Source organism: Xenopus laevis, chromosome 7L (assembly GCF_017654675.1).
Source record: "Xenopus laevis strain J_2021 chromosome 7L, Xenopus_laevis_v10.1, whole genome shotgun sequence".
Classification (NCBI taxonomy): Eukaryota; Metazoa; Chordata; class Amphibia; order Anura; family Pipidae; genus Xenopus; species Xenopus laevis.
The window spans coordinates 10,269,110-10,331,003 of NC_054383.1; the positions used below are offsets into that span (position 1 = coordinate 10,269,110).

The 61,894-nt window shown below is 40.5% G+C and overlaps 2 protein-coding genes across 2 annotated transcripts; both read left to right on the forward strand.

The window, feature by feature from the left end:
* Nucleotides 1–10,622: 10,622 nt before the first annotated feature.
* On the forward strand, nucleotides 10,623–21,073 carry cisd1.L (CDGSH iron sulfur domain 1 L homeolog). Its single transcript, NM_001095916.1, is given in 3 exon segments — nucleotides 10,623–10,685; nucleotides 18,311–18,513; nucleotides 19,886–21,073. Coding segments are annotated over 3 exon segments (312 nt in total). The 5' UTR covers nucleotides 10,623–10,666; the 3' UTR covers nucleotides 19,976–21,073.
* Nucleotides 21,074–27,359: 6,286 nt separating this feature from the next.
* On the forward strand, nucleotides 27,360–57,109 carry ube2d1.L (ubiquitin conjugating enzyme E2 D1 L homeolog). Its single transcript, NM_001093036.1, is given in 7 exon segments — nucleotides 27,360–27,543; nucleotides 46,922–46,985; nucleotides 47,068–47,099; nucleotides 48,865–48,942; nucleotides 51,524–51,629; nucleotides 52,717–52,810; nucleotides 56,106–57,109. Coding segments are annotated over 7 exon segments (444 nt in total). The 5' UTR covers nucleotides 27,360–27,519; the 3' UTR covers nucleotides 56,152–57,109.
* The last annotated feature ends 4,785 nt before the right edge of the window (nucleotides 57,110–61,894 follow it).

A 61,894-nucleotide genomic window follows, 5' to 3' on the forward strand; every position in this document is an offset into this window, starting at 1 on the left:
TATCTTCTGGTCTACTGCTTTGCTAGATGTTAGTAAATTGAAGCCACCCAAAAAAGAGTGCAATCGCTGTGGTTTATGTACTGGATGGGTCTTTGTATCATAGGACATAGCCCAAACGGAAAAAATGTTGCTACAGAAGAGCAAACATATAACGAGGAATCAAGTATGAAGAACTTCTGGGTAAGAAGATTTCCTGACAATGGGGCAGAATTCTGCATGACTGGTATGCTTCAGTAGTTCTACATATACCGCAGTCCCAGAAATAGCTCATAATTATTTTTACCAAAAACAAGTGTAGGGTTGTAGAAGAGTCAGACACTTTGCTGTGGCCCTCACAAGCAGGACAGTCATCGATGGGTACAGCAAAAATCTCAGTAGAAACAGGAAATGCTGCTGGCATTTTCGATAGGGAAGCACTAAATGAAAGAAACTTGTACTTCCCCTTTAAACTGTAATGCATGATGTCAATAGAATTGTCATTATAATTGAGACATAAGAAGCAAATGCATCAGCAGCAGAAGACACTCCCCGGCTGTTGATGGTTTCAATGGTTATGGATAATACACACATTCACTTCTGGCCTTTTAAGGTCTGTTTTACTTTTGCCGATCAAGTTCCAGAGCGTTTCATTCGGTTACATTTATCACGGTATGTCTTGTGCTCAGGACACTTGAATGATGTGCGTAAACAAAGCCTCCCCTATGCTGCGCTCGGCAGCTTTTCATTGCTCTTACTGACTGAACTGCTGCTTGCAGGGTGGCTGAAATGCACTCGGTGATATGATAATATATAATTGATATAATAATTATAATTATTATTATTATTATTATCAACATGTATTTTTAGAGTGCCGACAAATTGCGCAGCGCTGTAAAATAAATGAGTTTATACAAGGAAATAAAGAATTACATACATAGAACATACAGAGTTGCTGTCACGTTCGGCACCCTATATCCAGAACCCAAGCTAAGCTCCCTGGTCTCAGCTCTCACTTCTGCCTATAACCGCCACCTTTCACCTCGGGAGGAGCCCTCAGATAATTGGATGCCGCCAGGTCTTAACAGAGAGATGAGCAAAGCTAACGGTTCTGGACGAGCAAAGGGGCACAATCGTCTCACCAGAATACTGGAAGGAAGAACACCACGAGGAACAGGCAGGCCGGGCCAGCACAAGCAGATAGAATGGTCAGACAGGCCGGAATCAGGATAGAGAGCGTAGAATAGTCGATGGACAGGCAAAGCTCGGATTGGAGAGGTCAGAATAGTCACAGACAGGCAGGATCAGAATTGGAGAGATTGGAGTAGTAAATCAGGTAGGCAAGGGTCAAAACACAATAGATCAATCAGGATTCACAAGGAATTAACACCCAGGAACTTCTAAATAGAACCTAACAACAGGGAGTGTGCTGAAATCTAAATTCCCCTTTTAAACTATTTGAATTTGGCGCCATTGTGTGCTGACGTCACAAGCCATCGCACTGCACCTAAAAGGCGGAGGTACGCGCGCGCCTTAGAGGAAGCCGGCACACGAGAGAAGGGAGCAGCGCAGCAGATGTCCACGCCGAGGACGCGGTGGTGGACCTCGCTGCCCACTAGACCACCAGGGTAAGGCTTCCTTACAGTTACATACAACGACCAGTATTGGTACAAAAGGTGAGGAAGGCCCTATGCAAAACAGCTTATAATCTCAAGGGGGAGGGAATGAGATACAAGGTGAGGGAGTGGGCAAGATCAGAAATAAGCAGGTAAGAGATGTAACATATGATATTGCATTTGGTAGCTAAACAGAGTGAGGTAGGCTTCACTAAATAAGTGTGTTTTAAGAGATGTTTTGAAAGCAGAAAGGTTGGGAGAAGTCAGACAGAACGTGGGAGAGAATTCCAGAGGAGAGGTGCAGCCTTTGCAAAGTCTTGAATGCGAGCATGTGAGGAGGTAATGAGAGAAGAGTTGAGGAGCAAGTCAGTAGAGGAGCGTAGTGAGTGGTTGGGTGAGTATGTAGAAAAAGGTTCAGATAATAGTTTAAAAGGTTCAGAGATGTAGGGTGGGGCAGAGTTATGAAGTTGTTTGAATGTCAAGGTCATTAGTTTGAATTTTATTCTGGAAGGTAGTGGAAGCCAATGCAGGGATTGGCAGAGTGACATGGCAGAGGAGGAGCGGTTGCTGAGGTGTATAAACCTTGCGGCAGTGTTCATTATGGACTGGAGAGATGACAGTCTTTGGTGGGGAATTAATAGAGAGTTACAGTAGTCAACATGTGAAATAATGAAAGAGTGAATAAGAATTTTGGTGGCACCTTGGGTGATAAAAGAACGTAATTGGAATTTGTTCCTTAGGTGAAAGTGACATGATTTAATAAGTGACTAGATATGAGGAGTGAAGGACAGGGCCGAATCTAGGATAACCCCAAGGCACTGGGCCTGTGGAGATGCGGTGATAGTGGAATTGTTAGCTATGATGAATACTTCTGGGCTGTTACGGCTGCTAGTTGGGTGAAAGAGAACCATTTCCGTTTTAGAGAGTTTTAATTTAAGCTAGAGATAGATTGAGATAGGTCTGAGTATCGTCAGCATAGAGGTGGTATTGGAAATCATATGAGTTGATTAGTTTGCAGAGGGAGGAAGTATAGAGAGAAAATAATAAGGGTCCCAGGATAGCCCTGAGGAACCACAACAGATAGAGGTAGGGGAGAAGACAATACTCTACATTATAGGAGACACTGAAGGAACGATGAATGAGGAAAGAAGAGAACCACGACAGGGCTCTGTGAAGAAAGCCAAGCACATGGAGGGATGATCCACAGTGTCAAATGCAGCTGAAAGATCTTTCTATTCAGGTCTCTCCTATTCATATTCCAGTCTCTTATTCATAGCAGTACAAGGTTACTAGGATAATTTGGGCAGGCAGATTGCTGAAATTGCAAACTCCCATAAACTAACATGGGAATAAGTGTATAAGTGAATATTGTAACTTCCTAGTTACAACCTTTTTCTAAAGAAACATGGCTCTTTAGAAATAGGTTACACAAGCAGCTGGTTGCTTAAGACTGACTTTGCTGTTTTCCTAATGATCACGTGCAGGGTTTCTTTAGCAAAATCTGGTGAACTTGGGTTCTGAGTGTAGTGCTTGTGCCTCAGCAGTGGTAAATAGAAGTAAATTGTGGAAGCAGTTAAAGTGCCATTAAGTTAGTAAACAAGCTATCGAGAAACAAGAACCAGAGAGGTCCGCACGTCACAACTCTTTGGGGTAGCTTTATAAATATTTTCTAATTATATGTTCTTATGTACAGGGTTACAAGGGGGTTCTGCAGTCAGGGGCACCATGGCAAAGGGAGCCCCAAGACACATAAGTGTGATTTAAAATGGGATTGTGGCTTGTGGGGGAGGGTGTGCGGGCCCCTGACCCCCTAGTCCGACGCTGCAACGTATGCTGCTCCCTCATTACCTCTGCTTTTGTCACAAAAGACAGCATTTGTAGAAAAGTGAAAAACTCGGTGGGCCCTGACGACCCAGACCCTCTCCATGGCTCAATGGCTTAAGCCAGGGGTGTCCAACCTTTTGGCTTCTCTGGGCCACATTGGGAAAAGAAAAATTGTCTCGGGCATCACATGAAATACATACTTTGATTTGTAAAATTAAAGAAAATACACAGAAAAGAACTACAATACCAATTGGATAACCAGATGGAGCTATACATTGGAATATGGGACACCTGGATATTAAACAGATGTATTATTATATTATTATTACTAACTGGGCAATGGGCAGAGTCCCCCATCCTCCCTACTCCATAGGTCACCACATTGTTACTACCTGGCATAGTAAGCCTGTTCCTAACAAGACGACAGACTGAGGTGGTTAATGTGTCTGGACTTAGAGAGCACAAAGTGTTATTTCACTCTGGTTTTCTCATACATTTATTTCTTAATTTCTTTCTTTTCTTTTTTTCCCCTTCTCTGTCTTTTCTCTCTCCTTCAAGCTGGGCCGCATTCATATCCATCCTGGGCCGCAGGTTGGACACCCCTGGGGGTAGGACAAGGGCGGCAATAGTTTGAGCCGGGAAACCGGTCTGGGTCGTCAGCAGGACCCGGATTTATGGAAAGGCCACTAAGGCGGCAGGATTTTAGGGGACGGTATGCTGCCCAATCACACCCAAACTGGTTCAAAAACACTGGGGATGCGCCAGCGAAACAATAATTTTGTTTAATTTCCCGTGCGCCAATCCCCATTGTTCTGGTCACAATTATGAAATTTTGCACAAATAAAGGGGAGGGGACAGGGGCGACGTACAGCAGTGGGCCTAGGGGTGCTCACTATGTATAACGGCCCTGATTATCAGGGCCCACCGGGTTTTTTCCCAGGATCCCACTGGCCCAATCAGAGCCGGATTTACATTGTGGGCGCTCCTAGGCCTGCTGACGTTCATCACCCTACTCCCCTAACTTTTATTCATTCAAATTTTCATCATCGGGACCAGAGCAATAGGGATTGGTGCACAGGAAATTTAAAAAACGATTGTATCTCCTGTGCATCCCCATTGTTTCTGAACCAATGTGGGTGTGGTTGTGCAGCATGCCGCTTAAATCCTGCCGCCCAAGGCCTGGGCCTTGGTGGCCTCTCCACAAATCCGGGCCTGGGCCCAGTCCAACCCTCGTGCTTTGGATTCGTCTGTATTGACCCTTAATATTTCAGCTCTCTATAGGATCAGTCTAAGAAACTAAAACTTTTGCTTAACAGAAAATGCTTCTCTGCGCCTGCTGTTCATTTTGTTTCGGAAACTCTGTAAACCAGAGAAATCACAACCATAATTAAACTACAGTATAGCCTAGTTTTGTAACGATAAACAACCCTTCATTTCCTTATCAGAGCTTTGCCAGTGGTATACTAAAAAAATGGCACAGTATCTGACCAGACAGACTTCCCATGTGGTTAAACTCTGCTGTCACATGAAAAATAAAAGTTCTGTTTATCTTTGGTTGAAGGAAAGGTATAGCTAAATGGATAAGGCCTCATTTACTAGAAGGGGCAATATGCCATATAGCTATTTCTCTATATACTGAATATATATATATATATATATATATATATATATATATATATATATATATATATATATATATATATATATATATATGTATATATATACCATAGTAATGGAGGGCACACAAAAAAATCCACCAACTGCCTGGGTGCCAGGTGGTAGTTCAGCAAGCACATCCACAGCAATAACTCACACGATTCAGGACTTGCTTGAAAAAATTAAAAAATCCTTTTATTGTGCAAAATCAACATTTTAGTCAGTTATTGCTATAGTTTGTGTCACAGCTTCCTGGTGATTGTATTTATTCTGCCACAAAAAAAATACGATTCTTTTCTACAAATGCTGTCTTTTGTGCCAAACAGTTACCATGGAGATAAAGAACTTTGTCACATCCTGTTTTTAACATAATACAAATTGTTTCCTAAAATAATGTATTACATAGCGGTTTCCAAGGGCATTTAAGACTTGTCAAAATGTATTTTATGCCGTATGGATTTTTATGGCTCAGCCCACCGTCATTATATTTGTCATTTTCTGTAGCACGACTCCATTAAAAAAAAAAAATTGGAATGTTATGTTTCTGTCCTTAGCTGGTTCTGAAACTGTATCAGAAACAGGGTGACAAGATTGCAAGGATTTGAGATTTGAAAGCACAGCATGATCACAAGCAGGAGAGCTAATATCTCTCGTTCGCAATGTATAGCCTGGAGGAATCGGTCAAAGGAGGACAGGGTTGTAATTAGGGTTATAGTTAGGAAGACAGACAGGCGAGAGGTATTTTGTATGCAGAACTGGAAGTCCCTGTTGCAGTTGTGGAATGCAGGCCCGGACTGGCAATCTGTGGGTTCTGGCAAATGCCAGAGGGGCTGCTATAAGGTCCCATAGAAAGTCAGTATTTAGTGGGCTGGTGGGGGCTGATTGGGCCTCTGTGTACCTGAAATGCCAGGGCCTATTTTAATTCTCAGTCTGGACCTGGTGGAATGCTGGGATTACCCTACTGATAAAGGGTTACTAGCAGAACTAGGGGTAGGCAGAAGAGGCATGTGCCTAGGTTTCAAAGGTAGAGGGGTGACAGGCACGTACCTCTTCTGCTGTTTTCCCCTCGTTCAGACCTTGTGCAGGGCCACCAACAGAAATCATGGGGCCCCGTATGACAACATTTTCTGGGCCCCCTGGTCCCCAGCCTGGCCCAAAGCCCCGCCCCATATCCCGCTCACCCCACAGTAAAAAGGTCACTCATTCATCAGAGCTAAAACTGTTATGTACGTATGTATGTATAACTTTATTTGTAAAGCACTGTTAAGGAGCCGCAGCGTTGTACAGTTCATAAAAGTACAATATATATAAAAGTATACATGGGGGAGACAAATCACATAATAAATATATACAGAATCATAGGACAAAGAGCTTAAAGGGATACTGTCATGGGAAAAAAATTTCAAAATGAATCAGTTAATAATGCTGCTCCAGCAGAATTCTGCACTGAAATCCATTTCTCAAAAGAGCAAACAGATTTTTTTGTATTCAATTTTGAAATCTGACATGGGGCTAGACATATTGTCAATTTCCCAGCTGCCCCAAGTCATGTGACTGCTCTGATAAACTTCAGTCACTCTTTACTGCTGTACTGCAAGTTGGAGTGATATCACCTGCTCCCTTCCCCCCCCCCCCCAGCAGCCAAACAAAAGAACAATGGGAAGGTAACCAGATAACAGCTCCCTAACACAAGATAACAGCTGCCTGGTAGATCTAAGAACAACACTCAATAGTAAAAACCCATGTTTCACTGAGACACATTCAGTTACATTGAGAAGGAAAAACAGCAGCCTGCCAGAAAGCATTTCTCTCCTAAAGTGCAGGCACAAGTCACATGACTAGGGGCAGCTGGGAAATTGACAAAATGTCTACCCTCATGTCAGATTTCAAAATTGAATATAAAAAAATCTGTTTGCTCCTTTGAGAAATGGATTTCAGTGCAGAATTCTGCTGGAGTAGCGCTATTAACTGATGCGTTTTGAAAAAAACATGTTTTCCGATGACAGGATCCCTTTAAGTGCTATGTGGTAAGAGACATAGTAGGAAGGAGGTCCCTGCCCCGTAGAGCTTACAGTCTAAGTGGATGGGAGGATAACATAGAGGTACAAACTGGAGATAAAAAAGTGCACACGGTAAGGCATAGTAAGTAGGGCCAGGACTAGGCTAATGTTCTAGTGGTCCAAAAGGTAGACTCTTAGTTTTTTCTTGAAGAGGAATTCATGGATGGAATTCCAGAGGTAAAGAGCAGCAAGATACAGGTAGAAGGGTTATAGATGAGAGATGGCAGTGGAAGTGGAAGGTGTGAAGAGAAGGTGACTCTGAGAAGAGCAGAGAAGACGACCAGGAACGTATAATGAAACAAGAGAAGAAATGTAGTGAGGAAAAAAATTTAAAAATTAATTGGTGGCTAGCCCCTCTACAAGTTTAAAAAAGATTGGTGGCCAGGCCCCCCTTCCGCAAGTTAAATAAAACACATTGGTGGACTGATGCCCCACAAGTTAAATACCATTGGTGGCCAGCCCACCCCCCCCCAGTTATAAAAGTTATAAAAAGTTATAAAAATCAAGGGCCCCCCTATAGGTAAAAAAAAAAAAACATTGGTGGCCAGGGCCCCCTATAAGTTAAAAAAAACATTGGTGGCCAGGGTCCCCCATAAAAGTTAAATAAAAAACATTAGTGATCAAGGGTTAAAAAAAAAAAATGACCATTGGTGGAACTTTTAAAAGTCCTTCTTCGGTTCCATTCAGCAGCTTTGGGGTCCTTTTGGCAGCTTTCATTGTCTTTCGGCAGGATTTCATTTGACCATCTTACACCTTTTGCAACCAGCGAACCCATTTGCAGTTACAGTGTTAAAACACAGTGCCCTCTACCGTCCTCCTACGAAAAGGCATTTTAAAAATCTAGCAAATAAACCAGGGATACACTGAATCCACTATTTTATGAATTCGGGCGAATCCTTTGTGAAATATTTTGCCGAACACCGAACCGAATCCAACCCCTAATTTGCATATGTAAATTAAGGAAGTGAGGAGGAAAGAGAACCGCGTGCATTCAAACTTTCTTGTTTGTGTGATGAAAAGCCATGGGATTTTTTTGGATTAGGGTTCGGCCAGGCAGTTGGATTTGGCCAAATCCCTAACTGAATCCTGGATTCTGTGCATCCCTAATATAAACAGCCCAGAACATGGGGGACATTCTACATTTCTTTAAAAAACAATTACAAAAATTCTAGTTAAAATAATTTAGGGCATTCGTGGATTTGTGCCGTATGAAATTGGTACAAAAGGGAACATGATACAGGGACAACATAACTCCCCCTGCTGTAGTTGATTTCAAAGCTCTTCTTAAATATGTTTAATAGAACTGTTGGTTATACGGTGAGAGCAGAGAACTGATTTCTGGTTATAGGATCACTGAGTTGTTGATTATTTATCCCCCCCAGTAAACACAAAGCACCACTGGTTTGATTAACCCTTTAAAGTCCAGAACAGGGCTTAAGATTTGTCACAAAGACCCTCAATTTACCTATTACCCCCCTTATTTTACAGTTATGGTTTCCGTTATCTGGAAACACGTTATTCAGAAACAGTGGCGTAACTTGATATTACTGGGCCCCACAGCAAATTATTTTTCAGGTCCCACAATGTCTAGAGGTTGACTGGTTTTACCAATATTTATCACACAATACTGTGTTAACCAGTAGCAAAATAAAAAAATAAAAAAAACCAAAATACAAAAAATATTGTAGAAGTCATACCTATATTAGCCAACCAATCGCGTCCGGCTTCAGGGAGGAGGGAGAGGAAGTGCAGGGAGCGGGTCCGACCCCGTAGCTAACAATAAAAAATACCTCCTGCCCCCCCCCTACAGCTGCAGGGTCTGCTTCTTCTGTAGTTACACCCATCCAGCAAGTTCCAAATTATGTAAAGTCTGTGGACACCATTTTATCCAAATAATTCAAATTTTTTTAAATGATTTCCTTTTTTTTTTGTAATAATAAAATAGTACATTGTACTAGATCTCAATTAGAGTTGACCCCTTTTCTGGGAAAAAAATACCGGCCTTCCTATATATTTATCTTTTTCCCTATTTATAACATTGGGATCAACCATTATTTTGATATTTCTAAAATAAGATTTTTTTCAGGCTCATCTACAAAGGGCTTAGAGAGCCTGCCCAGGTGCGGGGGGTTATACTTTATTATTGCCCTTTATTTATAGATAGGGGTGCCACCTTTTCTGGAGGAAAATACCGGCCTTCCTATATATGTATCTTTTTCCCTATTAATAACATTGGGATCAACCATTATTTTTACCGGCCAGGCCTGTAAAATACCAGCCAGGTGGCAATCCTAATTTCAACTAAGATACAGAGTCATCAACTCTCCCTGTTTTACCAGGAGTTATCAGATTTTGCCCTGTGTCCCCCAATCTCCCACCACTTACACGCATTCCCTTGATTTCGTATGATTTCAGGCAAATATCGGGTGTGCGCATGCGTAGACTACTTCAGTGACATCAGCATATACAATGTTTTAATTCATTGCAATCACAGGCTTATATTATCAACTCCCCTACTTGGGATATGTTGGGTTTCTACCTTCCATTTTATTTGCATTGAATTATGTTTGACTAAAGCTCCCCATAGACGCAAAGATTTTTCTTGCAGAACAACCGATTTTTGGTGAAGTCCGACCAATCCTTCGAAATTATCGTGCGGTTAGTGAGATTCGATCGATCGTACATCTTACGATTTTTCGGCCGACATCTGTCGGGAAATTGTACGGCCAGGTCAAAAAAATTTTTGTCGGCCCCAGTGCAATGTATCTATGTTTGCAGGGCCAAGCAGGCAGCTCCCCTTTGTTTTCCTGGCAAATTGGTCTTTTTAGTTGATGGTCAATTCGTAAGATGGTACCAAGATAATCGTGGTCTCACGATGATGATCGGATCTTTTAAAAATCTCAACATCTATGGCCAGCTTTAGACTGTAAACTTCACTGGGGGCAGAGACTGGTGTGAATGGAAATAATAGTATAATCTCTGTGGGATAGGTTGTTGCTCTACAGGGCCGCCATCGGGGGGGACAGGGGAGGACAAGTGTCCCGGGCCCGGGCATGAAGGGGGGCCGGCAGTTAGTGTTGCCACCTGGCCGGTATTTTACCGGCCTGGCCGGTAAAAATGACGGTTGATCCCAATGTTATTATTAAGGAAAAAAAATATAAATATATAGGAAGGCCGGTATTTTTTTCCAGAAAAGGTGGCAACCCTACGGCCCCACTGTTGCTGTAACAATCCATATACCAGGGGATGCACAACTAGTAGGAATGCTGGGAAGTATAGTCAGTAACCCAACAGTGTTCAATCTTTATCATTATGAAACATTGGCCCGAGAACAAGGGGACTGTGAGTGAGTATACAGCTGCGCCCACAACAATCATGTCTGCCAATAACTAGCGTGACGCAAGCAAACGTCCTCACGTCAACCTTGATTGCCCCGCCCTTTTGATGACAAGCCAGCGTCGCGCAAGGGAACACGTGATCAGCGCCTGGTGCCCTTGAGCAGAGCAGACTGAAGCGAGAGGCAGAAGCGACACAATGAGCACCGGGGTAAGAGGTATGTGCGGCCCCTGCTGCTGTTTCCCGACACTCAAAGTACACGGAAGGGTTATGGGATGCACTTAGTTTGCTGCGGGTATGACGAGTGCCAATGTTAGGCCGTAGTTTGTTACTGTCCTCTGTGATTCTGCCCTGAACATTCTAAGCAACTTTTCAGTTGCCTTCATTTCGTTTATTTATTTTGCCTTTTTTTTCTGACTCTTTCCAGCTTTCAAATGGGGGGTCACTGACCCCTTCTAAAAAATAAATGCTCTGTAAGGTTACAAATGTGTTGTTGTTACTTTGTGTTACTCCTCTTTCTATTCAGTCTCTGTCCTCTTCAAGTTCCAGTCTCTTATTCAAATCAGTGCATGGTTGCTAGGGTAATATGAACCCTAGCAACAAGATGGCTGAACCTGCAAACTGGAGAACTGCTGAATAAAAAGCTAAATAACTCAAAAACTACAAATAATAAAAAAAGAAAACCAATTGCAAATTGTCTCCGAATATCCCTCTCTACATCATACTAACGGTTAATTTTAAAAGTATACAACCACTTTAAGTGCAGGGGGCTCAGAAATGCACAAGGGGCTGCACATGTTATTAGTAAGTACAAAGCTCTGCAGTGTCAGGGTGTGTGTTTGTTTAGTCACTCCCTCACCTGCAGGTACCACACCTGTGTAACACTTGCACACGCTCCCTGCCTGTCCTGCTCCCTATACTTGTTTCTGCCTTTTATTACTGGAATGCAAATTGCTGATAAGGAGCTGGCACATACCGGAGCGCACAACATAAATTGATGTAGTTAAAAAGTATTTAATTAAAGGAATAGTTCAGCGTGAAAATTAAAACTGGGTAAGTAGATAGGCTGTGCAAAATAAATATTGTTTCTAATATAGTTAGGCAAAAATATAATGTATAAAGGCTGGAGTGACTGGATGTGTAACATAATAGCCAGAACACTACTTCCTGCTTTTCAGCTCTCTAACTCTGAGTTAGTCAGTGACTATAAGGGGGGGGGCCACATGGGACATAACTGTTCAGTGAGTTTGCAATTGATCCTCAGCATTCAGCTCAGATTCAAAAGCAACAGATATGACCCATGTGCCCCCCTCAAGTCTGATTGGTTACTGCCTGGTAACCAATCATTGGAAAGCAAGAGAGCTGAAAAGCAGGAAGTAGTATTCTGGCTATTATGTTGCACATCCAGTCACTCCAGCCTTTATACATTACATTTTTGGCTAACTATATTAGAAACAGTTTTTATTTTGCACAGCCTATCTATTTACCCAGTTTTTATTTTTACACTGAACAATTCTTTTGAACAAATAACATCACAGCAAAAGCCTTGCACATTTCGTGCCTTAGGGGCACTTAGTCATAGGCCAACAAACATCAAAACATGTAGTCCTATTTAAATGAAAAAGGACCAATCAAAAACAGATACAGATATATACTTTTGATTAGGGATGCACCGAATCCAGGATTTGGTTCGGGATTCTGCCTTTTAAGCAGGATTCGGCCGAATCCTTCTGCCCGTCTGAACCAAATCCTAATTTGCTTATGCAAATTAGGGGCAGGGAGGGAAATCACGTGACTTTTTGTCACAAAACAAGGAAGTAAAAAATGTTTTCCCCCTTCCCACCTTTAATTTGCATATGCAAATTAGGATTTGGTTCGGTATTCAGCCGAATCTTTTGCAAAGGATTCAGGAGTAAGGCCGTTCGGTGCATCCCTAGTTTTGATCGGTCCTTTTTCATTTAAATATGACTACATGTTTTGATGTTTGTCAGCCTATAACTAAGTGCCCCTAAGGCACGAAATGCGTAAGGCTTTTGCTATGTTTTTTGCTTAAATAAATACTTTTTAACTGCATCGTTTTAAGGAGTGCCGTCTGATAAGTGCCAGCTCTTCATCATCAATTTGTAGATCATTTGCCTCCCCAAACTGAAGGTCTAGGCCTTAAGCATCCCCTGCCATACTCGACACTGAATTTTGGAAGCTTTATGTTATTTATGTTGAAAATATCTCCGCACTTTGCAGAACACACACATAATTTGGTCAATTTCTGACTTCAAATTAGAGCAGTCCCCCACAGTTCTCAAAGTAGATCAGAGAGAAAGGAGGGGACCTATTCTGAGAGCTCCGTTAGGCACAGTATTGTTCTGTACCAGTGTTATTGTGTCAGTCTTAATAATATTAGGGAAATAATTGCACCTCTTGATAAATATCCCTTCGTCTGTAGTTGGTTTCTGGCTTTTCTTTGCTTCCACTCGTTTGTTTCCGTTTCAAGAGGGAAATTTATCTTTTTGATATTGTAATTGCGCTGTCTGTAAATGTTCTGTACTTTCTCTAGCTTCACTATGCCCCCCACCTTGGGCAAAACAACCTGTGGATAGGTGGGTACCCTGGGTGTCATATATGGGGCTTATTTGTGCCCTGGGTACCCCTGGAACTATAGCAGGGTGACTGTTACCCCAATGTTTCTATATATCTGTAACCTTGTTATGAGCTAAGGGGGCCCAGTCTGAAGGTCAGTTAGGGAGAGATTTGGGGTGAGTGTTTATTTGTGCCCTGGGTACCCCTGATCTATAGCAGGGTGACACCCCAATGTTTCTATATATCTGTAACCTTGTTATGAGCTAAGGGGGCCCAGTCTGAAGGCCAGTTAGGGGAGATTTGGGGTGAGTGTTTATTTGTGCCCTGGGTACCCCTGGAACTATAGCAGGGTGACTGTTACCCCAATGTTTCTTTATATATCTAAGGGAGGTCTATACTCTGCTATACTATAATAGGGCTTTTACTATATGTGATATTGCAGTAGGAAGCACGGCTAGATGATGGTTAATACAACTCAATCAAGTTCTGTAGCTTAGGGACTGTGGAACAGTAACCTCATACATCTTTATTTTCTGGCAGCTCCCAGAGGTACATTAACATGTCCTTATTAATGGTTACATGAACTTTCTACCTGCCTGCTCTTCCATCTTCTATTCCACATGCCTAATATGTAGTGTCAGCATTTGGCTCAGTGTCTGACAGCTGTAACTGCCACATGGGAGGGTGATCTCTCTCTTCTCTACATCAGACACAAGACTTGTTTCTTAATTTGCTCACAGTTACCATAGACACAATCTCTCCCTACTATACCTGCTATCCCACAGTCACACTCCCTTCCCAGAGACTATTATCCACTGTTACTATAGGCACCATCTCTCCCTACTATACCTGCTATCCCACAGTCACACTCCCTTCCCAGAGACTATTATCCCACTGTTACTATAGGCACCATCTCTCCCTACTATACCTGCTATCCCACAGTCACACTCCCTTCCCAGAGACTATTATCCACTGTTACTATAGGCACCATCTCTCCCTACTATACCTGCTATCCCACAGTCACACTCCCTTCCCAGAGACTATTATCTCAGTGTTACTATAGGCACCATCTCTCCCTACTATACCTGCTATCCCACAGTCACACTCCCTTCCCAGAGACTATTATCCACTGTTACTATAGACACCATCTCTCCCTACTATACCTGCTATCCCACAGTCACACTCCCTTCCCAGAGACTATTATCCACTGTTACTATAGGTACCATCTCTCCCTACTATACCTGCTATCCCACAGTCACACTCCCTTCCCAGAGACTATTATCAACTGTTACTATAGGCACCATCTCTCCCTACTATACCTGCTATCCCACAGTCACACTCCCTTCCCAGAGACTATTATCCACTGTTACTATAGGCACCATCTCTCCCTACTATACCTGCTATCCCAAAGTCACACTCCCTTCCCAGAGACTATTATCCACTGTTACTATAGGTACCATCTCTCCCTACTATACCTGCTATCCCACAGTCACACTCCCTTCCCAGAGACTATTATCAACTGTTACTATAGGCACCATCTCTCCCTACTATACCTGCTATCCCACAGTCACACTCCCTTCCCAGAGACTATTATCCACTGTTACTATAGGCACCATCTCTCCCTACTATACCTGCTATCCCAAAGTCACACTCCCTTCCCAGAGACTATTATCCACTGTTACTATAGGTACCATCTCTCCCTACTATACCTGCTATCCCACAGTCACACTCCCTTCCCAGAGACTATTATCAACTGTTACTATAGGCACCATCTCTCCCTACTATACCTGCTATCCCACAGTCACACTCCCTTCCAAGAGACTATTATCCACTGTTACTATAGGCACCATCTCTCCCTACTATACCTGCTATCCCACAGTCACACTCCTTTCTCAGAGACTATTATCCCACTGTTACTATAGGCACCATCTCTCCCTACTATACCTGCTATCCCACAGTCACACTCCCTTCCCAGAGACTATTATCCCACTGTTACTATAAGCACCATCTCTCCCTACTATACCTGCTATCCCACAGTAACACTCCCTTCCCAGAGACTATTATCCCACTGTTACTATAGGCACCATCTCTCCCTACTATACCTGCTATCCCACAGTCACACTCCCTTCCCAGAGACTAATCCCACTGTTACTATAGGCACCATCTCTCCCTACTATACCTGCTATCCCACAGTCACACTCCCTTCCCAGAGACTATTATCCCACTGTTACTATAAGCACCATCTCTCCCTACTATACCTGCTATCCCACAGTCACACTCCCTTCCCAGAGACTATTATCCCACTGTTACTATAAGCACCATCTCTCCCTACTATACCTGCTATCCCACAGTCACACTCCCTTCCCAGAGACTATTATCCCACTGTTACTATAGATACCATCTCTCCCTACTATACCTGCTATCCCACAGTCACACTCCCTTCCCAGAGACTATTATCCACTGTTACTATAGGCACCATCTCTCCCTACTATACCTGCTATCCCACAGTCACACTCCCTTCCCAGAGACTATTATCCCACTGTTACTATAGATACCATCTCTCCCTACTATACCTGCTATCCCACAGTCACACTCCCTTCCCAGAGACTATTATCCCACTGTTACTATAGACACCATCTCTCCCTACTATACCTGCTATCCCACAGTCACACTCCCTTCCCAGAGACTATTATCCCACTGTTACTATAGGCACCATCTCTCCCTACTATACCTGCTATCCCACAGTCACACTCCATTCCCAGACACTATTATCCCACTGTTACTATAGACACAATCTCTCCCTACTATATCTATATAAAAAAAAGGTAAATAATTAAAAAACTGTAAAGAAAAAATGAAGACCAATTGAAAAGTTGCTTATAATTAGCCATTCTATAACATGCTAAAGGTTCCCTGGTAGATCTAAGAACAACACTCAATAGTAAAAGCCAAGTCCCACTGAGACTGATTCAGTTACATTGAGTAGGAGCAATAACAGCCTGCCAGAAAGTAGTTCCGTCCTAAAGTGCAGGCACAAGTCACATGGGGCAGCTGGAAAACGAAAAATATGTCTAGCCCCATGTCAGATTTCAAAATTGAATATAAAAAAAATCTGTTTGCTCTTTTGAGAAATGAATTTCAGTGCAGAATTCTGCTGGAGCAGCACTATTAACTGATGTGTTTTGGGGAAAAAAATAGTTTTCCCATGACAGTATCCCTTTAAAGGCAAACCACCCCTTTAAACAAATTACCTTGTGGAGCTTCTTGCTGCCAGAGGGACTGCACCCAATTCTTCCACCTGGAACACCCAAACCTACATCTCCTTGATAGGGAAAGCAGGGTGGGGCCACTAGCGTATATCTATTTACTATCTGTTTATAAAACACAGCTAACGACTGAAAACATGTTTTGTCAAGTTTAGCAGGAAGGTGGTTGGAAGGTTAGTGAAAGCAGAGGATGAGATGCAGATATGCTGGAGGCACAATGATCAGTGAAACTTCAGGGAAAGCAGATCAGAAGTTTAATATATGCGCAGCACAATGGCTTATCATTCCTTCCTCGCAGAGGTTTTCGGGATTCACCCGAATCCTTGGTTAAAGGTTCAGTTGAACCGAATCTGAATCCTAATTTGCATATGCAAATTAGGGGCAGGAAAGGAAAAAGTCGAAAAATGTCGTCTTTTGTGACGAAAAGTCACGTGATTTCCCTATCTGCCCCTAATTTACATATGCAAATTAGGATTCAGATTCGGTTCCGCCAGGCACAAGGATTCGGCCAAATCCGAATCCTGTTGAAAAAGGCCGAATCCCGAACCCAAGCCTGGATTCGGTGCATCCCTAGAGGTTCTGCTCCTAGATTTATAGTCAGCCGGGGCACAATCTGAAAGACGTCTGGAGTTGCGCATGATAGAACTTAGATGAGATCCAAGTAGTTCCAATAGTTTGTAGCCGATTACATAATATATTAAACAAACACTTGTAGGTTATTAGAGCTAATTCTGCTGAAATTTTAAACACCTCAGAGTTCCTTGACCTTTATGAAATCACCTGGCTTGTAGCTTTGGGCCTTAGAACCCCTCAGTGACTTCTAATATCCTTATCATTTACAGTAGGGGGTACATTATCCCTTATAATACATGAGTGATACTCAGAGTTCCCTGTATAACTCAGTCTGCAGCCTTGTGTCTTAATATGGTCACAGAACCCCTCAGTGACTTCTAATATCCTTATCATTTACAGTAGGGGGTACATTATTCCTTATAATACATAAGTGATACTCAGAGTTCCCTGTATAACTCAGCCTGCAGCCTTGTGCCTTTATATGGTCACAGAACAACCCCTCAGTGACTTATAATATCCTTATAATTTGCAGTCGGGGGTACATTATCCCTTTTGATACATGAGGCAACTTAACATGACAAAGCATGGAAGAAATAAGTGATTCCCTCTTTATATATCGTAAATTTATCCATGGCAGTAGAAATCCAGATCTTCATTTGTCACCATTAGATGGCAGTGAAGCCTTCCCTTGGTGTCTTGAGGGATTTCCAGCCTGCAGCCTCCAACAGTTTTTTAAAGGGATTCTGTCACAATTTTTATGGTGTAGATTTTATTTCTAAATTAGACAAATAATTCACTCTACAATATAAAATTTAATTCCTGAACCAGTAAGTGTATTTATTTTAGTTGTAATATTGGTGAGTAGGTGCATCTCAGGTCATTTTGCCTGGTCATGTGCTTTCAGAAAGAGCCAGCACTTTAGGATGGAACTTATTTCTGGCAGGCTGTTGTTTCTCCTACTCAATGTGACTGAATGTGTCTCAGTGGGACCTGGATTTTACTATTGAGTGCTGTTCTTATATCTACCAGGCAGCTGTTATCTTGTGTTAGGGAGCTGCTATCTGGTTACCTTCCCATTGTTCTGTTGTTAGGCTGCTGGGGGGGGGGTAATATCACTCCAATTTGCAGTAAAGAGTAACTGAAGTTTATCAGAGCACAAGTCACATGACTGGGGGTAGCTGGGGAATTGACAATATGTCTAGCCCCATGTCAGATTTCAAAATTAAATATAGAAAAATCTGTTTTTTTCTTTTGAGAAATGGATTTCAGTGCAGAATTCTGCTGGAGCACTATTAACTGATGTGTTTTGAAAACAGCTGAGGGCTGTTCAGGGGTACTGTGAGTTGTAGTTCTATAACAGCACAGAAACTTTTATTATGACTATATTACAATACTAACGATGCATACTTCTTCTATTTTTAAATAGAATGGGCGACTACAGCCTCCGTGGTGGTTGCTGCAGCTGCCGTGGGATATATCGCATACAAATCCCTCTGCTGTAAAGAGAAATGCTGCAAAGCTAAGGTGAATCTTGAGGTCCAGAAGGACAATCCCAAAGTGGTGCACGCATTTGACATGGAAGACTTGGGAGATAAAGCCGTCTACTGCCGCTGCTGGCGATCCAAAAAGGTAAGAGTCTGGCCAGCCATAACCCTATAATATCTTGGCTTTCATTTGCCAGGAGTCAGGCTGCTGTACCAGTTCCCATAGACCAGTGATCCCCAACCAGTAGCTCAGGAGTAACATGTTGCTCTCCAACCCATTGGATGTTACTGTCAGTGGCCTCAAAGCAGGAGCTTATTTTTGAATTCCAGGCTTGGAAGTAAGTTTTGATTGTATAAAAACCAGGTGTACTGACAAACAGAGCCTCAATGTAGGTTGATAATCCACATAGGGACTAACAAATGGCCAATCACAGCCCTTATTTGGCACCCCAAGAAAATTTTTCATGCATGTGTTGCTCCCCAACTCCTTACTTCTGAATGTTGCTCATGGGTTCAAAAGGTTGGGGATCCTGGTCATAGACAGTAGCACCTAGATGGAATGCTACTGCCTCAAACCAGACTGTGTAAAGCAATATGCTCCTGTTTCGGTGGTGCATGTAGTCAGAACCAGCAGTGCAAAGAAGAATTAAAGCGGAGCTATCGTGAAAATTAAAATTGAATATATAAGCTTTGTCATGTTGAAATAAGAAACTTTCCAAATAAAATTAAATATTCTGCATCATTTCTGAAATAATCAAGTTTATCTTCACTATTCCTCTCTCAGCATCTGTTTCTCTTCATTCTGTCTTCATGCAGCAGTTGGGTGTCAGATATTCATTGACAGTTAGATCCAATATATCTTATAGGGGGCTTCCTTTCCTAGCAGATATATTAGAGCTCACTCAAATAACTGATTCTAGTTCAAACAAAATCTAACAAAATAACTGCCTTTTGCACAAATCCTGCATGTAGAGAGACATGATGTCTGGTGATTTTAATAGAGTGAGCTCTAAGGGCAGGGGCACATGGGGAGATTGTCGCCTGGCAACTAATCGCCTCTTCTTCGGGGCGACAATCTCCTCAAACTGCTTTCCGCCTGCTAAAATTAAAAATCGCCTGCGGCAATGCACTCGCAGAGCTTTGATTTCCGAAGTCGCCGAAGTTTCCTTGTGAGCCCCCCCCCATAAGATATATTGGATCCAACTGTCAATGAATATCTGACACCCAACTGCTGCATGAAGAGAGAATGAAAAGAAACAGATACTGAGAGAGGAATAGTGAAGATAAACTTAATTATTTCAGAAACAGTACAGAAGGTTTGTTATTTTTTTTTTTTTAGAAAGTTTCTTATTTCAGTATGAGGAAGCGTAAAATAAATTAAATTTTTTGCGATAGTTCCCCTTTAAAGAATTATAAATGTAAATCCTTAGTTTGGAATAAATCTATATTAAAAAGTTGCTTAAAAACCCCTTTAACACTTTGATGCTGGTGCTCTTTCCCCCCTGTTTGTTTTCCAGTTTCCATATTGTGATGGCGCTCACACAAAGCATAACGAGGAAACCGGTGACAACGTGGGCCCCTTAATCATCAAGAAAAAGGAATCCTAAAGCAACAAAACTCCATCCGCAGCGCTGATCCGTCAGGATATTATAATCTGCTGCGTCTGTAGTGTCAGTCTACCCATCTAGGAGTTCTTTATGGGATAGTCCTATGTATAAGAAAGATGGCTGCCTGAGTGTGTGTCTCCTGCCTTAAATGTCTTTGTCCCTCAGCAAATAAGGGCCCAGTGCCACATTGGGGGGGTGCAGTAAATAATAGGAGGAATGGTTTCTGTTTCTATCGCTATGGTTTTAAGGTAATTACAATAATCTCAAAATCACATAAAATAGAATGTTAAAAGACCAGTAACATCATTTTTTTTTTTTTTAATTTGTTAGTATACAAATGAAACTTTGAAATCGCTAAGTCTTTATCAAGAAATAACTTGCAAAAACTCCGTTTGCACTCCACTTCAGAAAAGGCGATCCATCATGCGGCGCTCGATTTCTCCTCCCTGCCTTCTTTATAGATAACCAGGGAGAATAAATCGAGCGACGCACGGTGGATCTTCACCTTTTCTGAAGAGGAGCGCAAGCAGAGTTTCGTTAAGTTATTTCTTAATAACGACTTAGTGATTTCAAAGTTTCATGTGGTCCTTTAAGTGAAAAATAAGACCAGCATATTTCATCTCTTATCTTTCTGTATCTATTATAAATGAGCTGTTATGTGTGAGATATAGATATACCCCCCGTCTTGAGTCAGTTTCCCAGTTAAAAAAAACTTCCAATAACACATGCACCCCCAGTGTAACTGTCTGACGCTATAACTGAATTCCTACTTATATGTTCCCTTTAATTCTATAGCTGATAGGTCTGATGTTCTTGCCAGTCCCTTATCTTCTTACTGCATTCCCTCCACTGTGCAATAGTATTGAAGCCTATACCTGGGGGGGGGGGGTATTGTGATGCACTTGTCCCTGATTGTCAGAGGGTTCAGTCTTAATTTTTATGTAAAAACCTGAAATGCCACTATTTGTGTGTGTGATGTTCAGAGGCCTGAATACCTGTGTATTTTTTTTTTTTTCTCCTTCCACTGCTAAATGCAGATTAGCAAATGATGACATTGGAATGTATACGAGATTCATAGACATTAAATTATTTACAAGTTTTCTGTGTTTTTTTTAATTACTCCACTAACGGTATTTCTGATCATTGTTGAGCCAAAGGCATCAGTACAGTCTGCTCCACATATAAGCCTTGTACCTTGCTGATTTCCAACATCCTAATGTTTTATAAAAGGGGCAACGTTATTTCCTACAGTATATGTAATGTTGTTGGTGGTCTGTATGAACCATTGTTGCTACAGCATTGGCTGATAACATTTGCTAAGTTGCAGGTTTTAAGTCGAGAGTCTCGGGGAAACAAACTGCAACCCAATTCCAGTCCAGATGTCTTCAGACTACACCTGTTGCTCTTAGACATTTTAGGCCCCCCTCTTAGCTTTAAATAAAGCCACAGATAAATAAAAATGGTTGTAGCAGTCACTCATCTATAGTTGCAGGACAAGGCCCCAACTGTCAGTCTGTGGGTTCTGGCAAATGCCAGAGGGGCTGCTATGGACAGTCATTATTTATTTGGCTGCTGAGGGACTGTTTGGGCCTCTGTGTACCTAAAATGTCAGTCCAGACCAAGACATTACATATGTAACTCCATATTCCACTGTAATTAGCCGGACTCTTGTGTGCAAAACTGCAGACCCATCGAGGGTCCCTAGCATGGTTGCTAAGGTAATTTGGACCCCAGCAAACAGATTGCTAAAATTGCAAACTGGAGAGCTGCTGAATAAAAAGCTAAATAACTCAAAAACCACAAATAATAAAAAAAAAAAAATAATGAAAGCAATTGCAAATTGTCTCCGAATATCTCTCTCTACATCAGACTAAAAATAAAGTTTGGTATGTGTTAGAATAATTTTTAGTATGTTATAGAATGGACAATTCTAAGAAACCTTTCAATTAGTGTACATTATTTTTTTAATAGGTTTTTTTTTCTCTTTCCAGCTTTCAGATGGGGGTCACTGACCCCATATAAACAAACAAATGCATTGTAAGGCTACAAATGTATTACTCATCTTTCTATTCAGGCCTCTCCTATTCATATTCCAGTCTCTTATTCAAATCAATGTATGGTTGCTAGGGGAATTTGGCCCAGATTGCCAAAATGGCAGACTGGAGAGCTGGATAAAAAGCTAAATAACTCAAAAACTACAAATAATAAAAAATGAAAACCTATTGCAAATTATCTCTAAATATCACTTTCTACATTGTATTAAAAGTTAACTGAAAGGTGCACAATCCCTTTAAAATCACGTAACTTTCCTAGGGCACCTGGCCGGGTTGGCCCAGCTCTGGCTGCAAACAAGGGTTCGGGAAATGTGTTTAAAAGTCTTTGTATGACGTGAAGGGCTGAACCCCATGGAATTTGTCGTGCAATGAATTCTACAAATTGGAGGCGCCAAAAACAGTATGGGAGTGATAGAAACATCGTAGGTACACACAACACAACTGTCTGATGAAGACACTGCGTTGACAACCGACAGTTGTGTTGTGTCTGATACATGTAGTTTGTACCTGTGATGTTTCTATCACTCCCATTATATTCAGTGCTTGCGTTTCGTCTCCGCACAACAAAATGTTTGTAATTGTTCTGTGGAGTTCAGCCCTTAAAGGAGAAGGAAAGTCTTTGTGCACTTGGAGGTGTGAAATGTTAGGCACCCCCAAGTGATTGTACTGACTTACCTGAAACCCTGGGCCGGTGCTCCTATCAGCAGAAAACTGCACCAGGGGTTATACCAGTGAGCACAACGGAGAGATCCTCTTCCGGCTTTTTCTTTCTTCTCGCGGCTGCGCATGCACAGTAGAACGAAAACTCGAACTAAAAAGCTGGCTATTTATTTCAACTGCGCATACGTTTGCCCCGGGGACATTTGAAGAAAGAAGAGGCTGGAAGAGGATCTCTCCATGGTGCTCACTGGTATAACCCCGGGCCGGTGCAGTTTTCAGGATGACTTTCCTTCTCCTTTAAAGGAGAACTAAAGCTTAACTAAAGAAGTAGCTTGAAATATTGTACATTATGTTTTGTGCTTCTGTACCAGCCCAAGGCAATTACAGCCCTTAGCAGTAAAGATCTGTGTCTCCAAAGATGCCCCAGTAGCTCCCCATCTTCTTTTCTGCTGATTCACTGCACATGCTCTGTGCTGCTGTCACTTACTGAGCTTAGGGACCCACTCACAATATACAGTACACATAGAATAGAAATGTCACAATATAAGGCTGATTAGTAATTAATACACATAATTACTATATGGCAGCACAGAAACCAGTGCAATTAGCATCAGAATTTAATAATCAGCAAACCTGTAGCATCAGCTTATATTAAAGAAGAAGCTCATTTTCTGCTGGATAATTAGTGACGACCCCTAAGCTTAGCTTCTCAACAGCCAATCAGAGCCCACTGAGCATGTGAGTGTCACAGACACTTTCCAAGATGGTGACCCCCTGTGACAAGTTTGAAGTCCTGGATCATTGCTGCTACTGACAAGCTCAAACTTTAGGCTGGTGAATAAGTTCACTATATAAAATATGCCATTTTTAGCCACATTCATTTTTATGGTTTAGGTCTCCTTTAAAGTGAAAAGGTGGGTGCGGGAGGCTCAAACTGGGGCGGCAGGCTGATCTTATTACAAACTATTTATAGCAATAGTCTTGTTTGTACAGAAACCCGTCGATCAGGTTTTGCCCTAGTGATATCAACTGAATCTGGAAAGTATGTCAAGTACAATTCACGGGACAGTATTTTATTTGTTCTGAACAGTCGAGACACCCCAAAAAAAAAGATTTCAAAAACTCTGGGGAAAATTTCAGGGTCACTCCGGAATCCCCAAGTGCACCCTACTGCATAATAAATCCCATCAGCTCTCTTAATTCGACCATAGCGCTGTGCAATACTGACGCCATTTATGTCCAATGGTAAATAGCATGGGCCTTAGGTAGGGTTGCCACCTGGCCAGTATTTTACCGGCCTGGCCAGTAAAAATGATGGTTCATCACAATGTTATTAATAGGGAAAAAAGCTAAATATAGGAAGGCTGGTATTTTTTTCCAGAAAAGGTGGCAACCCTAGCCTTAGGGGACCCAGTTCAACACAGAGGGTTTTTTTTCTCCCCTCCTCCATGGAATCTCTGGTTGGAAGGGTCAACATCTCTTTATACAGCTAAATAAAATGATGCACGTAATGCCAGCAGATGGCCCAGGCCAGTACATGCACATCTGGGCTTCGGATTATCTGTACTTGGGTTAATCTTTGTTGGATCATAATCAATGTGATGCAGAAAATAACTGCCTCTGCAGCTTCGGCATGTGCACAGTCACAGCTATGATTTATGAAACAGATCACGAGGATTATCTGCACGGATAAATATCTCCCGACATGCTTGGAGGGCCCTGTTGTTATTCATAACATATGAGAATGCAGAAAAGGTAGCACTAGGGTTTACAGCCTGAAAATTAGGCACCGCATCTTGTAACTATATGTTCTGTGCAGGGGATTTCTGAGTTGATGCTGAGCAGTGATATAGGTGGTTGGGCAGCCAGTAGAACTATATGTAGGGTGATGCACATCCGAGTTACTGCTCTGGTTCCTGTAGTGCTGCGGAAGATTAGGACTGTTCTAGGGATGCACCGAATCCAGGATTCGGTTCGGGATTCGGCCTTTATCAGCAGGATTCGGATTCGGCCGAATCCTTCTGCCCGGCCGAACCGAATCCTTATTTACAAATGCAAATTAGGGGCAGGGAGGGAAACATACCTCCCAACTGTCCCTTTTTCGGAGGGACAGTCCCTCTTTTGACAGCTCAACCCGCAGTCCCTCATTTGTACTGGAAAGTCCCTCTTTTCTCTGCACTGAACAGCCAGAAAAAGAAACAAAGTTTCTCACTTAATTGGCTTTTAGCAGAGAGCCCAGAACAGCTAACAGGTGCAAATAAGATACTTTGTAACAATTTTGAGACACAAAAACACAGTTTAGATAAGGAGAAATATTTTCAAACTTTCATAACCTGCCAAATTTTGTAAAACAAACATGGTAATTAGGGGGTGTGGCCAAATAAAGGGGTGTGGTCAAAAAATTGCTGCGCTACGTGCGGAAAAACATTTTTTGTCCCTCTTTTTACTTCCAAAATGTTGGGAGGTATGGGGAAATTGTGTGACTTTTTGTCAGAAAACAAGGAAGTAAAAAATGCTTTCCCCTTCCCACCCCTAATTTGCATATGCAAATTAGGGCTCCGATTCGGTATTCGGTCGAATTTCCACAAAGGATTCGGGGGTTCGGCCAAATCCAAAATAGGGGATTCGGTGCATCCCTAGACTGTTCAGTGGTGCTGGGAGTTGTAGTTTAATAGAAGCAGGAACTGGCATTTAGCAAATCTTATAGGTGTCTGCTCATTTCATTATCTAGTTTAGGGATGCACCGAATCTAGGATTCGGTTCACAATATGGCCAGGATTCGGCCTTTTTTAGCAGGATTCGGATTTGGCCGAATCCTTCTGTCTGGCGGAACCGAATCCAAATCCTAAATTAGGGTCTGGAAGGAAAATCTTGTGAAGTAAAGCAAGGAAGTCAGGAGTTATCTCTGCAGTAGTAAAACTGGCATACACAGGCAAATTTAAAGGGGAAATCTGGCTTCCAAACCAAGGGGCTAGGCTTAGGGAACTGTTCCAAACCGTTAAAAATTGTGAAAAGTCTGCATATTTTCTTAATTGATGTATATTGCAAAGTTGCTTGAAATTATGTTTACTTTTCAAAAAGCTTAATTCTAAGCAACGTTTCAAGTGGCCTTCATTTCTTTTTTTTAACAGTTTTTAAATTATTTGCATTTTTCTTTTGACTCGTTCCAGCTTTCAGATCGGGGGGGTCACTGACAAATGCTCTGTAAGGCTACAAATGTATAGTTCTTGCTACTATTGCTACTTTATTATCTCCTATTCATTTTCCAGTCTCTTATTGAAATCAATGCATGGTTACTAGGGTAATTTGAACCCTAGCAACCAGATTGCTGAAATTACAAACCAGAGAGCTGCGGAATAACTCAAAAACCACAAATAATAAAAAACATTTACAAAATGCTTCAGAATATCACTCACTACATCATTATAAAAGTTAAAGATGAACAACCCCATTAAAAATCGTCAAAACTGACCTCTCCTGACTGCTTATATTTAGGGTTGCCACCTTTTTGAAAAAAGTTTACCGGCCAGCGGGGGGGCGGGAACTAAAGGGGCAGGCTGTGATGCAAAAAGGGGCGGAGCTGCGGGGGGTCATGCGCCAAAAGGGGTGGAGCCACATCGCGTGAGGGCAAGATGAGGAAGAAAAGGTAAGTTTCCACCAGAGGACACAGGCTTTTGTTAAGGGTATTACCAATTACCGGCAGCTACATTGGTGGTAAATTTGGAATACCGGCCCTAGCAGGTGTTTTACTGTCTAGGCCAGTAAAATACCAGCTGGGTGGCAACCCTACCTACATTACCGCCACCTTTTCTGGAAAAAAATACTGGCCTTCCTATATTCTTGCCGTTTTTTTCCTATTATTAACATTAGTATCAACCATCATTTTTACCGGCCAGGTGTCAACCTACCCATTGCCCACCTCAGTATTGGTAAAAGATCCACTCAGTCGGTGGCCACATCAAGCAAGCAGATCTTTTAACGGATAGCCACCTTAAGACTAATGAAAACAAACTTTGGATTTTATTGTCTGGATCCATTTATTTTCTCGATGTTCTGGCCAAATTTCCCACCAACACAGCTTGTGGGTAGGGTTACCACCTGGCCGGTAAGATTGATGGTTGATCCCAATGTTATTAATAGGGAAAAAAGCTAAATATATAAGAAGGCAGGGATTTTTTTTTTCCAGAAAAGGTGGTGACCCTACTTGTGGGACACTATGGGAAGCAGTTATTGCTCCTTCATCACAGGACACCAGACATGGCTGCCCACTACACCCCCACTACACTGCAAGGGCAGCCAATGTTGGAGCATTTGAAATGGTTGGGGAGGGGCTTCTTACTCTTTTATATATTGTATTTCTTATGTTACTATTCATACCCCTCTTATATTCCTCTTCCTGTTTTCCAATCAAACCACTTCCTGGTTGCTAGAGTAACTTGGCCCCTAACAACCAGCCAGCTCCTGGAATTCCAGACTAAAGGAGTAAAATCATGAGAACCTCGCAATTTTAGGGGTTTCATTATCCCTTTTATTATGCCAAAGAGAGGTCTGTGTGGATCTGATATTCGAGGAGGACACGAATAAAAAAAACTACACTTCCCAGCATGTCCCGCCCCGTCACGTTAAAGCGGAAGCAGAAGACGACGTGACTCCTCCCCTAAATGGTTGGTCACGCCCAGAGTGAATCAGCCTGGGGATCCGCTTCCTGTCCGCTCTGTACCTGCTGCAGTGACTCGGCGAGAAGCCGCACGGACAGACTCATTCCCACGCAGCCTCGGCTCCTGCCCTCTATCCTCTCCTCATCCCCGAGTCTCGGAGCCCGCCCGCCCCATGGCGCTGAAGAGAATACAGAAGGTAAGTGGGGCGGACAATGAGGTACCGCGAGGCCTGACATTTCTGCCTACTGTGGCCGAGGCGTCTTAGTGAGCCCAACCTGTGTCTGTTCTGCTGTGGGTTAAACTGCAACTCCCAGAGTTTCCTGTCAACTGTGGGTTTATCTATAGGGAATGTGGGATGTAAAGGCCCAGCCTGTCACTCTGCGTGAGTGTTATGGACTCTTCCACTTGTCATTCACTTCCATTGTCTTAAACACACACACACACTCTCTCTCTCTCTCTCTCTCTCTCTCTCTCTCTCTCTCTCTCTCTCTCACCATCCCCCAGATACCCTAGCACAGACGCACTCAGGGATACCCTAACACAGAGTCCTCATGTGCCCCGAATACTGTTTCCAGGTCTGGACTGGGAGGCAAATTAGGCCCTGGCATTCCAAGTACACAGAGGCCCCAGCAGCCACCACTAGCCCAATAAATAGTGACTGTCTGTGGCATCGTACAGCAGCCCCTGTGGCATTTGCCAGAAGCCCTCGCACATCCTGATCACTTGTAGGCTCTGTGCTTACTTAAAGGGAAAGTTCATCTACGGTTAAACTTCTAGTAGGTTATAGATAGGCCCATTATAAGTAAATTCACAACTGGTAATCATTGCACAACAAATGTAAATAATTGTATATATATATTTAAGGCTTATTTGAAAGGGCCCAAAATCCCACTGTATTCAGCATTCTGAAAGTCAGTTTATAGGTGACCAACCCCTCTGTGCTCACTAGTGACGTGTAGTATATCTATAAGTTCTTTGTGCTCACTAGTGACGTGTAGTATATCTCTGAGTTCTTTTTGTTCTCACTAGTGACGTGTAGTATATCTAAGTTCTCTATGTGGTCACTAGTGATGTGTAGTATATCTCGGAGTTCTTTATGTGCTCACTAGTCACGTATAGTATAACTCTGCGTTATTTATGTGCTCATTAGTGACGTGTAGTTTAACTCAGAGTTGTTTATGTGCTCACTAGTGATGTGTAGTATATCTATAAGTTGTTTGTGCTCACTAGTGACCTGTAGTATATCTCTGAGTTCTTTATGTGCTCACTATTGATGTGTAGTATATCTATAAGTTGTTTATGTGCTCACTAGTGATGTGTAGTATATCTCTAAGGTCTTTATGTTCTCACTAGTGACGTGTAGTATATCTCGGAGTTCTTTTTGTTCTCACTAGTGACGTGTAGTATATCTAAGTTCTTTATGTGCTCACTAGTGATGTGTAGTATAACTGAGTTATTTATGTGCTCATTAGTGACGTGTAGTATATCTAAGTTCTTTATGTGCTCACTAGTGATGTGTAGTATAACTGAGTTATTTATGTGCTCATTAGTGACGTGTAGTATATCTAAGTTCTTTATGTGCTCACTAGTGATGTGTAGTATAACTGAGTTATTTATGTGCTCATTAGTGACGTGTAGTATATCTCTGAGTTCTTTATGTGCTCACTAGTGATGTGTAGTATATCTATAAGTTGTTTATGTGGTCACTAGTGACGTGTAGTATATCTCTGAGTTCTTTATGTGCTCACTAGTGACGTGTAGTATATCTCCGAGTTCTTTATGTGGTCACTAGTGACGTGTAGTATATCTCTGAGTTCTTTATGTGCTCACTAATGACATGTAGTATATCTCGGAGTTCTTTGTTCTCACTAGTGACGTGTAGTATATCTCAGAGTTCTTTATGTGACGTGTAGTATATCTGAGTTCTTTGTCACATTGGTCATTACCTCATTGCCACTTGAGCTTCCCATGTACTACTTTGACACCCAACTTTTACACCCAATAGGTACGTTGACACTTGAATGAAGAGCTGAGACACCTCCTTAACACTAACATTACACTGTGTCTCTGTTTGTCGCCTACTGCTTTATACTCAGAGTACAGATCCCCTGCTTTGATGTGATAGAATGTATATTTTTATTCATAAAATATATAAAAATATGGACTATATTTTCCTCTCTTTTCATACACGGGTTTGTTAGTGATGAAGCGCTCGTCATGTGATACGATGAGCCCAGTGCAAGAAAATCCCGGCGTTTCCTCATCGTCAACAAATCCTCCCCCTCTTCCTCCTCCTCCTCCTCTTCTTGTGTACAACGCAGGCAGCTCTGTTGTTCCTGGGTCACACAGCTCAGTGAGGCAGCTCTGACGTTGTCTTGGATAGGAGTTTCATTTCTGGCAGTTCATTTCCCTGTTTCATCACTTGTTTGGTGTGTAGAAGAACAGTTTCTAAATTACGTTTTCTAAACCAGTTACATTAGAATAAATAAACGAGTGGTGTTTGTTGTGTTCCACACCTCACCCCACCCTGCAAAGAATGAGTGAAAGTAGTATCACACACCAGACTGGCTCAGGGGAAGAATTTCACTTTCTGTATTATTCACATATTGCCTTATATCCAGTTAATTGCTGCTCCAGTTAGTGGGTATAGGGCTTGTATGGTTCCCTGCAAGCTGCAGGCAGACATGCAAAGTATTGTGTTTTCTAAGTGTGTACGGGATCTGTTATCCAGCATGCTCAAGACCTGGAGTTTTCTGGAATACGGATCTTTCTGTAATTCAGATCTTCATTGATAGAAAATCCTGTAAACATTAAATAAACCGAATTGGCCGGCTTTGCCTCCAATAAGGATTAATTGTATCTTAGTTGGGATCAAGTGCAAGGTACAGGTATGAGACATGTTATCCAGAATGCTCGTGAACTGGGGTTTTTACGACAACAGTCTATCTGTAATTTACACCTTCATACCTTAAGTCTTACTAGAAAATAAAACATTAAAGGGAAACTGTCATGGGAAAACATTTTTTTTTTTCAAAATGAATTGGTTAATAGTGCTGCTCCAGCAGAATTCTGCACTGAAATCTATTTCTCAAAAGAGCAAACAGATTTTGTTATATTCCATTTTGAAATCTGACATGAGGCTAGACATATTGTCAATTTCCCAGCTGCCCCAAGTCATGTGACTTGTGCTCTGATAAACTTCAATCACTCTTTACTGCTGTAATGCAAGTTAGTGATATCACCCCCTCCCTTTTCCCCCCCAGCAGCCAAACAAAAGAACAATGGGAAGGTAATCAGATAGCAGCTCCCTAACACAAGACAACAGCTGCCTGGTAGATCTAAGAACAACACTCAATAGTAAAAACCCATGTCTCACTGAGACACATTCAGTTACATTGAGAAGGAAAAACAGCAGCCTGCCAGAAAGCATTTCTCTCCTAAAGTGCTGGCACAAGTCACATGACCAGGGGCAGCTGGGAAATTGACAAAATGTCTAGCCCCATGTCAGATTTCAAAATTGAATATAAAAAAATCTCTTTTGAGAAATGGATTTCAGTGCAGAAAAAAAATTATTTTGATAACATGGAGTTTATGGGAGAAGGCCTTTCCATAATTCAGAACTTTCTGGATAATGGGTTTCCAGATAACAAATCCTATACCTGTATTGTTTTATTATCACAGAAAAAAGGGAAATCGTGTTTAAAAATTTGGATTATTTGGATAAAATGGACTATTCAGGCTTCTTATTTTTGTGTTCATCTTCATTACATATTATAAAGGCACTTTTTTATTAGTGAGATCCCACTATGAACCTAACTTGCTGCATACGTTGCTATTTATAAGCTTCTGGTCCTAGATATAACCCCACGTGGACATCAGTTTTCACCTTCACAGGCTATTTACAGTAATGGAGTATTTAACTTAAAGGACGTCATCTCAAATAAAGATTTTTTTTTGCGTAATAAAAGAAAACACAATTATAAGCAACTTTCCTATATGAATTTATTAAAATTTCTTAGTGCTTTTTAAAATGATTTGTAAATGTAATTGCTGCTGAAAGCAGCATTTGCTTAACTCCCGGTTGTTACTTTTTTTTAACAATGTTGCAAAAGCCAGTCTCCTCCAGCAAAACAAGTCTGTTAATCGTTTGGCTTAGGTTACATTGTTTCAATTGTTTCAAAAGCCAGTGCAACGGGGGAAGAGAATAGAAAGCGACAAACACTGCTTTCAATAGCAATAAATTTACAAACAAATTAAAAAACAGAAAATTTGTAATGAATGTATCATGCAAAGTTGATTAGAATTATGTTTTCTTTTAGTAGGCAAAAATGATTTTTGGGGTTGACGTGTCCTTTAAGTCCTATGTATCGAGTCCTATTTATTATGTAGAGCTCTCCCACCTTTAAAGGGCATGTAAAAGCAAAAAAACAAAATCCCATTTTTACTTTCTTTAATGTAAAATAAACCTATCTCCAATATACTTTAATTAAAAAATGTGTACCAATTTTATAAGAAACCTGACTGTATGCAGTGAAATTCTCCCTTCATTTACTGCTGTGGATAAGAATTGTCAGACTGTCCCTAACTGCTCTGCAGGGAAACAATCATACTTATGAACAGCAGGGGGAGCCCCAGCCTTACTTCCCAGCCATGCAGAACTCAAGCAGCTTTGTTTGTTTCCCTGTAGAGCAGTCGGCAACTGTGTAGAGATTTGTATTGGATTTTATTTTTGCCTTTACATCCCCTTTACTGTTTCCAACTCCAGCTGCAGAGACAAAGATGATGGAGCCAGATTTAAACAGATAAACTGGGATTCTATTTGGAGAATTATTTTGCTGCAGCCACTGGTTCTGCAGAGTTGGAGAAAGTTTCTATTAAACAATACAAAAACTATAAAATCCACATTAGATTACATGACAACACAGGACCCAGTGCAGTCTGTATATTCTGATTATTAATCAGTCGTGTTGTATCGGCTTCTGGCAGATATTATTTGACTTGTGCTGTTTTCATAATTTATGACGATCCCCTAAGCAGCCCAGACCACACTGAGCATGTGCACAGTCTTGGTCTTGCAAAGATGTTTAACAAAGTTACAAGATGGTGACCCCCTGTGGCCAACTTTGAAAGCATAAATAATTTGTTTGATTAGGCTTGTGGTGCAGTAAGTTTATGTTTAGTATACAAAATACATTTCTAGCCTTATTTTATTTTGGACTTTACTTCACCTTTAATACATAGGACTTAGTACATAGGACTTCCTAAACAATAAACAAAACTGATATCCTTGGTTTGTCACCGCTTAGTCTTTGTGGTACAGAAGCCGGTTAAACAGGTTAGGAACTCCTCCTGCTTTATTGGCTACAGTCTAATAAGGCACAAATTAATGAGGATCACTATATTTAACCAGAGTTTTTTTTTTACATTTTACCTATATTTTTTCAGGCCTTGAAGTATATATAGCTGAGCTAATCACAGTATGTGTCATTCAGGAAAAGTAAAATTCCCCCTGAGAAATGTTAATGGGCATTTAAACCATGTGACCTGTGTCTCTGGGCCTGTCAGCATTCTGCTCAGTACCAGACAGATGGATTAATCCATTTAAACACAGGGGGTCTGCACACATTGGAATCTTCCAGAGTCCCCGTGAATGAGCCTTTGAAAGCAGCTTTACCAAATACACATTGGGACATATTTTTAGCTGATGTCAAGTACATTCTCATGATTCTTTAATTCTATTCTTTAGAAAAGTCATTGGTTTCCTCGTGACAAAATGTTTACGGGGGGTGGGGTGCATTGTGCCAGTCTTCTGTAAATAAGACTTGTATATACAGTAAGGTGGTTATTTATCAAAAGTCAAATGTTAAGAGTTTTTAATACATCGAATGAACTCACAACTCGAATGGTTGCTTATTTAAAGGGGAACTCCGGCTTCCAAACTAAAATTTGATAAAGGGGCCACATAACACAGAAACCCCTAATATACACATCACAGTTATCGGTTTATTCAAAAAATATGAATGTCGTTTTCTATGCTGAAATCCAGCTGTTCAGCAGTTCTTCTCTTTCTGCATCATTTGAAATCCTGGAAGGGAAGGAGGGACTAAACACTGATGTTACAAATTGTAACAACTTATCCACAGCTTACAGACAGCATGCAGGAACTACATAACCCACAATGCATTGCACTGGGATGTTCCTTTCCTTATTGCTATCCTATCACATGTGCAGGGAATTGTGGGGTTTGGATGCAGGCTGAGGACAGATAGCTGTTGATACAAAGTAACAGTAGTCAGCTAGCTCATCAAAGTAGTCAGACAGATCAGCAGGCGAGCAGGGGCTTAGGGAACTGTTGGAAACCATTAAAAATCGTGAAAAGTCTGCATATTTTTTAATTGACGTATAATGCAAAGTTGCTTGAAATTATGTTTACTTTTCAAAAAGCTTAAGTTATGTTTGTGTGGAGTTCCCCTTTAAGAAAAAAATTTGAATGGGAAAAAAACTCGAATTGCTCAAATTGATAGTGTTCAGGCAAAACCTTCAGGAAAAAAAACTTGAGCATCATTAACATCTTCAAATGATTCATGGGACCTCTGCCGTTGACTCCTACATGACCTCGGCAGGTTTTAGATTATTTTCAGATTCGAGTTATTTCCAGGGTCAATAAATCTCGAAAAATTTGATTTATTTATTTATTTTAATTCGAAAAATTTGCATTTTTTTTTATACCCGAAAATGGGAGTATTAACCAAAAAAATAAACTCAAAAACTTGAATTTTCGTGGAAAACACAAGTCGAACCTTAATAAATCTGCCCCTCAGTGTCAACCAGCATGGAAGCCTCCACTTGTATGACTAAGGGGCAGATTTATTAAGGGTCGAATTGAAAATTCTCAATTTTGAATTGTGAATTATCCAAACTTGGTTAGATTTTTGTTTGGAATTCAAATTTCAAGATTTAGCATACTCTGGCCCTTTAAGAACTCAATTTCGACTATTCGCTCCCTAATACCTGCTGAGTTCATGTACAAGTCAATGGGAGAGCTTCAGGGACCAATTTGGAGTATTTAAATGTTAGTAGCCTCCCTGACATTTTTCGGAGAAAAATCTAGAATCGAGTTTAGTCTAATTGAAGTAGAATTCTTTTGGGAGTTTTTGAGTCCGTAAAATCCATGCCAGTTTTAGATCTTCGATTTTGTTATTAAATAACCCCCCATCGAATTTTGAATATATTCGAATTTAAAGGAAGTTTAAAAAAACGTTGAATTTGAAATTTGACCTTTGATAATTGTGCTTCCCAATGTAAACTAGATTTCCTCTCTTTAAAAATATTTTATGGAACATTACTAAAAAGAACTTCTTGGGGTACATTGATATGCATGACATTCAAGATTTGGTTTGGGATCGACATTTAGGGGCATATTTATCAAGGGTCGAATTTAGAGTTTATGAGAATTTATAAAAACTCCCATGAAATTCGAAAAAAAAAGACCAATCTAAATTTATTAAAAAATTTGAATTTTGTAGATTTGGATGAATAGGGTCGACCAAACTGCTCCAAATTGATTGTAGGAGGTTCCCCATAGGCTAAAACACCAATTCATCAGGTTTTAGATGGCGAATAGTCAAATTCGAATTCTTAAAGGGACAGATCATGATAAATTTCGAAATTCACATTTTTTTTCAAACTTGAATTGAATTTGGAATTACGTTTCAAATTACACGAAAATAAACTCGAAATTCGAAATAAGAATTCAAATTTTCAATTCAACCCTTGATAAATCTGCCCCTTATTGTATGATGCAGTTGAACGTCTAGCATAGGCAAATCCAAACCCATAGTCAATCGCAATCGCCGGGTCTCGTATCAATAAGAATCCAGTTAAGACAGAATTTTTTTTCTAAAATCTGTCGTTAATTCATTTTGGGTTGAAATACTTTTAGCTGTATCTAGGTTTACACTGGAAAAATGACTTTATTTCGAAAAGTTGCTTAAAAATGTATTATTCGGAGATTGGGTGGAGGTCCCTTTACAAGTATCACCACTGGGCGGATTCAACTACCCATAAATGTGTGTTCGATTAGGTTTTGTGACTGTCAGTTTGTATAGTTTAACTGCAATTAGGATTGCATGTCGGTGTTACTATCTCACGGGCTGGTCTGACTGATTAGAATCTCAAATAATGTCATTGCAAGACCCAATCTGGATTGGTAGATCACTGATTCTCTGTACGGATATCCATAATGCTCGGGACCTGGGTTTTTCCGTATAACTGATCTTTCCATAGTTTGGATCTTCATACCTTAAAGGGGTGTTTCGTCTTCAAACAACTAGTTGGTTTCAGGTGGATCACCAGAAATAATGACTTTTTTTCCAATTACTTTTTTTTTTTTTTCTATGTGAGACCGTTTTTCTAATATTGAAGTGTAAAGTGTCATTTTTCACCTTCTAAAGCAGCTCTGGGATGGGGGTTGCCGACCCTGTAAACTGTTATACTTTTAGTTGATACAGTTCTTATCATTGTTCCTGCTGAGCAGAATCTCTGGGTTCCATTACAGGCAGCTGTTAGGGTAAGGCCACACGAGGAGATTCGGGGAGATTTTGTCGCCTGGCAACTAAAAGCCTCGTCTTTTGCGCGACTATCTCCCCGAACTGTGTCGGCGTTTTTCCCCATAGGCTAGAATGAAAAGTCGTCTGTGCTAATGCACACGTGGCGATGCGTTTTCTATAGTCGCCTGAAGTTGCCTCACTGAGGCAACTTTGGCCGACTATAGTCGCCAGGCGACAAAATCTCCCCGAATCTCCTCGTGTGGCCTTACCTTTCGAATTGATACAATAGTTGCTAATATTCCAGCGATGCTGCTGAGAAATGTATCAACTAAATGTTGCAAAATTGTAACAGTTTAGAGTCTGCGCCTGAATTACTGAGCTGCCAGACTCAAACACCAGAGACAGGGACATTCACCTTTAAACTTAAATTTTGTGAAAATAGTAAAAAAAATAAACTATTGAAAGTTATTGAAAAAAGTCTTTATTTCTGGGGAACAATCTAAAAACAACTGAATGGAGAAAATGTTTGGCATGTGAACAACCCCTTTGAAAGACCAGTAACTAAAATTTCTACTTAACGAATAAAAAACACCAAAACAGTTTTAACATTTAAAAGTTTTTAGTAAGAAATTACTTACGGATTCTCTGCTTGCGCTCGGCGACGATCCATTGTGCGGCGTTCGATTTCTCCTGCTTGCCTTCTATAGGAGATAGCCAGGGAGGAGCAATCGAGTGCCGCGCGATGGATCGTCGCCGTTTCTGAAGAGGAGCGCAAGCAGAGAATCATTACGTCATTTCGTCTTTGCGAATTTAAGGTTAAAACTGTTTTTGGTGTTTTTTATTCGTTAAGTAGAAATGAATTTAAAAAAAAAAAAGTTACTGGTCTTTCAAAGGGGTTGTTCAACAATTCAGTTGTTTTTAGATTGTTCCCCAGAAATAAAGACTTTTTTTCAATTACTTTCCATTGTTTATTTTTTTTACTGTATTTCCAAAATCTAAGTTTAAAGTTTGAATGTTGGTGTCTCTGGTGTTTGAGTCTGACAGCTCAGTAATTCAGGATCAGACTCTGAACTGTTACCATTTTGCAACATTGAGTTGATCCATTTCTCAGCAGCATCTCTGGAGTATCAGCAACTATTGTATCAAGTCTAACAGCTGCCTGTAATGAAACCCAGAGAGTCTGCTCAGCAGGGACAAAGATAAGAACTAAATGTAGGACAGTTTACAGGGTCGGCGACCCCCCTCCCAGAGCTGCTTTAGAAGGTGAAAAAATGACACTTTACACTTCAATATTAGAAAAACAGTCTCGCATAGAAAAAAAAAGTAATTAATTTTTTTTTTAGTTTTTCTAATTTTTTTTAAAAAAAATGTATGCATTTTAAGGATGGCCTTGTTTCACCTGCATGGAGTTCCTTTGACCGCATGTTGTCCGTTCACAGCAAAATCTTCCACATACAAGCCCCCCCCCTCAAATCAACTCCAGGGCTTTTATCTGCTTCATTGATAATGACATAACGAAGGAATTGCCCCCACCTGCCCATGAAATAGCCTTTGAGTCGCTGTCCAATTACTTTTGAGCCCCTGAAATTAAGTGATTGTGTTAAAAAAAAAGTCTTTAGTTCCTCACATTTTTATGCAATCTTTTTGTTTAACCCACTGAATGAAAGCTGAAGGTCTGCAGTTCAGCTGCATCTGAATTAATTCATTGTGGAAATGCACAGAACCAAAATTAAAAAAAAAAAATTGTCGCTGTCCAAAGATTTAGGTGCCTAAATGTATATAATAAATATTTGTATACACTTGCTGTCGGCTTGCTAAAGTCCTAGTGGCTTTATCATTTCGGGTGCATTAGGGCTTAATAGATTTAAAATCCCAGTTCCACAACCCTGGGATGCGACTAGAGAATTTAACGCAGCTGTTTCTTTTCTCCGCTCTAGACAATGAGGTGCGAAAAAGCCCATTAGCAAGTTCACACCTCTCTGCTACCAAGGGGAAGAGTGTAAATCTATTCAGTGTGCGGCAGTTGCTGAAAGGATGGGGGGGGGAACGGGCACTTTCACCAATCATGAAATTGAAAATACAGTATATTATACACATGGGCGCATAAAGATATTGCAAATAGATTGGCCAAGTAGAGTTTATGTTGGGGTGGGATGTGTTAAGGGCACATACACAGGTTGGCGGGCTGCTGAATGCTATACATGCATGGGATCAGTTATCCAGAAAGCTCCGAATTAAAGGGATACTGTCATGGGAACATTTTTTTCAAAATGAATCAGTTAATATTGCTGAATTGCAGAATTCTTCACTGAAATCCATTTCTCAAAAGAGCAAACAGTTTTTTTTTTTTATATTCAATTTTGAAATCTGACATGGGGCTAGACATTTTGTCAATTTCCCAGCTGCCCCTGGTCATGTGACTTGTGCCTGCACTTTAGGAGAGAAATGCTTTCTGGCAGGCTGCTGTTTTTCCTTCTCAATGTAACTGAATGTGTCTCAGTGGGACATGGGATTTTACTATTGAGTGTTGTTCTTAGATCTACCAGGCAGCTGTTATCTTGTGTTAGGGAGCTGCTATCTGGTTACCTTCCCATTGTTCTTTTGTTTGACTGCTGGGGGGGAAAAGGGAGGGGGGTGATCACTCCCAACTTGCAGTACAGCAGTAAAGAGTGATTGAAGTTTATCAGAGCACAAGTCACATGACCAGGGGCAGCTGGGAAATTGACAAAATGTCTAGCCCCATGTCAGATTTCAAAATTGAATATAAAAAAATCTGTTTGCTCTTTTGAGAAATGGATTTCAGTGCAGAATTCTGCTGGAGCAGCGCTATTAACTGATTCATTTTGGAAAAAAAATTTTTTCCCATGACAGTATCCCTTTAAGGAAAGGTCATTTCCCATAGACTCCTTTTTATCCAAAAAAAATTCTAAATCGATTTTCTTTGTCTCTAATAATAAGACAGGTATGGGATCCGTTATCCGGAAACCGGAAACCTGTTATCCAGAAAGCTCCGTATTGCGGAAAAGGCTGTCTCCCATAGACCTCATTTTATCCAAATAATTCCAAGTTTTTAAAAGTGATTTCCTTTTATTTCTGTAATAATAAAACAGTAGATTGTACTTGATCCCAAGTAAGATATAATTAATCCTTATTGGAAGCAAAATCAGCCTATTGGGTTTATTTAATGTTTATATGATTTTCTAGTAGACTTAAGGTACAAAGATCCAAATTATTGAAAGATCCATTATCCGGAAAACCCCAGGTCCCAAGGATTCTGGATAACCGGTCCCATCCTGTACTGGGAGCCATAAATCTGCCCGGTATATGACCAGCTACAGGCAGGAGATAAAGAGGGCACAGGACAAAGTCACCGGTTCCAATGCTATAAAATTATTGGAAGGATTAGAGCAATCAGACAAAGTTCAATAGGACAAACTAATAATTCTGCAATAAAACCATGGCCGGAAAAGGAATATTCTCTGAGCAACGATTCTCACTTTAATGGGGAGGTTCATCTTTAAGTTAACTTTTAGTATTTTATAGACTGGCCGAATGTAAGCAACTTTTCAAATGGTCTTCATTATTTAGTTTTTCATTATTTGCCTTTTTCCTCTTTCCAGCTTTCATATGGGGGTCACTGACCCCATCTAAAACACAAATGCTCAGTAAGGCTACAGATGTGTTGCTTTGCTACTTTTTATTGCTCGTCTTTCTATTCAGGTCCTCTCCTTATTCATATTCCAGTCTCTTATTTAAATCAATGTATGGTTGCTAGGGTGATTTGGAGCCTAGCAACCAGACGTCTGAAATTGCGAACCGGAGATAACCGGAAAAAATAAAAAATGAAAACCAATTGCAAATTGTCTCAGAATATCACTCTCTACATCAGTTAATTCAAAGGTGAACAACCCCTTTAATACCTAAGCGACTGGAGAATAAACCACATTAATACATAGGGGTACTTTCCCTGTACAGAGAGATTATACCCTATTTAGTGCCATTAATCTTGGACTAATATTTAAACTACAAGTACAGGTATGGGACCTGCTATACAGAATGCTCGGGACCTGGGGTTTTCTAGATAATGGATCTTTCCATAATTTGGATCTTCATACCATAAGTCTTCTAGAAAATCATGTAAATATTACATAAACCCAATAAACTGGTTTTTCCTCCAATAAGAATTAATTATATCTTTGTTTGGATCATATACAAGCTACTCTTTTATTATTATTATTATTATTATTATTATTATTATTATTATTATTATTATTAAGAAAAAGGAATGCGAATAGAAAATTAAGGGCTGGCACATACTGAACCACGCTCCACAGGTTGAGGCTAGGGAAGCACCGAATCCAGGATTCGGCCTTTTTCAACAGGATTTGGATTCGGCCGAATCCTTCTGTCCTGCTGAACTGAATCGGGTGACTTTGTCACAAAACAAGGAAGTAAAAAAAGTTTTTCCCTTCCCACCCCTAATTTGCATATGAAAATTAGGATTCGGTTCGGTATTCGGCCGGATCCTTCGTGAAGGATACGGGGGTTCGGCCGAATCCAAAATAGTGGATTCGGTGCATCCCTAGTTGAGGCAGTGTAAAAGTATTTATTCAGCCAAAAACATCACAGCAAAAGCCATAGGGGCACTTAATTATAGTCTATGATTAAGTGCCCCTAAGGCATGAAACGCGTAAGGCTTTTGCTGTGATGTTTTTTGCCTAAATAAATACTTTTTTACTGCATCAACCTGTGGAGTGTGTTCAAAATGTGCCAGCCCTTAATTTTCTATTCGCATTGTTTGCCTTCCCGAGCTGAAGGTCTGGGGCTTGAGCTTCTGGACCCCTCATCTATTTGGGTAAGTCTACCCCAATTTACACTATGCTCAACACTGAATGCTTCTTTGTAAATAATTTTTAAGAGAAAAAGGAAGTAATGTTTCAAAATTTGGATAAAATGGAGTCTATGGGAGACGGCATTGCTGTCATTCAGAGCTTTCTGGATAACGAGTTTCTGGATAACAGATCCCATAACACTATTGCAAAAAAGATGCGCGGACCTCCAGTAATAAAGAAGCAATTAATTAAAAAATTAGAACATTTATTAGGACATAAAAACCTAACGCGTTTCAAGCCTATTGGGGGCACTTACTCATAGGCATAACAGATCCCATACCTGTATTCATTTTAGATACCTACCCATGGGCACTTGGGTGTCTCTTCCAAGATAGACACCAGCACCCAAAGCGGAGTTGTGTGGATAAAGTGGACACAATGCAAGATGGTGGCGACACAATATTATTGCAACAAAGATTGCACATCTATATACTTGTCTTTATGCAAATACAGTTAATAAAATAATCATTTTAGGCCTCATTTACAGTGCCCCACACAGTGGGATGTGAGATGTGGATCCTTTTCGGAGCACAGAGATCTCTCGCAACCCTTTCAGATTCAAATGCTGTTTATGGATAATAATTTGCAGAGTTCAGCAGATCAGTACGGAGTTAAAGCACTGCCTGACAGTTTGATGATGATGATGATGATGCTGAATAGCTGCTTTAGCCCTGTGTGGGTATAGCTTACAGCAGCACGAACTTATCAACTGACTGCACTATTTTTTTTTTCTTTCCTCCAAGGCCTTGACTTAATAGCAAATGCTTTATCTCCACTTAAATATTCTGCACAGTGTGCAAGCTGAGGGGGCTGTGTGCAATAGATTCAATAGAAATTACATAACCAGCAACTATACATAGGCCTGAGCTGCAGAAGCTTCTTTTTAGGACAAAGGGAAATTACTTTATAACTGTTGTGGAGTGGTTTCCTTTGTCATACTAAGTTTTCTTATCTCGCTCACTATACTACTTAAAAGAATAGCAACACCAAAACATGAGTGTTATAAAGTAATAAAAAATATAATGTACTGTTGCTCTGCACTGGTAAAACTGGTGTGTTTGCTTCAGAAAGACTACTATAGTTTATATAAACCAGCTGCTGTGTAGCCATGGGGGCAGCCATTCAAGCACAGGATACACAGTAGATAACAGATTAGTACTACTATAGTTTATATAAACAAGCTGCTGTGTAGCCATGGGGGCAGCCAGTCAAGCACAGGATACACAGTAGATAACAGATTAGTACTACTATAGTTTATATAAACAAGCTGCTGTGTAGCCATGGGGGCAGCCAGTCAAGCCCAGGATACACAGTAGATAACAGATAAGTACTACTATAGTTTATATAAACAAGCTGCTGTGTAGCCATGGGGCCAGACATTCAAGCACAGGATACACAGTAGATAACAGATAAGTACTACTATAGTTTTTATAAACAAGCTGCTGTGTAGCCATGGGGGCAGCCAGTCAAGCACAGGATACACAGTAGATAACAGATAAGTACTACTATAGTTTATATAAACAAGCTGCTGTGTAGCCATGGGGCCAGACATTCAAGCACAGGATACACAGTAGATAACAGATAAGTACTACTATAGTTTTTATAAACAAGCTGCTGTGTAGCCATGGGGGCAGCCATTCAAGCACAGGATACACAGTAGATAACAGATTAGTACTACTATAGTTTATATAAACAAGCTGCTGTGTAGCCATGGGGGCAGCCAGTCAAGCACAGGATACACAGTAGATAACAGATAAGTACTACTATAGTTTATATAAACAAGCTGCTGTGTAGCCATGGGGCCAGACATTCAAGCACAGGATACACAGTAGATAACAGATAAGTACTACTATAGTTTATATAAACAAGCTGCTGTGTAGCCATGGGGGCAGCCATTCAAGCACAGGATACACAGTAGATAACAGATAAGTACTACTATAGTTTATATAAACAAGCTGCTGTGTAGCCATGGGGGCAGCCATTCAAGCACAGGATAGACAGTAGATAACAGATAAGTACTACTATAGTTTATATAAACAAGCTGCTGTGTAGCCATGGGGGCAGCCATTCAAGCACAGGATACACAGTAGATAACAGATAAGTACTACTATAGTTTATATAAACAAGCTGCTGTGTAGCCATGGGGGCAGCCATTCAAGCACAGGATAGACAGTAGATAACAGATTAGTACTACTATAGTTTATATAAACAAGCTGCTGTGTAGCCATGGGGGCAGCCAGTCAAGCACAGGATACACAGTAGATAACAGATAAGTACTACTATAGTTTATATAAACAAGCTGCTGTGTAGCCATGGGGCCAGACATTCAAGCACAGGATACACAGTAGATAACAGATAAGTACTACTATAGTTTATATAAACAAGCTGCTGTGTAGCCATGGGGGCAGCCATTCAAGCACAGGATACACAGTAGATAACAGATAAGTACTACTATAGTTTATATAAACAAGCTGCTGTGTAGCCATGGGGGCAGCCATTCAAGCACAGGATAGACAGTAGATAACAGATAAGTACTACTATAGTTTATATAAACAAGCTGCTGTGTAGCCATGGGGGCAGCCATTCAAGCACAGGATACACAGTAGATAACAGATAAGTACTACTATAGTTTATATAAACAAGCTGCTGTGTAGCCATGGGGGCAGCCATTCAAGCACAGGATAGACAGTAGATAACAGATAAGTACTACTATAGTTTATATAAACAAGCTGCTGTGTAGCCATGGGGGCAGCCATTCAAGCACAGGATACACAGTAGATAACAGATAAGTACTACTATAGTTTATATAAACAAGCTGCTGTGTAGCCATGGTGGGCTCAGAATATCACTCTCTACATCATACTAAAAGTTAACTCAAAGTTGAACAACCCCTTTAAAACACAAATTTTTTGGTGTTACTGTTCCTTAAACGAAAAAAAAAAAAATTGGCAAATAATTCAAAAACTATAAAAAATACTAAAAATTAACTTAAAGGGGTGGTTCACCATTAAGTTAACTTTTACTATGTTATAGAACGGCCAGTGCTAAGCAACATTTCAATTGGTTTTCGTTATTTATTTTTTATACTAACGAATTTTTTGATGTTACTGGTCCTTTAAGATGCAAATTAAAGGGCTGCAGAATAAAAAGCTAAATAACTGAAAAACCACAAATAATAAAAATTGAAAACCAATTGCAAATTGTCTTATAATATCACGCTCTACATCATACTAAGTTATCGTAAAGGCGAACAACCCCTTTAAAGTGGTGGTTCAAGTTAGCTTTTAGTATGTTCTAGAATGACCATTTCAAAGCAACTTTTCTATTGGCCTTCATTTTTTCTTTTTGTATAGTTTTCTTTGAATTAACTGCCTTCTACTTCTGGCTCTCTCCATCTTTCAAATGGAGGTCACTGACCCCCATTTCAACAACAAAGGCTGCAAATATATTGCTATTGCTACTTTTTTATTACCTATTCATATTCCAGTCTCTGATTTAAAGCAATGCATGGTTGCTAGGATTATGTGGACCCTAGCAACCAGATAGCTGAAACTGCAAACTGCAGAGCTTCTGAATGAAAATCTGAATAACTCAAAAGCCACAGATACTAAAAAATGAAAACCAATTGCAAATTGTCTCAGAATATCAATATCATACTAAAAGTTAATTTAAAGGTGAACAACCCCTTTGATTAAGACCTTTGGCCGTATATATCTCCAAGTCCTAGAACAGGCCTCTGCTGTGTATATTAATGTCTATTTATTCATCTACCCCAATTGTGTGACATGTATGCGAGTCATTCATGGCATTGAAGGCAATTTGATTGGGTAAATAATTATACTCCTATTGCAGGGCTGTCCCCAGCTTCTATAAACTGATTCATTGAGCAAATTATATTTTAAGTGCTTGGCCTACATCAGCATTCTCTCACAGAGGGCAAATTATCTGCTCACATAAAGCTATTCACTGTTTAGGGCGGAAACGCACAGTCAGCAGCACCTTGCTTTTTCCATCCAGTAACAAGATTTATTTTTTTCTAAGCCAACAAAGATACATACATAGTAACTGAGGTTGAAAAATTCACATCCACAGGAAGGCAAAAAAACCCCCTCTTTCTAATGTATGTAAGGGTAGAATAGAACTACATGGGTGATTTTTAGAACTGACGCCATGCAACTAAACGCTGGCGTCGAGTCGGTTGCGACGAAGATAAGGTAAGAAATATCAATGTGGGATGAAGTCGCAGTGTGCATACGACACAACACGACTGTTTGATGCAGATGCTGCAACTACATCCAACATTCCTACAACTAACCTTATCTTCGTCGCATCCGACTTGACGCTAGTGTTTTGGCACTGAGTGTCGTATCCGCCGGAAACGCACCGAAGTCGCCCGTGTACTTCTACTCTTTTGGGTCAACTTTGTACCGAGTCCTGATTTGACATCCCTGGTGCATAACCTTATATTTATTAACATTGAAACTCCACTTCTTCTCGTCCACCTAAATGAATATACAAATATGGGACCTGTTATCCAGAATGCTCGGAACTTTATACTTTTAAGTCTACTAGAAAACCATATAAACATTAAATAAACCCAATAGGCTGGTTTTGCTTCCAATAAGGATTAATTATATCTTAGTTGGGATCAAGTACAAGTTACTGTTTTATTATTACAGAGAAAAGGGAAATCGTTTTTAAAAATTATTTGGATAAAATGGAGACTATGGGAGACAGCTTTTTTGTAATTCGGTGCTTTCTGGATAATGGGTTTCCAGATAATGGGTCCCATGCCTGTACTACAAAACTTACATATTATTATTTTTACATTCTTAACCGTAAAGGAAAACTATACCCCCAAAATGAACACTTAAGCAACAGATAGTTTATATCAAATTAAGTTGCATATTAAAGAATCTTACCAAACTGGAATATATATATTTAAGTAAATATTGCCCTTTTACATCTCTTGCCTTGAACCCCCATTTTGTGATGGTCTCTGTGCTGCCTCAGAGATCACCTGACCAGAAATACTGCAGCTCTAACTGTAACAGGAAGAAGTGAGGAAGCAAAAGACACAACTCTGTCTGTTAATTGGCTCATGTGACCTAAGAAGTATAGTTTGTTTGGTTTGTTTGTGTGCACCGTGAATCGTACAATCCCAGGGGGCGCCCCTTATTTTTTAAAATGGCAATTTTCTATTTAGGATTACCCAATGGCACATACTACTAGAAAAGTATATTATTATGAAAATTGTTTGTTTACATGAAGCAGGATTTTACATATGAGCTGTTTTATGCAATATCTTTTTTTATAGAGACCTACATTGTTTGGGGGGTATAGTTTTCCTTTAATGGAGAAGGAAAGTCTTCTTCCACTCAGGGGAGCCATGTTAGGTACCCCCAAGTGATTGTATTGACTTACCTGAAACCCCGGGCTGGTGCTCCTATCAGCAGAAAACTGCACCGGCCCGGGTTATACCAGTGAGCAGCACGGATCGATCCTCTTCCGGCTTCTTTTTTTGTTCTCACGGCTGCGCATACACAGTAGAGCGGAAAGCCGAACTTTAACTAAAAAGTTGGCTATTTCGTTCTACTGCGCATGCGTCTGCCCCGGGAAATTTTAAGAAAGAAGAAGCCGGAAGAGGATCTCTCCGTGGTGCTCGCTGGTATAACCCGGCCGGTGCAGTTTTCTGCTGATAGGAGCACCAGCCCGGGGTTTCGGGTAAGTAAATACAATCACTTGGGGGTGCCTAACATTTGGCACTTTTGGGTCAACTTTGTACTGAGTCCTGATTTGACATCCCTGGTGCGTGACCTTATATTTATTAACATTGAAACTCCACTTCCTCTCATCCACCTAAATGAATATACAAATATGGGACCTGTTATCCAGAATGCTCGGGACTCTGGGTTTTCTGCATAACGGAACTTTATACTTTTAAGTCTACTAGAAAATCATGTAAACAATAAATAATGGGACCTGTTTATTTTTGTATGATATGTGCCCTTTAATTACAGTTGTCCTTGTCAATATTCCCTTCTCCCCTTTTGTGTAACTGTTTAGAAGTAGGTTCTGATTCTTCTATGATCAATACATTTCACTTCACGAACGGATCTTTAATCTTTTTCAGGAACTCAATGACCTGCAACGTGACCCTCCGGCTCAGTGCTCTGCTGGCCCAGTAGGAGATGATCGTAAGTTGGAGAGAGATTGTATCTGTTTTCATACAGTCCGTTGTCTTTGAGTTGTTGCTTATGGCATGTCCTCTCATTTCAGTATTCCACTGGCAAGCAACCATAATGGGACCAGTAAGTATCTGCTAACCTGCTCTCGCTTATTGCTTTATTATTCATGCAGAAGATTGGGAGGCACATTTAGTAAAGGTTCAATTTTAAATTCACGTGAGTTTTTTTTAAACGCTATTAAATTTGAATATACTCGAAATTAAAAAAGAAAAATCGAATATCTTGGACGAATTTTACCGACTCGAAAACTCAAATCGAATTAGACCAAACTTGATTTGAGTTTTTTTCTACGAAAAAGAAGACTACGAACATCTCCAGATTGGTCACTGGACCTCTCCCATTGATTTAAGATGGCCATACATGGAGAGATCCGCTCTTTTGGCGATGTCGCCAAACGAGCGGATCTCCCTCCGATATGCCCACCTTGAGGTGGGCAATATCGGGCTGATCCGATCGTGGGCCTTAGGGCCCAACGATCGGATCCCAACAATGCCCAAACGGGCGGTCGGATCGCGGGACCGCATCAATGAATAGATGCGGCCGCGATCCAACGGGATTTTCTGTCCCATCCGATCGAGATCTGGACGACTTTCGGCCAGATCTCGATCGGTGAAGCCCGTCGGGGGGGGGGGGGCCATACACGGGCCAATAAGCTGCCGACACGGTCTGTCGGCAGCTTTTATCGGCCCGTGTATGGCCACCTTTATACATGGATTTGGCAGGTTTTAGGGGGCGAGTATGATAAATCTTGAAAATCAAATTCAAATTTATAAAAAAAAAAAAACTCTAATCCAATTTGCATAGTTCACTAGTTGAATTTGACAGTTCTGACCCTAAAAATATTAGAATTTTCAATTTGACCCTTAATAAATCCGCCATTTACCATTTAATTGTGTAACCAGGGCATGGGGATGGACATCAGATCCCCTATTCTGGTGCACAAACGAGATTTTGACATGATGCAAGGCTTGTCTTAATAACAGTGTCCACAAAATGGCTCCTGCCTGCTTGTTATAATTATGAATTCCCAGACTGATAGAAACAAGATTCAAACAATTTATATACTGAGCAGATTTGCCAAGTATAGTAACCTCTGCTATCCAATCAGGTGTTTAATAAGTAATATTAAAGGAGAAATAACTAAAAAGAAGTAGCTAGAAATGTTGTACATGATGTTTTGTGCTTCTGTACCAGCCCAAGGCAACCACAGCCCTTTAGCAGTAAAGATCTGTGTCTCCAAAGATGCCCCAGTAGCTCCCCATCTTCTTTTCTGCTGATTCACTGCACATGCTCTGTGCTGCTGTCACTTACTGAGCTTAGGGACCCACTCACAATATACAGTACACATAGAATAGAAATGTCACAATATAAGGCTGATTAGTAATTAATACAGATAATTACTACATGGCAGCACAGAAACCAGTGCAATTAGCATCAGAATTTAATAATCAGCAAACCTGTAGCATCCGCTTATATTACAGCCAGGGAAGCTCATTTTCTGCTGGATAATTAGTGACGAGCCCTAAGCTTAGCTTCTCAACAGCCAATCAGAGCCCACTGAGCATGTGAGTGTCACAGACACTTTCCAAGATGGTGACCCCCTGTGACAAGTTTGAAGTCCTGGATCATTGCTGCTATTGACAAACTTTAGCCTCCTGCAATGTTTATTCTATAAAACTGCATTTCTTTAGCCACATTAATTTTTACAGTTTCATTCTCCTTTAATAAATAAGCCACCGTCTATCGAAACCTTGCGACTCTGATCACCCTGCTTGCACAGTGACCGTTATAGAAAATAACACTTTGTTTTTGTTTTCTTTTTTCTTAGACAGACAGCCCATATCAAGGGGGTGTCTTTTTCCTCACAATTCACTTTCCAACAGACTATCCTTTCAAACCACCAAAGGTAATTAAATTAATATGATTTATTGCAATGTATTTGTATAACGCCTGCACATTTACTCAGTGCCTTACATAAATAGTCACTCTTTTCGTTGCACCTACGACTGAATTGAAAATAAGTCTACTCATCCTGGATTGCATATATCGAGCTTTTTGCTGATTTTTTTTTTTAGAACTGCTGTGTCACCAGCCTTAGGGTTAACTGACTATGCAGGTGGGCCCAGGGTATTGCTGACACAGCAGCTCTCAAAAGAGTTTCCGAGCTGAAAGCCTGTTATCAGCGGTCTACAACTGCTAGTGTCTTCAATTCTAGATATTCTAGGCCAGCGGTTTTTTTTAAACAAGTGGAGAGGCACCTGAATATGGCAATCAGAGACACACGCTCAGATTCGGGGAGATTAGTCGCCCAGCGGCAAATCTCCTCTTCTTCGGGGCAACTAAACTCCTCGAACTGCTTCCCATCGGCTCATATGTAAATCGCCGGCGGGATGGCACTCCTCGCTTTCCGAAGTCGCTCGAAGTTTCCTTCGCGAGGCAACATTGGGCGACTTCGGAAAATGAAGTGTCATCCCTCTGGCGATTTAGATTCTAGCCGGCAAGGAGACAGTTTGGGGAGATTAGTCGCCTCAAGAAGAGGCGACTAAATCTCGCCGAATCTTCTTGTCTGGCTCTGCCCTTAAGATCTATGTATTACAACCAATACATATGCCTCAAACGACTTATTTGTTCTAGTTGTCCAGTCCTCTCTGATATCATCTTTTATATATGGAATCCCTACTGTTTCGTACTCAAGAGGAGGAGATTGGAGAGTGCAAATTAAATTGCTTTATTTAGATGCTTTAGAACCTTCCAGATGGATGGTTTCAGTAATACAATAGATTTGTATAGCAAAGCTTAAAGGAGTTGTGCACTTTAAATTAGGGATGCACCGAATCCACTATTTTGGATTCGGCCGAAACCCGAATCCTTTGTGAAAGGTTCGGCCGAATACAGAACTGGGCATATGCACATTAGGGGTGTTAAAGGAACAGTAACACCAAAAAATGTAAGTGTTTTAAAGTAATGAAAATATCATGTAGTGTTGCCCTGCACTGGTAAAACTGATCTGTTTGTTTCAGAAACACTACTATAGTTCATATAAACAAGCTGCTGTGTTGCAATGGTGGAAATTGAAAAACGCCTATATGGCACAGGTTAAATAGTGGATAACAGATAACACCATTAGACAGACAGAGCTTACAGTATCTGCTGTGTAACTTGAGCTTTTTCTCATTTGAATGGCTGCCCCCATTGCTACACAGCAGCTTATTTATATAACCAATAGTAGTGTTTCTTAAGCAAACACACCAGTTTTACCAGTGCAGGGCAACACTACATTATATTTTCATTACTTTAAAACACTTTTATTTTTTGACTGTTCCTTTAAGGGGAAAAAAATTTTACTTCCTTGTTTTGTGACGAAACGTTTCCCTCCCCACCCCTAATTTGCATATGCATATTAGGATTCGGATTAGGTTCGGCCGGGCAGAAGTATTCGCCCGAATACGAATTCTGCTGAAAGGCCGAATCCCGAACCGTATCTTGGATTGAGTGCATCCCTACTTTAAATTAACTTTTAGTATGATGTAGGGAGTGATATTCTGAGATAATTTGCAATTGGGTTTTATTTTTTATGATTTGTGGTTTTTGAGTTATATGGCATTTTATTCAGCAGCTCTCCAGTTGCAATTTCAGCAATCTGGTTGCTAGGATCCACATTACCCTACAACCATGCATTGATTTGAATGAGAGACTGGAATATGAATAGGAGAGGCCTGAATAGAAAGATGAGTAATAAAAAGTAGCAATAAAAATACATTTGTAGCCTTACAGAGCATTTGTTTTTTTAGATGGGGTCAGTGACCCCAATTTGAAATCTGAAAAGAGTCAGAAGGAAAAGGCAAATAATTCAAAAACTATAACATAAAAATAATAAAGACCAATTGAAAAGTTGCTAAGAATTGGCCATTCTATAACATACTAAAAGTTAACTTGAAGGTGAACCATTCCTTTAAAGTTTAATGTCCCAGTCTCTGGTGTTTAATACATAAAAAAAAATATATAAAAGAAATATAGAAGAGACCAATTAAAAAGTTGCTTAGAATTGACCCTTCTGCATCCTACTAAAAGTTAACTTAAAGGTGAAGCACCCCTTTAAATAATTACATATTTAGAATAAGTAAAGGTATAGTGTTTTATACAAAAAAAGGGATTTATACTCTTAGAACCGGCTGAGTACTTAAATATTTGTATCAACAGGTGTATGAATAAAAAGGCACGGTTGTCTAATAAACATTCTTTATTCATACACATGTTGATACAAATATTTAAGTAATACTCAGCCGGTTCTAAGAGTATAAATCCCTTTTTTTTTTTTTTGTATATCATTTTTGGTTTTTGGTTTGATATACCCTTGCGGTTGTGGAGATTGTTGCTCAGTTTACTAATAGAATTTCGATAAAGGTATAGTGTGTCATTGGATTTTTTTACATGTTTATGTTACTGCTATAACTTGTATCTTGTCTCTTATATTTGTTTGTGTGTAGGTTGCATTCACAACAAAAATCTATCACCCGAACATAAACAGTAATGGAAGTATTTGTCTCGACATACTAAGGTCACAGTGGTCCCCAGCGCTGACTGTGTCAAAAGGTAAAACTTTATCTCATTAGAAAGGTCTTCTATGAGGGGGAAAAGGCAAGAAGATGGAACCTTTTAATGCCTAAAAATGTAATATCTACTGTAGGCTTACGGCCAGGATATGGAATTGTTACTTTATATCAGAAGTTGTTACGTGATGGAGTCACAGCCCTCAGAATCCTTAGCATGCTGTTGAAGCATCTCTGCTTTATTATTAGGGATGCACCGAATCCAGGATTCAGTTCGGGATTCGGCCAGGATTCACCCTTTCAGATGGATTCGGCCAAATCCTTCTGCCCGGCCGAACAGAATCCTAATTTGCATATGCAAATTAGGGGGGATCACGTGACTTTTTGTCACAAAACAAGGAAGTAAAAATGTTTACCCCTTCCCACCCCTAATTTGCATATGCAAATTAGGATTCGGATTCTTTTGCAAAGGATTCGGGGGTTCGGCCGAATCCAAAATAGTGGATTTGGTGCATCCCTATTTATTATAATCCAATATATTTATGTGAACACATTGTGAGCAACTCCAAACTTCTTTCTTCTATTAAGATTCCTGAATCAAGGCAAGCACTATGGCTACTCCCTCTGTTATGTTAATGCCAAACACACACACACACACTTTTCCCATTGGAGTGAAAGTGTCTCTGCAGTAATATGAGCACAATTATGTGTATGACAATATGAATAATGCAGGGTTCTGTTTCAGGCCTATGTTTGCATTACAGCAGCGTGGGAAGGATGCCAGGGGACATTCCATATATTGCTAGTATGTCATTGAATTAGGGATGCACCGAATCCACTATTTTGGATTTGGCTGAACCCCTGAATACTTCATGAAAGATTCAGCCGAATCTTGCATATGCAAATTAGGGGCGGGAAGGGGGCAACGTTTTTTACTTCCTTGTTTTGTGACAAAATCTCACACAGTTTCCCTCCCTACCCCTAATTTGCATATGCAAATTAGGGCTCGGATTCGATTCGGCCGGGTAGAAGGATTAGGCCGAATCCGCATCCTGCGGAAAAAGGCCGAATCCTGGATTCGGTGCATCCCTACATTGAACTAAACATGCACTCTCTATTTCTTTCCATAGTTTTGTTGTCAATATGCTCCTTACTTTGTGATCCAAATCCAGATGATCCTTTAGTACCAGACATTGCACAAATCTACAAGTCAGACAAGGAAAAGTAAGTATGTTTGTGATTCACCAGCTTGGTACAGTTGCGCCTAGCCCTGTATTGCCAAGATGTTCATGATCTAGGCACCAGCCCTATAGTAAGACCAGCGTAGATTAGTGTAGATTAGATCAGTGCTTAGTGGGTCAAAATAGGAGTGCACTTTTTGGGGTAATTAGCGTTTGGTAGGCTGTTAACGTAGGATTTGGATCTTCGAAACAGGGACCCCAAGGCTTCGGAGAAAACACAATTTTTGTTAGGCACTAGGCATTTCCTACAGATGGCAACAGAAAACACAGTTCAGCCACTTCAATGCAAAACATTTAGGGTTTTCCCTCTCTGGGCTCTCACCATCCAGGGAAACTCTCACCCTCTGGAACAATTCGGGCTCCTCACTCAACCCTGCTGGATTCTCCTCCTGAGGCCTCTGCCAGACCCTTCTCCCCTCCAGGGATTTAGACTCGCCAGACTCTGCAACACTCTTGCTGACTGCAATATCCCTTCTGCCAGTCACTGTCTCTCCCAGCAGCATTACACTTCCCTGCACTCTAGGAGGTGTCTCTAAGGGCTGAACTTCACATCGACACTTCTTCCCATCCGATACGCTGAGAGGAAGCGCATGCGACATGATGAATGTGCCAAATATACTGTAAGTAATAGAACTATCGCACCTACAAACCGCATGCATCCGACACGACTCTGTGATGCGAACGCTGCATCTTCATCTGACATTCGGATACACCTAGTTTTTACCTGCGATTTCTCCTTCGCTTCCTTTATCTTCTGGACACCCGACATGTCGAATGTGTGTCATCGCATGGAGACGGATCACTCCTTGGCGGCCGTGGAGTTCAGCCCTTATTTCACAACAAAAAAATCAGCCTTGGCACAGGACATGTCATGAGCATACAGAAAAATCCAGATGGCTAATATACCCTTGTAAACATAGACAGGGCTATGACTAGGTATATGAAATCGGAAGCTCAGTGGCCATGCTGCTCAAGCTGTTTTTGCCAAGGTGGGGTATCTGCCTTGGTTGAAACGTGAATTTGATTCGTAGTATACAAAATACATTATAAAAGGCAAGAAAGAGGGGAAAAATAACTTCTTGGGAGAAATTATGGAGTGCAGCCAACCGAGAATAGGCCAAAGAACATGACTGTGAAACATGAGGTGGCAGCAGCGAGTGTGTTGGGGATATTGCTTAGCAGGAGTTACTGGGAATTTAAATACAGATACAGCCAAGTCTTTGTGACAAATCTGCTGCTTAGTGAAACTTGGCTGCAACCTCTGCCTCAGCCTGCAAGCTCAGCAAGGCACCCTGCCAAAACTACCCCGGGAGGCTAAGGAACACTTAAGTGTCTGTCACTGACCCAGTAAAAACTCAAGCCAAAGCTGAAACACAAAGAAAAAAAAAAAAAAAGAAATTTTGAAGATCCAGATTTCTCTTCCAATGTAGACCTTATTGGATCCATCCCATTTAAAGGAATATTTAATTTTGATGTTGTTCCAATGTGTCAGGCACTCTGCAAACTAGCACACTAGTGTTATTTATTTTTTTTTTTTTATACAGGGGTAAAAAGTAAGCCATTGATTTGGCACATGCTCTGAGCTGCTGTCAGTTACCTGAGCATAGGGACTCACACTATATTGCATTTATAATACACAAAAGCCATGAATATCTTGTAAATTATATCCTTATAAACGGTGACTAGTGATGTCGTCTGTTATAAACGGTGAGTAGTGATGTAATTTCTATCACATGACTCACTGAAATGGTCAGGGAACTCATCGGTGACTTATGATATCCTTATCTTTTACAATAAGGGATACTTTATTCACTATACACTATGTCACAATACAAGGCTAGTTAGTAATTCACTCAGATTTACATCACATGGCAGCACAGAAACCCATGCAGTCTGCATCAGTATTAATTATCAGCCACTTGGCATCTTTTTCTATGACAGAATTAACATTGCTTTCTGCTATTGTGTTGATTTTATGTGACAGCCCCTAAGCTAAAGGGGAACTTTTGTGAAAATGTAATGTAAGCTTCAGCATACTGAAATAAATAACGCTATTGTTATTGTTATTGCTATGTTCGCTATTCCTCTCTCCGCATCTGTTACTTCTCATTCTGTCTTTATTCAGGAGTTGGGTGTCAGATATTCATTTAAAGTTAGATCCAATATATCTTATAGGGGGCTCCTTTTGCCTAGAATATGTATTAGAGTTTATTCTACTAAAGGACCAGTAACATCAATTTTTTTTATTAAAAAATTTGTCGGTGTAGAACGAAAAAAAACACAGACATATTAAACGTTTAAATCTCTAAGTCTTTATTAAGAAATAACTTACCGAATCTCTGCTTGTGCTCCTCTTCAGAAAAGGCGATCCATAGTGCGGAGCTCGATTTCTCCTCCCTGCTTTCCTTATAGGAGACGGCCAGGGAGGAGAAATCGAGCGCCGCAAGATGGATCGTCGCCTTTTCTGAAGAGCAGCGCAGTCGGTGTTTCGGGAAGTTATTTCTTAATAAAGACTTAGCAATTTAAAAGTTTAAAATGTCTTTGTGTTTTTTTTTTTTTCGTTCTATACCAACAAATTTTTTTAATCATCTGACATCATGTCTCTCTACATGCAGAATTTGTGCAAAAGGCAGTTATTTTGTTAGATTTTGTTTGTTTGTACTGAAATTAGTTATTTGAGTGAGCTCGAAAGCAAGCCCCCCCCCCCCATAAGATATATTGGATCATTCATCTGACACCCAACTCCGGCATGAAGACACAATGAAAAGAAACAAATGCTGAGAGAGGAATAGTGAAGATAAACTTGATTATTTCAGAAATGATGCAGAATTTTTAATCAATTGTATATAGGACTTATTTCAGTTTGTATAAGCTTATATTTAATTTTTGCGATAGTTCCCCTTTAACTTCTCAGCAGCAGCCCAGAGCACACTGAGCATGTGCCGTGCCAATGACACTCACATGATGGCCTAACATGTTCAGAAGATGGGGAGCTGCTGTGGGAAACTTTGAAGCCAAGAATAATTACAGTTATAGGGCTGCTGATCCTCCATAAATTCAGTTTATAATCCAACACTTCTAGGCCAGATTCGGACTAGGCCGGTGGGATACCGGGAAAAAACCCGGTGGGCTCCACCGACCCATAACGGAGGGCCGTCAACCCAGTCTGACACTTTTCTAGCCATGGTCATCTTAAGGTTTGCAACTTTAAACTTTCCATGTACATTTCCCTGTTTAATTCTCTATTTCTCTTCTTTTATTTTCTTATTCCTCCCCAGATACAACAGACTAGCAAGAGAATGGACTCAGAAATATGCAATGTAAATTTGTGAAAGAAAAAAAAAGTTTAATTTCGTATAATCCGTTGTACTGTAAATTCTAGGTTTTTTGGAAATTAGAAGAGGCCGAGCACAGATTATAATTGTTCCAGAGTTCTTCAGAGCTCCCCCCCCCCATTCCCATTTGATTTTTAGACACTTAAATTGCTACTCAGAAGCAAAATAAAACAACCCCCCAAATCTAAGAAGAGGGTATTTTGTGTTCACTCCCTGTATACTTTGCAAAAGACATTTCGTGCGGTTTTTAAGATACCTGTTTTTTTTTTGTTTTTTGCACCTCTGCTGATCAAATCCAAAATGGAGATTTAACCCTGACCGCGCCAATGATGACTGTCCAAGCAGGGGTTAAAGCATCCAACTCTCATTAAAGACTAGATTTTTTTTTTTAACTTGAGTAATACTGCGTATTTTTTTTTTTCTTTTTGTAAATCTGTGTTCAGATTCCATTCTGTTAGCTCACTATTTAATTTGTATTTTTTTACTGTATAGACTAAATATATTTTATTTACCTTAGTAAGGAAACTCATTTTAGATCCCCCTTTTCCCCCCCTTAAAGGCGCAGTATTCTCAAGACACAACTGCTAGTCTTAAAACTTTTTTTTTTTATAGCCCCAGCTGTAATTATTCTTAAATTGACTGCAGATTTCTTAAAAACTTCAATGATCTTTGCACTGTAATTCCGAATACGATCACTAGAGGGAAAGTGTTTTTTTTTGTGTTGATTCTGTTGCATACTTGACACCAGTTGATTGCAATGTGAACTAATTGCACTGCTATGTAGAGAAAAAAAAAAGAATCCGTTTGTCGCTCTTCACCATTTGATTTTTTTGGTTTTTTTTTTCAATTTTTTTTTTTCATACGGGCAATATAAAGAAACTCACAAATCTTTTACAACTCTTACTGTAGCTTTTTTTTTCCATACAAATAAAATGCATTTTCTACTATGTCTGTATTTACTGGTTTTCTGCTTTGGCCCAAGGCTTTTAAAGGGCTAGTTCTCCTTTAAATTAACTTTTGGAAGGATGTAGCCAGTGATATCAGTTTTAATTGGTCTTCATTTTATTGTGATTTTTGAATTATTTAGCTGCTCTCCGGTTTATTTCACCATCTCTCTGGTTGCTAGGGTCCAATTTACCTTAGCAACCTAGCAGTGGTTTGAATGAGAGACTAGACAATGAATATGAGAGGGACTAAATAGAAAGTGATAAAAATCATTATAGCCCCACAGAGCAATAGCATTTTCGTTGCCGGGGTCAGTGACTCCCATTTGAAAGTTTGGAAGAAAGAGGCAAATAATTTAAAACATTTAAAGAATGCCAAGAGTAGGTTTTTTTTTACCATAGTACAGGTATAGGATCCGTTATCCGGAAACCTGTTATCCGGAAAGCTCTGAATTCCGGGAAGGCCATAGACTCCATTATAATGAAATGATTTAAATTTTTAAAAATGATTTCCTTTTTCTGTGTAATAATAAAACAGTAGCTTGTACTTGATCCCAACTAATACGGGGAGGCACTCTAATAAATTCAAATATACTCTGAATGCGATTGGGGGGGTTATTTAATAAAAAAAATTGAATATCTAAAACTCGCACTAATTGTACCGATTTGAATCGAATTTGATTAAACTCAAATCGCATTTTTTTCTCTGAAAAAAACTTGAATGTCAGGAAGGCTAGTAACTAGGGGCGGGCGAATTTGGCTCATTTGCTTCACCGAAAATTTGCCGAAATGCATTAAAGGACAAGGAAAGTGTAAAATAGAATAAGGCTAGAAATGCTGTATTTTGTATACTAAACATAAACATGAACTTACTGCACCACAAGCCTAATCAAACTAATGATTTATGCTTTCAAAGTTGGCCACAGGGGGTCACCATCTTGTAACTTCGTTATACATCTTTGAGTGTAATTTCTGCGGCGAAACTTATCGAAAAAAATCCGCTCATCCCTACTAGTAACGTTCAAATTGGTCCCTTGATCTCTCCCATTGACTTATACATGAAAGTTTTAGGTGGCAAATCGTCAAATTTGAGGGTCAAAGTGTGATAAATCTCAGAATTCGAATCGAGTTTGGATTACTCACAATTTGAATTTGACAGTTTTGACCATAAAAAAAAATTTGAATTCGAATTTTCTTAATAAATCTGCCCCATGATGATTACTTATTGAGGCAAAATAATCCTATTGGGTTTAAAGGACAAGGAAAGTCTAAAATAGAATAAGGCTAGAAATGCTGTATTTTGTATACTAAACATAAACATGAACTTACTGCACCACAAGCCTAATCAAACAAATGATTTATGCTTTTAAAGTTGGCCACAGGGGGTCACCATCTTGTCACTTTGTTAAACCTCTTTGCAAGACCAAGACTGTGCACATGCTCAGTGTGGTCTGGGCTGCTTAGGGATCGTCATAAACAAAGCTGCTTGAGTTCTGCATGGCTGGGAAGTAAGGCGGGGGCTCCCCCTGCTGTTCATAAATATGATTGTTTCCCTGCTCAGCAGTTAGGGACCATCTGACAATTCCTATCCACAGCAGTAAATGAAGGGAGAATTTCACTGCATACAGTCAGGTTTCTTATAAAAACGGTACACATTTTTTAATTGAAGTATATTGGAGAGAGGGAGGTTTCTTTTTCATTAAAGAAAGTAAAAATGGGATTTTATGTTTTTGCCTTTCCTTGTCCTTTAATGTTTAAATGATCTTTTAGTAGATTGAAGATCTTGAGATCCAAAATCCAAAAAGATCTGTAATCTAGAAAACCCCAGGTCCTGAGCATTCTGGGTAATTGCCCTATATCTGTTATAGTATAGCCCCTTTAAGCCAGTTACAAGTTAAATTAAAGGTGCACTACCCCTTTAACTGGAAACATTACTATGTTATATTTTGTTATTATAAAAGGGCCATTACATGTTTTTATTTGCACTCATGCAAACATTAAGTGCTCGGCTTATGTAAAGCATTTCCTTTGGTTTCTGTGAAGGATGTCTTGTGCATCATTGTTGTCTTCCTTATTGAAACCCATAGCCCTCCTGTAGTGTTGTAATCCCAATACAGCAGTGATGCACTAGCTGTGAGCGGTGGAAGATTACCAGTAAACGGGACATTAAAAGGAGAATGCTGTGCTGCCTGCCGTATTCCTGGATCTAAAGCAGAGTGAAGTAAGTGGGAGACCCCTTCTAATTCCATTTAAGACACAGTCGTCATTGCCTGTACAGAACCCTCACCTCAACCCGACTGAATACCTATAGGATGAAGTGCAGCTCCCACTGTGTCAGGCCTGATCCCCAACATCAGCGCCCGACCTTTTCCACCAACAGTGTTGCAACATCTAGTGGGAAGTTTCCCAGAAGAGTAGAGGCCGTTAAAGCAGCAACTCTTTATTTATCCTGTTGGTTTGGGAATGAGTTGTTGAAGAGGTGTCTCAATACTACCACATAGTGTATCTCTAACTTTTGTTATGAGATTATGGGTGCTCCAGTGCTCGCTTGTTCTACTGTATTCCCCTGTTTTGAAGCAACAGTTCAATGTAAAAATAAAAACTGGGTAAATAGCCAAAAATGTAATGTATTAAGCCTGGAGTGACTGGATGTGTAACATAATAGCCAGAACACTACTTCCTGCTTTTCAGCTCTCTAACTCGGAGTTAGTCAGCAACATGGGTCATAAATGTTCAGTGAGTTTGCAATTAATCCTTAAGGCCCCCATACACAGGCCGATAAAAGCTGCAGCTTATTGGCCCTTGTGTGGGGCCCTCCAACAGGCTTCCCCTAACGATATCTGGCAGAAAGTTGGTCAGATGGTGATCGGGCAGGTTAAAAAATCCCGTCTGATTGCAGCCCATTTGTTCATTGATACAGTCCCGCGATCCGATAGCCCATATGGCCTCCATTCTGATCTGATTGTTGGGCCATAGGGCCCACGATCAGATCAGCCCAATATCGCCCACCTCAATGTGGGCATATCGGGGAGAGCGGATCTCCCTGTGTATGCCCACCTTTAGCATGCAGCTCCGATTGAAAAGCAACAGTTATGACCCATGTGTGCCCCCCCCAGTCACTGATTGGTTACTGACTGGTAACCAATCAGTAGAAACTAATGGTGGCCATACACACGGAGATCCTCTTGTTTAGCCACCAAACAAGCGGATCTCTCCCTGATATGCCCACATTGAGGTGGGTGAACCGATCGTGGGCCCTAGGGCCCAACAATCTGATCAAAATAGAGGCGATTAGGGCCCCTGCCCAATCGACATCTGGCCGACTTTTGGTCCTATAACAATCGGGATGCCTGTTGGATGGCCCCACACACAGGCCAATAAGCTGCCTCCTTGGTCTGTCGGCAGCTTTTATTGGCCCATGTATGGGGGACACATCCAATCACTCCAGCCTTTATACATTACATTTTTGACAACTAACTATATTGGCAACTTTTTTTTTTATTTTGCACAGATAATCTATTTACCCAGTTTTTATACTGAAAAATTCCTTTAACCACAAATTGGCAGGAGTAATACAGGTATGGGACCTGTTATCCAGAATGCTCGGCACCTGGGGTTTTCTGGATAAGGGGTCTCTATGCTTGTCTACTAAAAAAAAAAAAATCAGCTAAACAATAAATAAACCCAATAGCATTACTTTGCTTCCAGTAAGAATTATTTATATTTAAGTTAGGATCAAGTACAAGGAACTGTTTTATTATTATTATTATAGCGAAAAGGGAAATCATTTTGAAAATTTAGGATGAAATGGAGCCTATGAGAGATGGTTTGTCTGTATAACAGATCCCATACCCGTATAGGGTTTAGTTGAAGGGTAATTATAGAAGTAGTCGCACAGAGCCTGACCTGGTACTTTCCAGCAGCTGAACAAGCAGCACTCCATGGGAGATCATAGGATGAAAGATGCTTAAGAGTTTATCAGAATAATAGTCTAAATATTGGGAAGGGGTTTGTTACAGTGAGAGCTGTGAAGATGTGGAATTGTCTCCCTGAATCAGTGGTACAGGCTGATACATTAGATAGGTACAAGGAAGGGTCGGATGCTTTATTTACCAGTAGCTCCTCCCAGCAGACAGGAGGGAGCCAATGAGATTAGAGGAGGGAAAGGGGTGTTACAGGGAAAGCTGGGAAGTGAATCAGTGGTACAGGCTGATACATTAGATAGGTATAAGAAGGGGTTGGATGGTGTTTAGCAAGTGAGGGAATACAGGGATATGGGAGATAGAACATAGTACAAGTTCATCCAGGGACTGGTCCCGATGGCAATTTGGAGTCAGGAAGGAATTTTTCCCCCCCAGAGGCTTCAAATCTGGATCAGCTGTTAGTTAGGCAGGTTATATATAGAGTTTATAGGTTGATGGACGTGTGTCTTTTTTCAAGCTAACTCACTATGTAGATACAATTATTAATAGCTGATCTCTCACTTTAAAAAGAAAACGGATATAAAATGAGCAACTGTTCATGGCAGCAACAACATTCCTCACTGGCTTCAACCAATCACAATTGATAGTATGAAGGATGCAAATAAAACATTGATGTTACTATGGCTGCAGTACCGGCTGCAGTGGTCTGACGAAGGGGCCCGCCCCCGAAACGTTACATTGTAATAAACACGCTGGGCTTTGCCCGCATGCATCGAGCTCTGAGTGCCAGTTTTTCTTTTATTACGCTGCAGTACCGGGGAACCCAGGACCAGCTTTTCCACAGCTGCATTCATAGAAAAATCTA